Here is a 72,089-nt window from a genome sequence, read left to right on the forward strand (position 1 = left end):
CCTCTTGAGAGCTCCGAATTGCATATCGTGCAGGTTACTTTTGGCGCATTCACTTTCTTTTGATCTTCAGGATAAGTGAAAAATTGCCAAATGAAAGATTCCTTTTTTCTTCTTAACGGTGGTCGCTCATTTCCTTCAGATTCGAAAGATGAATCTGGTAGGGAAGCCATTTCAGCAAAGACTTCCAGAAGATGCTCGACGTTGTTGTCTCTTGAGAGTAGAAAAGATTGTGAGGAAAGTGGGTGGAGTGCTTCGTGTATATTCCAGAACAGAAACTACTAATAACCAATTGGAAGTTTTGTTTTCAAGTCACGTGACTTTACATGCGCTTCTCAGGACGTGTAGGCGGTGACACTATGTAGTTACGAACGTGATTACATACTTAGGAACTAGCATTCAAAAAAACTATGAAATTCACTGAAAAAACCATAGGTTTTACACACGTTATAGTTAGGAAGTAGCATTTGAAAAACCTATGAAATTCACTGAAAAAACCATAGGTTTGACAGCAGTTATAGTTAGCTGGAAATTTTACTGACATAAAACCAATGAAATTCCACGTTATAGTTAGTTGGACTCACTATAACTTGCGCGTGTAATGCACTGCTGATGACATTACATATTACATCACTCATGACATGGTCAGTGATATCACTTATGACATCACTGATGACAGACCTCCTTTAAGTGTAATGTAACACTTAAAACACATATTGGAAAATAGAAATTAACATTTTCAAAAAAATTGACATACCCATACCAGTTACAACAACCAATTCAGTAATTCCACCATCTATATAGTCAAGTCAAGTCAAGTCATAGAATTTGTATAGCGCACTACATACCCAGAGGGTTTCAAGGCGCTTAGGAAGGGGAGGAGGATTATTTGTCGAATATCCACGTTTTAAGCTGCTTTCTAAACGCTAGGTGATTCTGGGTGAGGCGAAGGTAAGCGGGCAGTGAGTTCCATGTTTTGGCAGCCAGGTATGAGAAGGATCTGCCTCCCATGGTGGTCTTGTTGATGCGAGGTACAGTGGCGAAGGCTTGGCTGGAAGAGCGAAGTTGGCGGGAGGGGGTGTAGAAGGACAGTCGAGAGTTGAGGCAGTCTGGTCCGATGTCGTAGAGTGATTTGTGTGCGTGGGTAAGCAGTCGGAAAGTAATTCTCTTGTTGACGGGTAGCCAGTGGAGGTCTTTAAGGTGACCAGAGATGTGTTCGTTGCGTGGGATGTCTAGTATGAGCCTGGCTGAGGCGTTTTGGATTCGTTGTAGTTTCTTCTGGAGTTTAGCGGTGGTACCTGCGTAGAGGGTGTTTCCGTAGTCCAGTCGGCTCGTGACTAGAGCGTGGGTGACTGTTTTCCTTGTTTCGGTGGGGATCCAGCGAAATGTTTTTCTGAGCATGCGAAGAATGTTAAAGCAGGAAGAGGATACGGCGCTGACTTGTCTGTTCATTGAGAGTGAAGAATCCAGGATGACGCCAAGGTTCCGTGCGTGGTCTGTCGGGATGGGTGCATTTCCGAGGGCTTCCGGCCACCAGGAGTCGTCCCATGCAGAGGAGGAATTACCTAAGATGAGGACTTCTGTTTTGTCTGAGTTAAGTTTCAGACGGCTTTGTTTCATCCATTCGGCGACTTCTTTCATTCCTTCGTGTAGGTAAGTTTTGGCGGTGCTGGGGTCCTTGGTGAGAGATAGGATTAGTTGAGTGTCATCCGCGTAAGAGATGATGTTGAGGTTGTGTTGGCGGGCGATGGCCGCGAGGGGGCTCATGTATACGTTGAAGAGGGTGGGACTGAGTGAGGATCCTTGTGGTACGCCGCAGATGATTTCAGAGGGCTCAGACTTGAATGGTGGGAGGCGGACTCTCTGGGTTCTTCCGGTGAGGAACGAGGTGATCCATTCCAGAGCCTTTCCTTGGATTCCGATGTCCTTGAGGCGCTGTAGAAGGGTGCTGTGGCAGACTGTGTCGAAGGCTGCTGCACATTCTCTCATTCACCAACAGTTCTATATAGTCACTCATACATATACTCACTCATCATATGTAGTGATACACCTATACTATGGCTGAGATACCCGCCACCCCCTCTCAACACAATCCCCAAGGATGGGAAACCGGAAACAGTTCTGAACTTTTGGAAGGCGGGAGGGAGTGACCCTCCCGGCCGTATTTATTAAAATATGAAACAAAATCAAAACATTAAAATAACAGTTTCATATTATGTACAATTTCATTTCCACATTACGATGTTTTGGCTAACCTTAACATATTTCTAATACAAAGGTTCTCCTAGCCGAAACTAACATCCTACAAATACATTTTAACTTGAAAGTGTACATCCTAACGTTAAGGGCCAACGGCAAGGTCGTAACCGGTGTCAGATCCCTAAACCAGAATTACCCCCTCACTTGCGAGGGGCGACCGCACAGAGGGCTGTACCTCATGTGCACATACCAATTTCCCTTGACTTGACGGGGGCCCCAATGAACTCGACGCCATTTTATGGTCGTCCGAGGACTCGTGTGAGGTGTCTAGAAGGTAGCGTAAACCCCCCTCCCCACCCCACACAACTTACCACATCTGCCGTCGCAGATGTCCTGGCCCCGGGAAATTCCCAGGAGGGGCCCGTAGCCCCTCCTATCCAGGGAGGGGCCTTGACCGCCTTCCCTTTCCTTTCGGCGTCCCATCCTTGGAAGGGACCGCCTCCCCGTTGAGGGGCCAATGGCCACCTTCCCCCGGGCGCTCCCATCCGTAATGGGTGACGCCCCCACCATAGGGATCTTCCAATTACTGCTCACCGATCATGACCTTACCGCCCGACCAAAATAAATACGACATTAACTAGCAATACTAAATTAAAAAACAAAACAATAACCGCTTTAAGTATGACTATTGAAACATCATTGATCAACACTGGTGCAAAATACTTTATTCGAAAAACATACTGTAAGGAATCATTCACTTTATTGCATACTAAAACCACACTTTAATCACAACAACCTGTAAGAAATAGAGTTACCACATCAAAACTTTATTTCAAAACCACTTGCTGTCTCCAGGGGCTGGTGGGTGGGTCAATATTGGCTCTTCGTTCCGTCTCGAGCTCACGTGCAGCGGGGAGGTGCAGCTTCAGAGCACAGGAACAAGAGGATGCTTCCTTGGCTTGTTGCTCCTTTTATCCTTCGGGCGGGCGTAAACCCGCCTCCGCCCGCCTCCGGGGGCGTGGCTGGCGGCTTCAGTGTCTAGGACAACCCACTCTAGGGCGGGAAAAAGCGCGCCCCGGCTACGCCGCTTCGGGCATACCAGCCGAGACTTGCCTCCCGCCCAAGATGGCTTCCCGGGGGGATCGGGGTACTCCACCATACGTTCGGGGGGACCGAGTGGTCGCCCCTTTCCATATGGCTGAGATACCCGCCACCCCCTCTCAACACAATCCCCAAGGATGGGAAACCGGAAACAGTTCTGAACTTTTGGAAGGCAGGAGGGAGTGACCCTCCCGGCCGTATTTATTAAAATATGAAACAAAATCAAAACATTAAAATAACAGTTTCATATTATGTACAATTTCATTTCCACATTACGATGTTTTGGCTAACCTTAACATATTTCTAATACAAAGGTTCTCCTAGCCGAAACTAACATCCTACAAATACATTTTAACTTGAAATTGTACATCCTAACGTTAAGGGCCAACGGCAAGGTCGTAACCGGTGTCAGATCCCTAAACCAGAATTACCCCCTCACTTGCGAGGGGCGACCGCACAGAGGGCTGTACCTCATGTGCACATACCAATTTCCCTTGACTTAACGGGGGCCCCAATGAACTCGACGCCATTTTATGGTCGTCCGAGGACTCGTGTGAGGTGTCTAGAAGGTAGCGTAAACCCCCCTCCCCACCCCACACAACTTACCACATCTGCCGTTGCAGATGTCCTGGCCCCGGGAAATTCCCAGGAGGGGCCCGTAGCCCCTCCTATCCAGGGAGGGGCCTTGACCGCCTTCCCTTTCCTTTCGGCGTCCCATCCTTAGAAGGGACCGCCTCCCCGTTGAGGGGCCAATGGCCACCTCCCCCCGGGCGCTCCCATCCGTAATGGGTGACGCCCCCACCATAGGGATCTTCCAATTACTGCTCACCGATCATGACCTTACCGCCACAGGCCGGATAGTTGACCGGCTATCCGGACCCCCCACAAAACTCCTGCCTAAAGGTCATGCTGTAAACTCTTTAACCAAGCTATGAGGTCTCCTATGAGTAACGCATTCCCCACCCGGGACAAATGGACCCCATCCTCCAAATACATACTGTCCCCCTTGATACAACCATGAGGAATAGAATGCAATGCATTTGAACGAAACAATCTACCCAATTTGTTATTGACTTTCTTCACCGAATGATTTATAGCAGACACCGAATTCGCCCCCCGCCACACTTTACGTGGAATCATATGGGACCATGCAATTGTGCACCCTGGAACCCTTCTCGCCAACCAACTTACTGTGGAAAGTATCGCCTCGAGAAGAAGTCGTCTACCAGTGGTCACCAAATCGTTGCCCCCAAGATGGACTATGATTATAGATGGCGGTGACCTTGTCCGCCCTAACAAACCCTCGAAAAAGGATTGAAAATGGTCAATACAGAGCCCGCCCCTTCCGTAGAAGGTCACCCTGTACCCGTATTCCCCAGCCATGTGAATCATGTCACCTGCTTTGAATACGTCCGCGGCACGCCTCACGTATGAGTGGCCCACGACCCACACCACTTTTTCCGCAGCCGGTGATGTTTGACCGCTGGTTCCCAGGTGTCGGGTCGACTAGATTCTCGCAGTTGCCTCATTACTGCCCTGGCGTCATCTGCCGTGGTGCCCTCACTATCTTTCCCCAACCACGCTGCCAGTTGTGCAGCCAACTCGGGAGGCATATCCCCCCCGTTCACAGGGGTGACTACGACGGGGATCGGTTGCCCCTCCTTCGGAACCGAGAATGGCTCCTCAATCGGTGTATCGGGAACCGGGGCCTCTCCCCCAGATGCCCCCCTCTTGGACCTCTTGCCTCTACCGCTGGGGACTACACCCGGCAATGCTGGCCCGACGATGCGCTTCGGGCCTCCTGCCCCGTTCATTGCCGCCATCTGCTTCTTCATCTCGGCCATATCCTTTACGAGCATGCGGAGCATCTGATCGGTACCGACCCGCTTTCCGACCTTCTTGCTCGGCATTCTCCAACGAAGATATCTGAAAGAACAAGGACAAAATTACAACGCTCAAAATTGGCTCTTCGTTCCGTCTCGAGCTCACGTGCAGCGGGAAGGTGCAGCTTCAGAGCACAGGAACAAGAGGATGCTTCCTTGGCTTGTTGCTCCTTTTATCCTTCTTCGGGCGGGCGTAAACCCGCCTCCGCCCGCCTCCGGGGGCGTGGCTGGCGGCTTCAGTGTCTAGGACAACCCACTCTAGGGCGGGAAAAAGCGCGCCCCGGCTACGCCGCTTCGGGCATACCAGCCGAGACTCGCCTCCCGCCCAAGATGGCTTCCTGGGGGGATCGGGGTACTCCACCATACGTTCGGGGGGATCGAGTGGTCGCCCCTTTCCAATTCTGTTACACACCGACAATCATTCAAAAGTTACTCACACACATACTCACACATGCAAATAAACTATTGAACATCCATTTATTTGCATATAAAACTATACCCACTCAACCACCCATACAGTCCTGCACATATGGTGTCTTCTAAAAACATACAAAGAGAGAGTTAGTCATTCATGCATCTATGTGATTAGTAATACCCCCATGAAACCATAGAAACACTCATACTGATACTAAAAAAAATCTAAGAACCCAAATACCTACACATGTAGGTACTCATCAACCCATGCAGCCAGTTATTCACAAAGTGAAACACTGATACATATATTTAAATATTTAAACATTACTCGCTAATATATGTATTCACTAAGGTACACTTAATAAGCCAGTTATCCAATCATTTCTTTTTGAAAAAAACATTCATTAAGACAATAATTTAAACATTTATTCTTTCCTCGACCTTTACATATACATATATAAAACATATTTATTTTTTAGAAAGACACACATTCACTGGCCATGTCATGAGTGATGTAATATGTAATGTCATCAGCAGTGCATTACACGCGCAAGTTATAGTGAGTCCAACTAACTATAACGTGGAATTTCATTGGTTTTATGTCAGTAAAATTTCCAGCTAACTATAACTGGTGTCAAACCTATGGTTTTTTCAGTGAATTTCATAGGTTTTTCAAATGCTACTTCCTAACTATAACGTGTGAAAAACCTATGGTTTTTTCAGTGAATATATATATATATATATATATATATATATATATATATATATATATATATTCAATGAAAAAACCATTGGTTTTAGGCCATATATAGTTAGGGATTTGCATTTACAAAACCTTATTTTACTCGCATAAAACCATTGAAATTCCATATATAGTTATAAGTGCTAACTATATATCGCGCACCCGCAATCCACTGCTGATGATGTCACATATTACATCATTCATGACATGGTTAGTGACATCACTGATGACATCACTGATGACATCTCAAATGACATCATCCAGTGACTGTATGTTTCTGTAAAGTTAAAATATCTCTTACATATTGAAGAATGAGTGGATATATAAGTGTCTGGATGAAGGATTTAGTAGGTGCATGACTGACTATATGAGTGAGTGATTAAATGTGTCTCACTGAGTGCATGGGTTAATGACTAAACTGTCTTAATTTGTGCATCATCATGTCTGTTGTTCTGTAAACTGTTCCATGTGTTGATAAGTAGCTATATGAGTAACTATATGGGTTATTGATTGGTTGCCCAAGTATTTGTATGGGATACTGAGTGTGTGTGTGGGTAGCTGGGAGGTGTGTGACTCTGTGCATAGATGTGTGAGCAGTTGATTCACTAGATGTATGGTTTCAAAAGTGCATGTGGAAACAGCTGTATGGGCAGTTGACTGTGTGCATGAGTGTATTGGTGAGTGAATGGATATCTCAGTGCTACATGTCAAAGTAAGTACATATGTAAAACACAGTACATGTGAGAGTTGACATATATAAATAACTGTGCATAAGAGCCAGTGAATGTGTGAGTGGCTGTATGGATCATTGTGAACTTGTATCAGGGATTGTATAAGAGAGTAAATATGTGTTAGTATATGTTTGAATAAGTAAAGTTTGTATAACTGTATATTTGAGGAAATGGAGGTGTGATTGATTCTTTGCATGACTGACTAGGTGTGTGAGTAACTCCATGGATGAGTGACAGTCTGTGAGTGTCTGTTTACACTGATTGTATCTAAGGTTATATTAGAGTCTGAAGAGGTTCATCGTATTATCACATGAATGATATCATCAGTGATGTTATCAGTCATGTCAAATGAGATGTTTTCAGTGATGTCATCAGTGATGTCATTTGAGATGTCATCAGTGATGTCATCAGTGATGTCACTAACCATGTCATGAATGATGTAATATGTGACATCATCAGCAGTGGATTGCGGATGCGCGATATATAGTTAGCGCTTATAACTATATATGGAATTTCAATGGTTTTATGCGAGTAAAATAAGGTTTTGTAAATGCAAATCCCTAACTATATATGGCCTAAAACCAATGTTTTTTTCATTGAATTTTCAAGGTTTTGTAAATGCAAATTCCTAACTATATATCCACTATAACCTATGGTTTTTTCTGTGAATTTCATTGGTTTTTTAATAGCAAATATGAAAAGCTTTAAAATGTCAAGTACGTGATAAATAAAAACATTTTCGTATTTATGCACGCTGATGTGCTTTGAACGCTGCACCCCCCCCCCTCCCCTCTTTTGTCTTAGTAGTACTCTCTCTTTGCAGATACTGAAGGGTAGTTAACGCAGGCCTTTACCCCCGTTGTAATCCGTCGTGGCTGCTTGTCTCTCCATTTGATTGATTGTTGTCCAAGCATTTACTGTTTTAGAATTGGTTCTCTTTGGATCATTCTCTATTTACAAACAAGCACAAAGTCACAATACTCTGTTTAGTCTTTGCAGATAGTGAAAAATCGTGTAAAAAAAATAAAAGTAATCGAGCAAAATCAGTAGGCCACTAATTGGATCTCTTTTTGACCTCGCTAAAATAGAAATATTAGGAACAACCCTTCATGAGAAATACGAAAATAGTGAGATGAACTGAGCTCCACACCATGAGGGCTGCAAGACAGCTCGGCTCCATCACCCATCCCGCACAAAATAACGACAAACCCTATGCAAATATTAAAAATATAGACAACACACCAGCAAAGAAACAGGGTAAAACATTTTATTAAAAAACTATTTACATAACGTTGGTTTATAAGATGATGTCAGTAGTGGACCGATGTGTGAATAGATCGAAAGCAGCACAAGGCTCCAAGATCCGGATGGCAAGCTCCTGGATGTTGGGTGCCATAGTTTAGAGTTCTGAATTTGAGCCTTTTTCAATGTCTGTGCTTTGTTGAATCAAATTTGCGGCTTGACACAAAGCTGACTCAAGCGTTGCTACTGATGCTATGCAGACCAAAACTGGTTTTCAGTTTGTACATTTTTCTAGATTTTTAATCCAAGTTTGGTTGACTTTGTAGAACGATGGCTTCAAATTTTCAACATACGGTGTGGTGGCGCTGACTGGGAGGGGGCGCTTCGCTCCTGCCCCCTCCCCAAGTAAGATTTTCATACGTGAAAGTACGTTAATGGTTTTGGTCCCTGAGATGCTTCGATGTCACTGCCATTCTCAAATAGCATAAGTCCTGGATGTTGGGTGCCATAGTTAAGAGTTCTGAGCAGCGCTTGTAACACTGTCTGAAGCTTATTTCCACCTACTGCAGCTTCACTATTCTCAAAATAAGTGAGTGTCGTTTGTGGACCTGACTGCATTAGAAAACAATGTGATATGTTACCTTCCTAAACAACTTGACGGAGGCCCCTGAGGGGCGGTGTGATGGCCATGGACTCGGAGAAGACGCTTGGCTCCGACACCCTCCCCAAGTCTTATAGCACTGGTGTAGCCTGAGATTGCCCCCGACATAGGCGGCCGGCTCCCGGGATCCGGCGGAACTTTTTGCCTTTTGATGACTCTTCAATTCTGAACCTTGTCCCATCCAGCTGAGTTGCGCCCACTCTTGCGGCTACAGCGTCTTGCCCACCATCCAGCTGAATTGCGCCCACTCTTGCGGTGCAGCGATAGGCGGCTGCCACAGGACTCTCAAAATGGCGGCCGGCTCTTCGGTTTTGGGCCTGGTCCACTAAAATGGCCCTGGGACACCTTTGAACTCGGACGCTTCCCTGATAGGGCTTGGGTCCCATTCTCGAAAAGCGTCCCCTCAGCCGTGAAGATTCTACAAAAGTCTTGGGGGCCTCCGACTCCCGCAGGCTTCTGGTGGGGAGCGGCTGCCATGATTGCTCGTGGAATGGCCACGACGGAGCTACGAGATGGTAGTGGTCTCATGCTGACGCCAGCTTTAGTCTGAAACATCCAGAAACACTGTAGACTACCAATTCGATCAGTTCCGGTAGCGCCCCAACATGACCCGGAAGAGAAGAACTTGCCCTCCCCTCTTTGACTGATGGTTCTTGTTGCCTGTCCCCTCTGTTGTCATTTAACAGAACTTTTTGGACTGCTGAAAGGAGTTGTGTTCCGAACGCTGGTTGGTGGAGACATTTTGACTATATTCTTGACCTACGTTGTCGCGTAATGCGTTATATGACACGCCGCGTTACCGCACCCGGAAGTGATCCGAGGCGCGGCGCGCAGCGCGTAACGTAAGCATAACAGGACATGTGACTTGTTAATAAAACTTTTCATTGGTTCATTTTACTTTTGTTAATTTAATGATGAAAAGCTTGGTCATATGACCTAAAAATTACGCTTTTTATTGTTTTCGAACAATATTTTTTTTTCAAACATATGTTATAATATTCCAGGCTAATGTACTTTCCCGGAAAATTTACAACTGTCTTGTAAGTAAAATATATTCCTTTTTCGAGAAAAAGGGCGTTTCTTCCTTCCATAACGGAGCCGTTGAGTAAAAGAGATTCGGCCTGCTATCTTAGTCGCCGATACGCCTGATTATCAGATTCTTATCGATCACTTTATATTGCAGACATGAAAAACACAACTGCCCTTAAGCATTTATCTTTACTGCGTTCCTACATATTATACCTTTTATCCGTCATGTAATTGGACTGCTTTATTTCACTTGCCTTTACTGATTCGAAAACAGTGACTAAAAGTAAAAACTTTACCAATGTAAATACTACTACCGTGTTTTGTTTTAAAAACCTTTATTGTGAAAATGTCAGTATACAAATACGGGCCTATAACCACGTGGGCCGGCCACGGAGCAAACTGAAATCGTATATGATGAGGAGACATTTACACTGTAGAAGAACGTAACGAGCGGGCCATTAGGTTGCAAGAACAAAGGTGTCTAACAGTTGCGGAATCGGTGGACGTACATTTTGTAATTAAAATACGACACGGCCACTTACAATAACATTTTCTAGATATACATTTGCGGGCAAGGAGTTACGAGTCCCATTTATACCGGCGCCATTTTGGGTGAGGCCGGGCAGGTCCAAGATATAGTCAAAATGTCTCCACCAACCATCGGCCAGACCAGAACCCCTTTCGGCCCTTTATGCTACAAGATGGTGTCTTCCATTCAGAAAATAGTGTTGGCAGCATTTTGAAAGGAAACAGAAACAGCCATTCTCCTAGTGAGTTTCACATTGTTACATTTAGGAAGAATGTTGAAGAGTAGTATGTGGAAAATCTGAAGCCATTTTTCTACAAACTCTCAATCAGACTTGGATGGAAAAAAAAAACCTGAAGAATGTACAAACTGAAAACCAATTTTTGTCTGTATAGCATCAACAGTAACGCTTGAGTCAGCTTTGTGTCAAGCCGCCATTTTCATTCAATCAATAGCGTCCCGCTGCACACATTCAGGGACCTGGTCGTGTCTTCAGATGAAACGGATTGTAGGAAAAGAAGCAGAAAGGAAAAGGAAAAAAGTTCCGCCGCACCTCGGGAGCCGGCCGCCTATGTCATGTGCCACCTTTGGCCACACCAGGGCAATAGTGAAGCTGCAGCAGGTGCAAATAAGCTTCAGACAGTCTTACAAGCACTGCTCAGAACTCTCAACTGAGGCACTCAACATCCAGGACTTGCCATTCGGATCTTGGCGCCTTGTGCTGGTTCCGACCTATTCACACATCGGTCCACTACTGACATCACCTCATAAGCCAACGGGGCACCCCACGCCGACTTTCGGCGCAGCATTGTAGGATGGCCACACCAGTGCGGCAACTTGCTGGACACAACATCGGGGCCATCCAGATCTCGGCGCGTTCGACTCACTGTACCGCAAGAGTGACCGCAACTCAGCTGGACACGCCATCTTTCGGCGCAGCATTGTAGGATGGCCACACCAGTGCGGCAATTTGCTGGACACCACCTCGGTGCCATCCGGATCTCGGCGCGTTCGAGTCACTGTACCGCAACAGTGACCGCAACTCAGCTGGACACGCCGTCTTTCGGCGCAGCATTGTAGGATGGCCACACCAGTGCGGCAATTTGCTGGACACCACCTCGGTGCCATCCGGATCTCGGCGCGTTCGAGTCACTGTACCGCAACAGTGACCGCAACTCAGCTGGACACGCCGTCTTTCGGCGCAGCATTGTAGGATGGCCACACCAGTGCGGCAATTTGCTGGACACCACCTCGGTGCCATCCGAATCTCGGCGCGTTGTGCTGCCTTCGGCCTATTCGCACATGGGTCCGCTACTGACGCCGCCTCACGTGCCAACGGATTTTCTACGCTTTTTGTAGCCCTATGCCGCATAACAGGTCATGTGACTTGTTTATAAAACTTTTCATTGGTTCATTTTACTTTTGGTTTCCTAAAGATGGAAGGCTTGGTCATATGACCTAAAAATAACACTTTTCATTGGTTTAGAACATTTTTTTTTCCCAAACGATGAAAGCCCCACCTTGTTTCTGGATCATTCAGACTGAAGCTGGCGTCAGCATGAGAGCACCACCATCTCGTGGCTCCGTCGTGGTCATTCCGCGAGCAATCATGGCAGCCGCTCCCCACCGGAAGCCTGCGGGAGTCGGGGGCCCCCAAGACTTTTGTAGAATCTTCACGGCTGAGGGGACGCTTTTCGAGAATGGAGCCCAAGCCCTAGCAGGCAAGCGTCCGAGTTCCAAGGTGTCCCAGGGCCATTTCAGTGGACCAGGCCCAAAACCGAGGAGCCGTCCGCCATTTTAAGAGCCATGTGGCAGCCGCCTATCGCTGCACTGCAAGAGTGGGAGCAACTCAACAACATGGTGAGCGAGACGCTGTAGCCGCAAGAGCGGGCGCAACTCAGCTAGATGGCCGCCACCTGGGGAGACCCGTTCACGCCGCCTCCCCCACCCCTGGGCCGCCGCACGCCAATTTTCGGAGCAGCATTGTAGGATACCAAAACCAGTGCGGCAGTTTACTGGACATCACCTGGGTGCCTGTCGTACATGTTGTGTCAGCCATGTGACACTGGACACAGTCCCATCAACATCTCAACGCCTTCTGCTGCCTTGGGACTATTCGCACAACAGACCGCTACTGACGAGGCCTCCCCCCGCACCACCCGGGACGCCCCACGCTGTTTTTCTGTGCTGCATTGTAGGATCCCAAAACCAGTGCGGCACCCAGGCGACATCACCTGGGTGCCGTCCAGAACTCTGCACGTTGTGCTGCCTTGGGACTATTCGCACAAAAGACAGCTTCTAACCATTGTTGCTTTTTGTGTTGAAAAATGTTTAAATGTTTTTAGTTTTTGTTCCGTTCGTTATAGTTAATAGTTAATAAAGTTTTATAATCTTACTTTGTTGGAGTGTTATCTATTTTTTTTAAAACGGGTGAATGGGGCCTTGAATCGGGTTATTGTCATGTGTGGGCTTTGGAAGTGTGCTGCTGCAGGATCGGACATTTCAAACTCAAATGCACGTTCTTTTTCTTACCTTTCCGAAGCATGGAGCGCAATAGCAGGCAGAGAAAGGGTGATGCACGTGTTGAACACTACCTGACCTGGCAAGTTGCTGGCAGTGCCCCCCCGCCCGCTCCTAAAAGAGGGCACACACACACCGCCGCCCCGAGTACTTCACAAATCTTTAAAAGACCATGCGCTTGTTCATGAGGCTTAAATGGTTTATCACCTCTTCTAGAACCCCTGCATCGACCCTCTGACGTTTCCTGGAAAAATTACCATGTAACACAATACCAAGCCCTGTCAGCTGAAACCCCCAAGGAATCGTGGGGCATATTATCAAGGGGGTTTATCTCCGCTTTTTTGGCTTTAAAAGCCATGAAAGCGGAGATAAAATTATCTCCCTATTACCAAGCTGTCGCTAACACCAGTTAGTGACAGCTAAAAGGAGATAGCGACCATCTTGGGCCCCGCTTTGCATGTCAGTGATACTTATCACTAATGACATGCAAAGTGGCGTACCAAGATGTTAGCGACTGGAAACAGTCCCTAACATCGCTATCTTCTATTACCAACTTTTGGAGATATTCGCGCTAAGCGCGAATATCTCCAAAATCTAACACCTGCCCTGAGCAGTTCTTAGCCATGTTATCCAATGGGAGGTGGATAACATGGCTAAGAGCATTTGCTCGATAATACATGAATATCGCTGACTTTTCTGCGATAATAGCAAGGTTTATCTGCGATAAAAATCGCCGATGTGCGGCGATAATTTTTGTCTCTAAACAAGTTAGAGACAAAAATTATCGCTAGTTGTTCGTAATATGCCCCCGGGTTTTTGCTTGCAGAAATCGGGAGGCGGGAGACTAGCACTGAAATCAGTAGTCACACGCCTGAATCAGGAGGGTTGGCATGTCTGAATTCTCTACAGCTGGGGCCATAAACTACATCCGCAGGGGTAGGTGATAGCCTGGGACCAGCCTGGCATCTAAAATGGCTGCCGTGCACGACAAAATTGTGGCATTGGAAAAAAGGCAAGATGGCGCAGCCGCTGAAAGAGATGTATCAACATATATCAGCCTCCTCAGCCACCCTCAGGAAACATAGGGGATTAGGATACGTCTCCCGCACCCCCTTATACCTAGTAATGTAATTAACGAAGCACAAAATGGCGAATTCCCGTTTCGCTACCAGTTTGCGGCCCAGTTCGCGGCCCGTGAAGCGCTTCTACCGTGAAAAATCATTTTTTTTTTCTTTTCCCCACGGGACCCTTTAATAACCCCAACAACATTCCTTGGGGGTCAAGAGGGGGATACCTTGCCCCCTTTCATTAAATTCCCCCTTAGTTTTTCACCTCTTCTTCTCTCTCGATCCTACCGAGAGACAAGATGGCGGCCGCTCCGGACTGTCACGCAGCAAAATAAAAAAAAGCTCACGCACAGCCGCTGGAAGAGATGTATCAACATATATCAGCCTCCTCAGCCACCCTCAGGAAACATAGGGGATTAGGATACGTCTCCCGCACCCCCTTATACCTAGTAATTTAATTAACGAAGCACAAAATGGCGAATTCCCGTTTCGCTACCAGTTTGCGGCCCAGTTCGCGGCCCGTGAAGCGCTTCTACCGTGAAAAATCATTTTTTTTTCCTTTTCCCCACGGGACCCTTTAATAAACCCAACAACATTCCTAGGGGGTCAAGAGGGGGATACCTTGCCCCCTTTCATTAAATTCCCCTTTCGTTTTTCACCTCTTCTTCTCTCTCGATCCTACCGAGAGACAAGATGGCGGCCGCTCCGGACTGTTTAGAATGTTGACAGACACCGGAGAGCCAATCAGCTTTCTGCGCGCAAAGTTCCGAAACGCGAAAAGTAAGCGGACCGGATCGCTGCCCGGAGCGCTGTTACAGATATATATCTTGATTTAAACGTTAATTTCTCAAAATCCACTGAAGCACATATATTGAGACCTAGCAAAGGCACATCGGGCTACCAGTCCCTACAATTTTGCCAAGTTTCGTGCAAATTCATTCAGCCGTTCGAGCTAAAAGTGAGGCCAACTGCCCTATGGAAAACTCAATGTAAAAAACGCGTTTTGGGACCCCCCTTTTTTCTCAGCCCCCCCTTGACGAAACCCCACCAAATTTTCAGGGGCTGCTCAGAAACAAAATGTGCCATTTTCCTGAAAATTTCAGCCGATTCCGTCCACAAACGCCAAAGTTATTAGACATAGAATTTTCAGAAATCCCATAGGGAATTAATCCTAACTATATATACCTACTGGCGATAGCCAGTAGGTAATATATATATATATATATATATATATATATATATATATATATATATATATATATATATATATATATATATATATATATATATATATATATATATATATATATATATATATATATTCACAGAAAAAACCATAGGTTATAGTCCATATATAGTTAGGAATTTGCATTTACAAAACCTTGAAAATTCAATGAAAAAAACATTGGTTATAGAACATATATAGTTAGGAATTTGCATTTACAAAACCTTATTTTACTCGCGCATAAAACCATTGAAATTCCATATATAGTTAGATGCGCTAACTATATATCGCGCACCCGCAATCCACTGCTGATGATGTCACATATTACATCATTCATGACATGGTCAGTGACATCACTGATGACATCACTGATGACAACTCAAATGACATCACTGATGACAACATCCAGTGACTGTATGTTTCTGTAAAGTTAAAATATGTCTTACATATTGAAGAATGAGTGGATGTATAAATGTCTGGATGAAGGATTTAGTAGGTGCATGACTGATTGTATGAGAGAGTGATTAAATGTGTCTCACTGAGTGCATGGGTTAGTGATTAAACTGTATTAATTTGTGCATCATTATATCTGTTGTTCTGTAAACTGCTGCATGTGTTGATCAGTAGCTATATGAGTAACTATATGGGTTATTGATTGGTTGCCCAAGTTTTTGTATGGGAGACTGAGTATGTGTGTGAGTGGCTGGGAGGTGTGTGACTCTGTGCATAGATGTGTGAACAGCTGATTAACTAGATGTATGGGTTCAAAACTGCATGTGGAAACAGCTGTATGGGTGGTTGACTGTGTGCATGAGTGTATTGGTGAGTGATTGGATATCTCAATGCTACATGTCAAAGTAAGTACATATGTAAAACACAGTACATGCGAGAGTTCACATATATAAATTACTGTGTTTAAGAGCCAGTGAATGTGTGAGTGGCTGCATGGATCATTGAAAACTTGTATCAGTGATTGTATAAGAGAGTAACTATGTGTTAGAATATGTTTCAATAAGTAAGGTGTGTATAACTGTATAGTTGAGGAATTGGAGGTCTGATTGATTCTTTGCATGACTGTCTAGGTGTATGAGTAACTCCATGGATGAGTGACAATCTGTGAGTGTCTGTTTACACTGAGTGTATCTAAGGTTATATCAGAGTCTGTAGAGGTTCATCGTATTAACACATGAATGAGGTCATCTGTGATGTTGTCAGTGATGTCATTTGAGTTGTCATCAGTGATGTCATCAGTGATGTCACTGACCATGTCATGAATGATGTAATATGTGACATCATCAGCAGTGGATTGCGGGTGCGCGATATATAGTTAGCGCATCTAACTATATATGGAATTTCAATGGTTTTATGCGAGTAAAATAAGGTTTTGTAAATGCAAATTCCTAACTATATATGTTCTATAACCAATGGTTTTTTCATTGAATTTTCAAGGTTTTGTAAATGCAAATTCCTAACTATATATGGACTATAACCTATGGTTTTTTCTGTGAATTTCAATGGTTTTTTAATAGCAAATATCAAAAGCTGTCAAATGTCAAGTACGTGATAGGTAAAAACGTTTTCGTGTTTATGCACGCTGATGTGCTTTGAACGCTGCCCCCCCTCCCCTCTTTTCTCTTAGTAGTACTCTCTCTTTGCAGATAGTGAAGGGTAGTTAACGCAGACCTTTACCCCCGTTGTAATCCGTCGTACCTGCTTGTCTCTCCATTTGATTGATTGTTATCCAAGCATTTACTGTTTTAGAATTGGTTCTCTTTGGATCATTCTCTATTTACAAACAAGCACAAAGTCGCAATACTCTGTTTAGTCTTTGCAGATAGTGAAAAATCGTGTAAAAAAATAAAAGTAATCGAGCAAAATCAGTAGACCACTAATTCGATCTCTTTTTGACCTCGGTAAAATACAAACATTAAGAACAACCCTTCATGAGAAATACGAAAATAGTGAAATGAACTGAGCTCCACACCATGAGGGCTGCAAGACAGCTCGACTCCGCCACCCACCCCGCCCAAAATAACGACAAACCCTATGCAAATATTATAAATATAGACAACACACCAGCAAAGAAACAGGGTAAAACATTTTATTAAATAACTATTTACATAACTATTTTATACTTTTTGTTGCCCGATCCGGCTAGCTCAATCGATCGAGCATGAAACTCATGCACTGATAGCAAGCGTTGAGAGTTTGTAGAACGATGGCTTCAGATTTTCTACATACGGTGTAGTGGCGCGAACTGGGAGGGGGCGTTTGGATCCTGCCCCTTCCCCAAATAAGATTTTCATACGTGAGTGTTCGTTCATGCTTTTGGTCCCTGAGTTGCTTCGATGTCACTGCCTTACACAAATGGCATAAGTCCTGGATGTTGAGTGCCATACTTCAGAGTTCTAAGCAGCGCTTGTAACACTGTCTAAACCTTATTTGCACCTGCTGCAGCTTCACTATTCAAAGTAAGTGGGGTCCGTTTGTGGACCTGACTGCATTGGAAAACAATGTGATACGGTGCCTCCCTAAACCGCTTGACGGAGGCCCCCAAGGGGTGGTGAGATGGCGCGGACTGGGAGGGGGCGCTTGGCTCCTGCCCCCTCCCCAAGTCGTGTTGCCCTGGTGTGGCCTGAGATCGCCCCCGACATAGGCGGCCGGCTCCCGGGGTCCGGCGGAATTTTTTGCCTATTGATGACTCTTCCATTCTGGACCTTGTCCCACAATCCGTTTGACCTGAAGACACGCTGTAGTGGGGCGCCCCTTTACCGTTTTAGTTGCCATTCCGCCCGCTTTTGGTACTCTGTGCCTCTTCCGCCATTCAGCTGTTTACCGCCCGCTCTTGCGACTACAGCGTCTCGCTCACCATGTAGTTGAGTTGCTCCCGCTCTTAAGATTTAACAGAACTTTTTGGACTGCTGAAAGCGGTTGTATTCCGACCGCTGGTTGGTGGAGACATTTTGACTATATTCTGGACCTGCGTTGTCGCGTAATGCGTCATATGACGCGCCACGTTAGCGCACCCGGAAGTGCTCCGATCCAGAGCGCGCCGCGCAGCGCGTAACGTAAGCATAACAGGTCATGTGACTTGTTAATAAAACTTTTCATTGGTTCATTTTACTTTTGTTTTCCTAATGATGTAAGACTAGGTCATGTGACCTAAAAATAACACTTTTCATTGGATTAAAACATTTTTTTTCCCAAACGATGAAAGCCCCACCTTGTTTCTGGATGTTTCAGACTGAAGCTGGCGTCACCATGAGAGCACCACCATCTCGTAGCTCCGTCGTGGCCATTCCGCAAGCAATCATGGCAGCCGCTCCCCACCGGAAGCCTGCGGGAGTCGAGGTCCCCCAAGACTTTTGTAGAATCTTCAAGGCTGAGGGGACGCTTTCGAGAATGGGACCCAAGCCCTGGCAGACAAGCGTCCGAGTTCCAAAGTGTCCCAGGGCCATTTTACTGGACCAGGCCCAAATCCGAAGAGCCGGCCGCCATTTTAAAAGTCCTGTGGCAGCCACCTATCGCTGCACCGCAAGAGTGGGAGCAACTCAACTACATGGTGAGCGAGACGCTGTAGCCGTAAGAGCGGGCTGTAAACAGCTGAATGGCGGAAAAGGCACAGTGTAGCAAAAGCGGGCGGAATGGCAACTGAAACGATAAAGGGGCGCCCCACTACAGCAGACGAGCCTCCTCCATGTGCTTCACAACTGCATACATATCTCGTGATATCAAGGTTGGGCAACCAGTACAACAAGCAGTTACGAATCCCATTTACACCGGAGCCATTTTGGGCGCTGCCGGGCAGGTCCAGGATCTAGTCAAACATAACAAATGAGGCTGACGTCTCTGAAGCAGTTGACGCACAGCAGGACATAGCAAATAAACATGAAGTCTCTAAAGCTGTTAACTCACTGCAGGACAAAACAAGTGAACCTGAAACCTCTGGAATAATTGTCCCTCAAAAGAACAACACACAAAACTCTGTAGAGCCTGAAGAAAGAAAAACAGAACGGCACTGTAGTTTCAGACACACTTAACACTAATGACTAAACAAAGATATCGTCTGTTTATGAAGCAGTTATCATGTTCACAGAATTGACAAAGAAGTGTGCAGACACCAATGCTATTAAGAAACACAAGGAAATCCCTAACGCATCAGCATTCTCGGAAGAGGTTGACACAGATAACATCTTAAGGAACAAAGAAAGACAAAATAAGGATGAGGAAGTTATCACTTTAGTTTTTTCATCAGCTAGCGACAGCAAGAAACACATTGTAATGTAGATTAGAGAGGCTACGGATGGATAAATAAATTATCAAAAGAAATGGCTACTCCCCCCTTTAGCACATTAGCTAAATCTTTGCGTAATTTGGACATTAAAGTTATATTATTGTTGTTGTTGTTGTTATGGTTATAGTTCTGGTTAATTTCAGCAAGAAACACATTGTAATGGAGAATAGAGAGGCTACGGATGGGTGAATAAATTATCAAAAGAAATGGCGACTCCCCCCTTTAGCAGATTAGCTAAATGTTTGCGTAATTTGGGCATAAAAGTTATATTATTGTTGTTGTTGTTGTTATCGTTATAGTTCTGGTTAATTTCCATTCAGAGTGTCCTACACAGCACCACTCTAGGTAAACACTATTTGGTCACCATGGGGTTTAAAGAAGGGATGGTTCTTCACCTGGGTGCCGTCCACAACTCAGCACGTTGTGCTGCCTTGGGACTATTCGCACAAAAGACAGCTTCGGACCATTGTTGTTTTTTTTTGTCAAAAAATGTTTAAATATATTTACAGTTTTTGTTACGTTCGTTATATTTAAAAGTTAATAAAGATTTATAATCCTACTTTTTTGGAGTACTATATATTATTAAAAAATCGGGTGAATGGGGCCTTGAATCGGGTTATTGTCATGTGTGTGCTTTGCAAGTGTACTGCTACAGGATCGGACATTTCAAACTCAAATGCACGTTCTTTTTCTTACCTTTCCGAAGCATGGAGCGCAATAGCAGGCAGAGAAAGGGTGATGCAAGTGTTGAACACTGCCTGGCCTGGCAAGTTGCTGGCAGTGCCCCCCCCCCCGCCCGCTCCTGAAAGAGGACACACACACACCGCCGCCCCGAGTACTTCACAGATCTTTAAAAGACCATGCGCTTGTTCATGAGGCTTAAATGGTTTATCACCCCTTCTAGAACCCCTGCATCGACCCTCTGACGTTTCCTGGAAGAATTACCACGTAACACAATACCAAGCCTTGTCAGCTGAAACCCCCGAGGAATCGTGGGGCATATTATCAAGGGGGTTTAATTCCGCTTTTTTGGCTTTAAAAGCCAAGAAAGCGGAGATAAAATTATCTCCCTATTACCAAGCTGTCGCTAACACCAGTTAGTGACAGCTAAAAGGAGATAGCGACCATCTTGGGCCCCGCTTTGCATGTCAGTGATATCTATCACTAATGACATGCAAAGTGGGCGTGCCAAGATGTTAGCGACTGGAAACAGTCCCTTACATCGCTATCTCTTATTACCAAATTTTGGAGATATTCGCGCTAAGCGCGAATATCTCCACAAGCTAACACCTGCCCTGAGCAGTTCTTAGCCATGTTATCCAATGGGAGGTAGATAACATGGCTAAGAGCATTTGCTGGATAATGCATGAATATCGCTGACTTTTCAGCGATATTCATGCATTGCGGCCGTTTTTTATCGCATTTGCGAGCAGTTCTTACCATGTTATCCAATGGGAGGTGGATAACATGGCTAAGAGCATTTGCTGGATAATGCATGAATATCGCTGACTTTTCAGCGATATTCATGCATTGCGGCCGTTTTTTATCGCATTTGCGATAAACCTTGCTAATAGCAAGGTTTATCTGCGATAAAAATCGCCGATGTGCGGCGATAATTTTTGTCTCTAAACAAGTTAGAGACAAAAATTTTCGCTAGTTGTTGGTAATATGCCCCCGGGTTTTTGCTTGCAGGAATCGGGAGGCGGGAGACTAGCACTGAAATCAGTAGTCTCACGCCTGAATCGGGAGGGTTGGCATGTCTGGATTCTCTATATTTAACAAAGAAGGGAGGTAGAGTATAAAGTAGGATTCCTACTCCACGGGCACTGATACATAAACAAGGAGAACCCTACTACCAGTGTGAAAAGAAAAAGGGAAAAGGGGGGAACACTCAGTGTTGTGTAAAATACCCCTCACACACCAACAGGCCCCTTGGTGTCATGCTTCATCATCGGGGTCTTGAGGTTCCGTGACGATTTGAACCCGTGTTTTCAATATTGTCGGAAATACATAATATTGGTATCAGCGAACCGCAAATGATCCATTTAGTATATCCTGGTGTTTTCGCTACGCTACGAGCAAGAGCACTCCTTTTATAAACACATTTCTGATCTACCCACGGCATCCATCTTAGATCATGGCCGCCATTTTGTGTTTCTTGCCCTCACATACGCAATAACCTCTGATCACTTCATTTCGATTAAGGACACGTAGCCTTAGCCGGAGATTCACCTCTTACATGACACGTGCACCTTAAACCAGATCACGCTGTAGCTGCATGACTCGACAAAGGCTGCCTCCTCTGCCCGAGGCCAGTCCTGCCAAACTGGTCTTCGTGTCCATTGTCCTGATCACGATTAGGCGGCCGAAGCCGGTAGCCTTGCCCATTTACAACTCACAAACATCCCTTATCCTGCTTTTCTATCTTCTGCACCTGGCTCTGCTCCTTTCCTTCTGGGCCTTTATTAGGGGGAGGTAACGAAATTTACGATGAGGCGGTCCGGCTCTTGAATGAAAAGTTGACATGGGATTATGATGGAAAAGTGGGAACCCCTCGTTCGTAATGTTTTGTCATCAGATATTGTCGATGATTCCTGTGTACGCCAAATATTTATTGTTCATGACACAAAGGTTTGGGAATGTACTGACATGTGAAGAATTCGCCTAAAGGCCAAAATTTAGTATATAAGGAGCAACCCTCTTTGTACAATTCGAACAGGCTCCTAGTTACTGCCCATGTGTAGTTTCTGTGACTTCTGTGTCCCTGCAGTAATAAACCTTTGGTCTTTGACGCCACCATCGAGAAGCCCGTGTTTCTGTTCATTTGTGCACCAAGGCAGGTGGAACTCCGGGGTCTTTGGGTGTTGTTCCCTGACACCTCTGGACGGAACCAAAAAGTCCAGAACTCCAATTGGTGCCCAACGTGGGGCGACGTCATTCGGTACCGGTCCAAAAGCCTGAAGAGTTCGAGAAGCTTCGTGTGAAGATTCCTGAGGGAGGCGCCCCACTTCATCGATCCCGGCATATCGCAAAAGTGGCCCGACGTTCTCTTCCACGAGGGTTCCCGTTCAGGACGGCTGCAGTGGGCCGTTGCCTTGACCGTCGCCCTGTCTTGGACCCGAGGTGCAGTCCTTAGTACAGCGAAACGTGACGGGTTTCTCCTTGGTGACGTCTTCAGTGCCTCAGTTAAGTATTTAGTGTTAGCTAGCTAGTTACTTTGTGAGGGTTGTTAAAATCCTTGATCGGTTCTTGGTTTGGTTTGGTTTCGTAAGATTATCACTGGTTGTTCTAGTTACGATAATCTATTTGGTTTAGTTTGGGTATCGATACATCAGTTCGTTTTGGTAGGCCTAAGTTCTTGGTTCGAGTGCACATATCTGTTTCGTGTTTTGTTTGTTTTGTGTTCCAGACTGAAAATGGTAAGTCGGAAAAACTGTATGTTGTCCTGTTTTAGTTGCAACAGTGACTCACGATTGGAGGACTCATGTCTGGTTCCTCCGATTGGGACTCCCCTATATGACTTGTATTGTAAATTTGGTGTGGGTCCTATATCCTATAATGAGGTGTGGGTCCGTTACTGTAAAAAGGATGGTGTCCTTAGTTGGCCACTGCATGGTAGTTTTGAACCCGAAATTCTCGACAATTTAGAAGCGAAATTGTTTAGGAAGAAAGCCCGGCCGGCAATGTTTGATTCTTTCCGTTACTGGCGAAAAGAATCCAAACAGAGAGAAATGAAAAGGTTAAAGAAAGAACAAAAAGAGCAAGAAGAGTTGACCCTAGAACAAGCAACTAAGCAGTTGCAGGCTAACGAGTGTGAGAAAGCCATAGAGGTGGCCATTAGAGAGCACAATTTAGCGATTGACAAGTGCTATCCTGCCTTGCCATCGAAAACAGCTAAGATACTGGAGGATTCCGAAAACGATCCTCTGCTATCTTATTTGTTAAGGTCACCTCCACCGTATGCACAAGGTGCTACGACTCCACCTTTACCGAATGTTCAATTGCCGGTTGCTGGACAACCTGGTGTTCCTGCTCCTGTCCCTCAGAATCAGGTCCCTGTACCTCCTGTGGTCAATGTAAATGTTCCTACGGCTCCTCCTCCTCCTCCTGGATTGCCAGCTTCTATACCTGTATCTGTCTCGCTTACACCTACTGTTCCGCAAACTATTTTCCTTGATACTTCTACTAATCCGTTATCTGTTCCTACCTCTACTGTGTTTTCTGCATCTGCGAGTGTGTTGACTCCACTTTCTGTTCGTCGGAGAATCACTGATTCTGTGTCTAATATGCTGTCCCCTTTCTATAAAACTTTAATCAAGACTCCTACTTCTGACTCTGTTCAGAGACGTAGTCAGCTTCCAAGTACTGAGGAACGGGGAATTTTAGATTCCACGGCTCTCAGATGGATTTCGAAGAGTAGGAGATATAGTACGAGAGATGTGCTAGATACGTTTATGCAGTGGAAAGAACCAACGCAACGGTATGTCTTTGACGAGATGTGCTCGTTGTTACGTGAAGAAATAGAAGAAGACGATGTTGAATCTAATTTAGAAGATTTAATCAAGGTTCAGAAAGACTTTGCTGCTGGAATGATAGTGGGTGATAATATAGAAGAAGCGATGGAACTAATTTTAAGTTATAGGAATGATCCATCACTTCGTTCACCAAGAGATTTAGAGAAAAGCAAGACGAAGCTAAGTCGCCAATATCCAATGAGGGAGGTTCCTCCAATTTGGCGCGATGCTGTGCAAGCTGATGCAGTCCGTGGTATTGCAGCCGCTCCGGCGCAATTCCAAAGAGTGTGGATACACATTCCGTGGAAGCGAGCTGAAGTGTTAGCAGTGAAGCAGGCCTTGCCAGATCCGCGTAAAAATCCTGCTGGATACTATAAGGAATTAACACAGACAGTTGAGGCTTGTATAATGAACTTAGCAGACATCGATATGTTATTTGGCAACGTAGTTCCGCAACCAGTGTGGGCTAAAATTCGTAGAGAGGATCATCAAGTTGCCTTAGGTGGTGACTGGGCAGCTATCACTGCAGCGGATGGTCAGCAAGTAGGTGGTGCAAAACCCGAACCCCTAATTGCTAATCTTCCAGGTAGAATAATTAATCTAATGAAGACTCTGATGCCCGCATTGCGTGTTAATTGGGACAAGTTATCAGCATGCAGGCAGAAGAAAGACGAAAGTGTCTCCGACTTCTTCACGAGGTTTGAAGAGACTTTTGTAGATCATAGTGGTCAGGACATGAGCACAGAAGGAGGGCAAAGACTGTTTGTAGATAAATTTGTGCATAATTTGTTACCTGAATTATGCAATAAATTAAAAGATTCAGAGAGTGCGTGGGCTGTGTCCACAACAGCGCAAATACTTGCGACTGCACAGTACTACGAAAACAGGGATAAAGAGGAAAAGGAGAAATCAGAAAAGAAAACGAAGGATTTAAAAACTAAAGTTCTTTTACAGCAGGCGTATCCGCCTCGCACGAATCAGTCTAATATGCAACAGAATTCATATCAAAGAACAGATTATAGTACATCAAGACCTCAATATCAGTGGAACCAATGTGCATACTGTAAGAAAGAGGGTCACTATAAAAATGAATGTCCGATCTTAGCGCAAAATAATGCAGCAGCAGCTCAGAGAGGTCGTGGTGGTTTTGTGCAAAATTCTAGAGGTCGAGGGCGAGGTGCTATGCCTCCACAAACGAATGATCGTCCTTCAAATCACTTTGATCAACGAAATGGACAGTCTACTCAGCAAAATAGATCTCAACAGTATCTTGTTGAAGACTATTGTGAAGTGGATGAGGGATTTCAGCAAAATGGGTACTAGGACAGCCATGGACAGAGAGAGGGAGTAGTATCAGTTCCAGTGGATCAGAGTGGGCCTTATGTCGCAGTAGCAACATCAGGTGTAGTCGAACCGTTTCTGTTGGATACTGGTGCCGCAAAAAGTTCTATCATTCATGCGAAACTCCCTGGCGCACCTTTGTCTGGCTCAACAAATGTTTCTGTAGGTTTTTCAGGCGCCCCTGTTTACAACCCGATATCTGGTCCTTTGTCTATTTCTGTTGGGCCATGTCACTTGAAAGCACCTCTGATTTTGACGACAGGTTGTAATGAAAATCTGCTTGGTTTAGATTTGTTAAAACGACTATATGCGACATTGTACTGTTCTCCGGAGGGAGTACAGCTTACGTTGGGTAAAAATATCACTTCTCCGATGTACTTGTCAATGGATGCACTCCCGCCAGAGCTACGCTCACTCCCTGATTCTCTTTGGGCGACTGGTCCTAACGATGTAGGCCTTTTAGAAATACCACCATATGTAGTAACTTTAAAAGCGAATGTAAAATTTCCAAGAATTCCTCAATATAAAATATCTAGTGAAGGTGAGCGTGCACTTTTATTGATTGTGCAAGATTTGATTAAAAAAGGTGTGATTGAAGAAACGAGAGGAAATGTCTGTAACAGTCCTGTACTACCGATTTTGAAACAAACTGATCCTACAAAGTCTCCAGTTTATAGGTTTGTTATCGACCTTAGGGAGGTTAATAAAATTGTGGTCCCGCAGTTTCCTGTAGTGCCAGACATTACTGCCTTGTTAACACTGATTCCTGCTACAGCTACTTGGTTCTCAGTCATCGACTTGAAGAATGCCTTTTTCAGCATTCCGATAGCCGAAGAAAGCAGAGATATTTTCGGCTTCTGTCTAGGAGGTCGCAGTTTCAGATTTAAACGCGCTCCGCAAGGCTATTGTGAGAGCCCATCTATTTACAGTCAAGCATTAAAAAGCCAGTTAGATTCCTTTGTCCTTCCTCCAGGTTCTGCTCTAGTACAGTATGTAGACGATCTTTTAGTGGCTGCTGATGATATGGAAACTTGCAAAGCAGCTACGATTTTGTTATTGCATCATTTGTCTAATTTGAATCACAAGGTGTCACCTTCGAAAATGCAATACTGCTGCCAAGAAGTGACCTACCTAGGTCATCTCTTGTCAAAGGAGGGAAGGAAGTTGACCCCAGAGAGAATAAAAGCAATTACGCAGATGAGTGTTCCTCGCACACAGAGAGAAGTACGTGCTTTTCTAGGTATTACCTCTTACTGTAGGCAGTGGATCCCAAATTTTTCTCTTTTAGCAAAACCGTTGGTAGCTTTGACTGGGAAAAATGTTCCGAGTCCGGTGCCATGGTCTGATGAATGTCAAGAAAGTTTTACTGAATTACGAAAAGCCTTGTGTTCAGCTCCTGTATTGGGTACACCCGATTACAGCAAGCCATTCACGCTCTATGTTCACGAGAGAGAAGGATGCGCGTTGAGTGTTTTGACACAGAAGTTTGGTGACAAACAACGCCCTTGTGCGTATTTTTCATCAACATTAGATCCGGTAGCTAGAGCGTTGCCTAGTTGTTTGAGAGCTACAGCGGCAGCTGCGGCTTCCATTCGACAATCTGCTGGTTTGGTGATGAACAACATGCTAATAGTCATGGTTCCTCATGCAGTGGATACACTCATGAATCGAACGAAGACACAACACCTTACCAGTGCGAGACTATCTGGTTACGAGCTGACATTACTAGCAAGTCATATTCAGATCAAAAGATGTAATGTATTGAATCCAGCAACGCTGTTGCCGACTGATCAAGAGTCGAGTGATTCCGAGCCACATGATTGTTGTTTTAAAACGGAGGAAGAGACAAAAGGACGCATCGACTTAAAGGATACTCCGTTATCCGATCCAGATGGTACGCTGTATGTGGACGGGTCATGTTTTAAATTGGAGAATGGTGATGTGACTGCTGCTTATGCAGTAACGACTTTGAAGACGATTGTGGAGACTGCAAGAGTGAGTCAGAATTCTGCCCAAGCTGCAGAATTAATAGCTCTAACAAGAGCGTGTGTTTTAGCTAAGGGAAAGAGAGTGAATGTCTTTACAGATAGTCAGTACGCATTTGGCGTGGCCCATAGTTTTGGCCGCTTGTGGAGAGAAAGAGGTTTCATTACGTCCCATGGGACTAAGATCCAACATGGTCAGCTAGTTAACGACTTGTTGGAATCTCTAACCTTGCCGACTGAAGTTGCGATTGTAAAGTGCAGTGCTCATAAAGCAATCACGGATGATGTTGGTCGTGGGAATGCTTTTGCTGATGAAATTGCTAAACAGACAGCTAGAGACACGATGAGCAGAATGTATGTTGCTACGTCTGCAAGATGGATTGCTGACTCTGGAATGTGTGAGGATACTATGGAAAGTGTGAAAGAGATTCAGAAAGAAGCAACTGAGGAAGAAAAACGTGTATGGAGAGAAAGTATGGGCAGGTTGGATTCGAATGGATGTTGGATTGATTTGACAGAACAGCAACGTTGGATGTTGCCTGACGCGTATGTGCTTGCAGTGGTGACAATGGCGCATGGAGTAGCGCACATAAGTTCTAAAGGAATTTGTAAGATGTTGGCTCCAGTCTGGAAGAATGATGGGATCAGTAAGTGTGCAGAGAGAGTGGTGAAAAATTGTATGGTATGCCTGATGCATAATCCTGGCAAGGGAACTCCAACTCCAGCTGGTCATTTCGCTCCTCCTTCCTGCCCCTTTGAAGTGATTCAGTTAGACTTCATTCACATGGAGCGCTGTAATAATTTGAAGTATGTCCTGGTGGTAGTTTGTGCTTTTTCCAGGTGGATCGAAGCATATCCACTAAAGGACAATACTGCCCTATCAACTGCCAAGATTCTTCTCAAAGAATAATTCCCTAGATATGGAATGCCACGGATTGTATGGTCAGATAACGGAAGTGAGTTTATAGGGAAAGTTATGCAGAGTGTGTGTGCTGGTCTAGGGCTGAAACAAAAATTCCACAGTGCGAACCATCCCCAGTCTGCTGGTTTAGTGGAGGGTTATAATGGCACCCTTAAGCTAAAATTAGCCAAAATACAAGCATCCACAGGTTTAGCCTGGCCAGACGCACTTCCTTTGGCCTTGTTATCAACGAGAGCAACTGTACATTCTAGAGTGGGGCTTAGCCCCTACGAAATAATTTTTGGTCGCCCGGCAAATATTTGGGGCGTGCCGAGGCCTAAAAAGTTTTGTTCCCTAGAATATCCTATGTTGATAGACTACCTTTACGACTTGACTGCTAAATTGAGTCTTATTCATCAACAGGTTTTCGATGCTTTGCCAAAGCCTCCGCAGAGTCCAGGGCATCAGCTGAAACCAGGCGAGTTTGTTGTCATCAGGAACTTTGCGAGGACGAAGAACCTTCAGCCGAGATTTGTCGGCCCCTTCCAAATCCTACTGGCAACGAGGACAGCGGTTCGTGTGGCTGGACGCAAGCACTGGGTGCATGCATCCCATGTAAAGCGTGTGCCTTTGCCACTTCCTTACGACGACTGGGTGAAGAAGGGAATTGGTTCCTCCGAATTTGAAAGCACGCCAAAATTCATTCCTTTCAGCGATGCCGAATTGATCACTGACACTCCAAGCTCTGACTCTCCTCCAGAAAAGACTCTTTCGAACACTGAACATTTGTCCCCTGCATCAGAAAGAACTCTGTCATCTGCGAACTTGAACACTGCAACAGCTACTAGTGAGACGCTATTTGCTGATCAGACAGTACCTGCGAAGCAGAGATATAACTTACGAAACCGTAAAATGGACAAATAAAGCAGGCAACTGCCTATTGTGATATTTTAAGATTTTTTAACTTTTGCCTTCAGCCAGGAAGTTTGCTATTTGTTTTATTATTTTTAAATTGCCTTGCCGTCTGGGTAGCCGTAGGGTCGTGGCTGTGTGCCTAGTTGAATCTGCAGGGGTCTGACACAAGGTCGATCTTTCTGTTGGTTCTGGGAACTCCCAGGGCTGATAGAGGCATTTTCATCTACGTACACATCATCAGTGGTCGCGAGCGGATTGTAGAAGATGGAGCTTCCTGCGCTGCAACGAGAAAATGTGATTTATGTTCGCAGAAACAGACTTTATAGAATTCTTCATAGCAAATGCTTTTTGATGCAATGTGCCATTACATTCTTGATTATTTTGATAACGTTGGTGGGTGGAATCGTCTTCAGTATAAATTTGATTTTTGTGCCAGTAACTACAGTACCTCCCCTTGATCCTGCTACTTCTACTGTTTCTTCTATACACTCTTTTCATTCGTTTCCCGAACATGAGCAAGCCCGACGCTCAGAGTTCATTAACAACACTTTTGTACAGCTCTTGCATCAACACCAACTGGTAGTTAGCACTACAGACTGCTGGGTGTGTGGCTTGATACCCCACACTATGGATAAAGGTATTCCCTATCTGGTTTTGCCTTTCAGCTACAATGGATCATTTCAGGCCCTTCAAACCATCTTTGCTTATGCTCTTGAGACCTATCCTCCACGTCCACCACGTTCCACTAAATATAACTCTGCCAACAAAGCTTTAGTCCAGGGAATTATTGACATGATCAAGGACGTCAATAATACTCCATCATACCCTAGAGACGAATTGCGAGTGTATTTAAGTTGGAATCGCCTTAGTTTAGAAGAGAGCAAGCGTAAAAGCTCAACTCCAATCTGGGTCGTACCTCACCGAGGTCAAGTCTGTTTGCAAGGGAATGGGAGGAATCCGAGAGCTCAGCTAGGGAGGAGTGAGTGCGTAGAGACTTATGTGTTTCCGGCTAACTCTTCCCCTGCCTTTCTTACTGCTAGGGGTACCTACTTAATCTGTCGAGATAGAGCTTATACATGGTTGCCTGCCGACTTTTCAGGATCATGCTATATTGCTCGATTGTTGCCTCCGACATACACTGCTTCATCTGATTACCACAGAACCAGAGTAGCGAGAGGTGTCTTCAGCAAGGAAGATACTGCTGGTCAGGAAGCTGGAGACTTTTTCAAAGGCTTCCTTCCGTTCTGGGGGCCTATGGCCAATAGTAGAAACATACGTCAGCTAACACTGGTAGTTGAATCTACTATTACCGAAACTGCTGGTGCCCTAAGCAATTTGACAGCTGAGCTTCAGGCGGATAGACTCATGACGTTGCAGAACCGTATGGTTCTAGACGTTATACTTGCAGATCGAGGTGGGGTATGCAGAATGATCCAATCGAGCTGCTGTGTCTTTATTCCTAATAATGCTCCAACAGTCTATGAGGCGATCTCTAAGCTACACAAGATTTCCGACTCTATTCATGTAGACAAGGGAAACTGGTCCTTCATGGAGTGGTTTTGGACTCTGATCTCAGCGTGGGGATGGAAGGTTCTAATGGTCATTGGTGTCATCTTAGTATTCCTGTTCTCATGTTGCCTGATTATCCAGTGTGGTCCTGCTCTGTGTAGTCTTTGTGCTGCAACTTGTTTTAGGAAACCACCTGCGTTTGGAGAAAAGGCACGAGAAAGGATGATGATACAACAGCATGTCACTGACCTGATGAGCATAGAATTAGACTCTGACGTAGACTGAGTAATTGCCTATGTAAGGGCAAAAGGAGGGTCTGAGGTTCCGTGACGATTTGAACCCGTGTTTTCAATATTGTCGGAAATACATAATATTGGTATCAGCGAACCGCAAATGATCCATTTAGTATATCCTGGTGTTTTCGCTACGCTACGAGCAAGAGCACTCCTTTTATAAACACATTTCTGATCTACCCACGGCATCCATCTTAGATCATGGCCGCCATTTTGTGTTTCTTGCCCTCACATACGCAATAACCTCTGATCACTTCATTTCGATTAAGGACACGTAGCCTTAGCCGGAGATTCACCTCTTACATGACACGTGCACCTTAAACCAGATCACGCTGTAGCTGCATGACTCGACAAAGGCTGCCTCCTCTGCCCGAGGCCAGTCCTGCCAAACTGGTCTTCGTGTCCATTGTCCTGATCACGATTAGGCGGCCGAAGCCGGTAGCCTTGCCCATTTACAACTCACAAACATCCCTTATCCTGCTTTTCTATCTTCTGCACCTGGCTCTGCTCCTTTCCTTCTGGGCCTTTATTAGGGGGAGGTAACGAAATTTACGATGAGGCGGTCCGGCTCTTGAATGAAAAGTTGACATGGGATTATGATGGAAAAGTGGGAACCCCTCGTTCGTAATGTTTTGTCATCAGATATTGTCGATGATTCCTGTGTACGCCAAATATTTATTGTTCATGACACAAAGGTTTGGGAATGTACTGACATGTGAAGAATTCGCCTAAAGGCCAAAATTTTGTATATAAGGAGCAACCCTCTTTGTACAATTCGAATAGGCTCCTAGTTACTGCCCATGTGTAGTTTCTGTGACTTCTGTGTCCCTGCAGTAATAAACCTTTGGTCTTTGACGCCACCATCCAGAAGCCCGTGTTTCTGTTCATTTGTGCACCAAGGCAGGTGGAACTCCGGGGTCTTTGGGTGTTGTTCCCTGACACCTCTGGACGGAACCAAAAAGTCCAGAACTCCAGTCTTCGCACCCCGCTAAGGGGATGCGGCACGCTACGACCTGCGACTACGCGGGAGCGTTGACAGATCAGACTATGTGTGGTGTGTGTTGAGTGCAAGTGAAGGGGTTTAGATGTGAGTGGGAGGTGTAGTGAAAAATTAAAAAGTACCTGGCTAGTGGGTAAAAAGAAAAACTTTATTTCGTACACCTGGCTGGTGCTGTTAAAAACTGTGCAAAAGAGCGAGGTTTTTTGTCTTAATTAGGGACAGAACCTCTGGTGTGCGTCGACATGCGCGAACGGGAGACAACCACGCGGCAGCTGCATCGCATGGGCTCCCGATCAGCGAGAGCAAAAGAAACAGCAAGTGAGTGGCTGACAAGCGGAAAGTCCATATTTGGTCATACCAAACCCGGTAATAAACGAATAACAGAGGGTTCCATGTTACATGTGACTAGACCACATGCGTGGAGGGGGCGGCAACACATGTATCGTCCTTTGATGGTCATTTGCCATTTGCGCTAATTAACCAATGGAAACACATCCTATCCTCCTTTAAATACCGCCGAGCTCATCCGTACTTCATTTACGGCGGAGCAGCACAGGGTGGTAGAAGGAGGCCAATATAGGCGGATTTCGTGAGTATTTGTCTAAACCAAGTCCGACCTCTGTAGGTGTATGACGGAGTTAAAAAGTGAGTAGAAACAACAATACTGAATCCACTCCTCTACCCTTATAGATTGTGGATCCACCTACCTATGAAGCATGACACCAAGGGGCCTGTTGGTGTGTGAGGGGTATTTTACACAACACTGAGTGTTCCCCCCTTTTCCCTTTTTCTTTTCACACTGGTAGTAGGATTCTCCTTGTTTATGTATGTCTGGATTCTCTACAGCTAGGGCCATAAACTACATCCGCAGGGCTAGGTGATAGCCTGGGACCGGCCTGGCATCTAAAATGGCTGCCATGCACGACAAAATTGTGGCATTAGAAAAAAGGCAAGATGGCGCAGACAATGTTTATCAATAAGGATTCATTTATAACAAAATATTTTATCGCACTGACAAATTGGTGGTCAACACTTCCTGATTTCCTTCGAATCGAACGTTAACAGACGTCACGCAGCAAAAAAAAAAAAAAAAGCTCACGCACAGCCGCTGGAAGACATGTATCAACATATATGAGCCTCCTCAGCCACCCTCAGAAAACATAAGGGATTAGGATACGTCTCCCGCACCCCCTTATACCTAGTAATTTAATTAAAACGAAGCACAAAATGGTCTCCCGCACCCCCTTATACCTAGTAATTTAATTAAAACGAAGCACAAAATGGCGAATTCCCGTTTCGCTACCAGTTTGCGGCCCAGTTCGCGGCCCGGGAAGCGCTTCTACCGTGAAAAATATATATATATTTTTTTCCCCACGGGACCCTTTAAAAACCCCAACAACATTCCTAGGGGGTCAAGAGAGGTATACCTTGCCCCCTTTAATTAAATTCCCACTTCGTTTTTCACCTCTTCTTCTCTCTCGATCTTACCGAGAGATAAGATGGCGGCCGCTCCGGACTGTTTAGAATGTTGACAGACACCGGGGAGCCAATCAGCTTCGCATCGCAAAGTTCCGTATCGCGAAAAGTAAGCGGACCGGAGCGCAGCCCGGAGCGCTGTTACAGATATATATCTTGTTTTGAACGTTAATTTCTCAAAATCCACTGGAGCACATATATTGAGACCTAGCAAAGGCACATCGGGCTAACAGTCCCTACAATTTTGTCAAGTTTCGTGCAAATCCATTCAGCCGTTCGAGCTAAAAGTGAGGCCAAAGGCCCTATGGAAATTAACATGGGAAAAACGCGTTTTGGGACCCCCCTTTTTTCTCGCCCCCCCTAAACGAAACCCCCCCAAATTTTCGGGGGCTGCTCAGAAACAAAATGTGCCATTTTCCTGAAAATTTTAGCCGATTCCGTCCACAAACGCCAAAGTTATTAGACATAGAATTTTCAAAAGTTCTATAGACAAATAATCCTAACTATATATACCTACTGGCGACACGCCAGTAGGTAATATATATATATATATATATATATATATATATATATATATAACACAAAACTGCTCAAACATTGAAGTGCCACGCACAACGTTCTATTTTACTGTCTTTATTCAGGCACTTCAAAGTTTGAGCAGTTTTGTGTGGATTTGTAGTGGCCCGCTTCAGGTCACGAAGTTGCCCCACTATACACTGTGCAGGTCCGGTGCTTTCAGGATAAAGCAATAAATGGAACGACGTCAGTGAAGCACGAGTCAAGCAGCAAAATCGGCGCTTCCAAGCACTCGCAACCCAAAGGCATTTTATTTTAGGAAGATTGGGGGGCAGCTGCTACCACTAAGGCTGTACTTACTTGAAACTTCAAGAACCAGGATGCAACAATAGCACACGCCCTCATGGGTGGGACTATGAACTTAAATGTTGGGAAAAGACGAGAGGCAGTTGTTCCTTTCTCCACAATCCTGCCAGTGACCAAGGGAGATTTACTCCAGAAACGCGTTTGGCAAAACAGGCTTTGAAATTCTGATGCTGTGCGTAGTGCGCTGTGTTTTGCTGCAGCTTTCTGAATAAAGACGGTAAAATAGAACATTGTGCGTGGCACTTCAATGTTTGAGCAGTTTCGTGTGGATTTATAATGGCCCACTTCAGGTCACAAAGTTGCCCCACTACAGACCGTGCAGGTCCGGGTGCTTTCAGGATAAGCACCAAATGGAACGACATCACCAATTCAGTGAAGCAGCAAAATCGGTGTTTCCAAGCACTTGCAACCCAAAGGTATTTTATTTTAGGAAGATTGGGGGGCAGCTGCTACCACTGAGACTGTACTTACTTGAAACTTCATGAACCAGGATGCAACACTTGCACATGCCCTCATGGACGGGACTATGAACTTAAATGTTGGGAAAAGATTAGAAGCAGCTGTTCCTTTCTCCACAAGCCCGCCAGTGACCGAGGGAAATTTACTCCAGAAAAACGTTTGGCAAAACAGGCTTTGAAATTCTGATGCTGTGCGAAGTGCGCTGTGTTTTGCTGCAGCTTCCTGAATAAAGATGGTAAAATAGAACGTAGTGCATGGCACTTAAATGTTTGAGCAGTTTCGTGTGGATATATATATATATATATATATATATATATATATATATATATATATATATATATATATATATATATATATATATATATATATATATATATATATATATATATATATATATATATATATATATATATATATATATATATATATATATATATATATATATATATATATATATATATATATATATATATTACATGATGCTGACTAAGAAATAGGAAGATGCTTGTAAGTACAACCCTCCCTGCTGTTGGGCTTTGGTCTTGCAGGCTGCTTTCTCCGAAGGACCTACCGCAACACTGCATCACAACAGCAGTGCTACAAAGCGCTCTTCATTTCTCCCTGGCACGAGACGCACCCCGGTGGGAAAGGCCCTTCCTTGCCTGTTATTGCCAGGAAGAGGCAGGGCAGGCCCATCTTCCTTGTCATTCAGCAAAAGGTCACCTATGATGGTAAGCTTGTTTTACACTTTGGCCCCGTTCTTTTCATTTTCTTGCCGTTTTACACTGATTAAGGCCTTGTTACTGTGGTCCCTATTGATTATTAACAGCCTAAAATCTAATTTCTAGAAGTGTGCGTCCGAGCATTGTAATTGCACAGTGGACATTGTGGCTGTAGCTAAGAATGCAAGGCTACCATTGATTAACAGCTCTGACTCTTTATCAGTGAGAGGACTTTTGGAGGGCAACAATCAGTGGACAAATTGTGAACAGCAATTAACATTCCGTTTAACATTCCGCGTAATACTATCAACTGTTATTGGCTACCTCCGTGGGAAAATTCACACTAGCTATTGGGAAATTGTGTCTGTGTGTTACTGTAGTATGTGTTTGGTCACAGATAGAAACTGATTCCTACACTTAGAGGTTAGGGTGTTGTGGTTCAAGCTTATGCCAGGACTTCAGCAGGGTTATTATTACTGTAGGGGGGAGTGCTCAAGGAGGGATTGGGGGTTCATGTATTTAATTTTTAAACATCTCAGAACTAACAAGGAATAAGATTGGGCTTGAGTTTGACAGAATATTCCTTGATTGTCTGGGTTATCCGGAAATATGGGAAAGCAGAAGGCAGTATAACCAGCCCAAGGGATTGCAAAATATAGTGAAGTCACTCAGCAAATAAATAGTCAAACCTTCAATGAGATTGACCAGTTAATCGAGAAGGTGTAATCAACATTAGGGGCTGTTACTGCTCAAAACAAAGACTCCACCACTAAAGTGAAAAAATGTCCACAAAAAATCCCAAGTTAGTTAAAAAGTGCCATTACCTTATACCCAATGCTTAAATTCTTGCCAATCAAATGGAATAGAGGACATAGTGCCACCCCCTGTTACACTATAAATTAGGGCGAACTGGATTTGATCCAAATACGTCCAACAAAAGTAACTCCAGATACGGCCAGAACCTCCCTCTCATTATAGAATTGAAACCTGAGGAGGGAGAATTGAAACAGATGTTAGAACTTCTCCCTGATTTTGAATTTAGGGGGGACACTGTCACAACAAGGTGGGCCACTTGAGGCATAACAATATAAATGTAAGAGAAGCTATTTGACCTACAGTATCAACTTGGCCCATTAAGGCCAAAGTATTTTACTAAAGTAGGAACTAGTGAATCCTAGACCCTCAGATCAACATTTTGGGCCTCATTTATGAAAACTTTGCATCGCTGCGTAAAAACAGCGATGCAACAGTTTTCACTGCGCCCTCCTTGCGACATGATGGATGTGTCATATTTACTGTATGACGCACCATGTCGCAAGGAATGACAGATACCTCAGTATTACTGACGTATTTATCGGTGCAAAAGTGATGCATTGCTGGGGTGTGTCTGAGAACAGACTTTAAAAAGTGATACATCTGCTTAGGTGCGTCGCTTTGTAAAAAGGGTGCAATGTGGTGCATTTTTTACTTCGCCAGTGCTTCACAAAAAGTTACATAACAGCGGCGTAAAAGTGTTGCAAGACCTCATAAATAGGGCCCTTTATCTTGATGCCCCAAGATCAGTTAGTAGAAGTGGATCTGCTGCCCTCATCCAGGCCGTTGGTAGAGAGAGGGGGTACACAAGGGAGCAGAATTGTCTAAATAATCACTTAAAATCTGGGTTTCTACTGCCCATGATTAATGTCCCTGAGCTGTTACACTCTAAGAATTTTAAAGACGAAAAGTCAATAAAAAACAAAGTAGCACATTGGATAAGAAATACTTGGGGGTGTTATTCAGTTTTTAGGGATGACATCCTTCCGACTAGAAGATGCACCAATGTGGTGTCACCCTATGATACAATTGAACTAGTATTTAGAGATAAGCATATCTTTAATTGCCTGGTCATGTTAGATATTCAGTTCTACCCCACTAATAACTCAAACACACAATTCAAATATATTGATGCAGGAGGAAAGAGACTGAAGAAACTCGGCGAAACTGTTAATCGTCAGAGGCCAGGTCTGGGCTTGATAAAAATTAGTGACTTGGTGAAGGCCAAGGTGCTTCCCCAAACCATAGAGTACAAAGGAAGAGGGCCCATAAAGTTACAGATGCGTGCATATACCACCAGGTACTGTTAGTGGGGGAGCAAAGAGTGAGTGAAATAATGGAGGTACAGGAGACAGTACCTGCTGAAGGGGTGGAATGACTTGTAAAGGACCATAACCAATCTAAATCTACAGATATGCAGATACCCAAGGAAGATAATAATATTGATTTAAGTAGAATAAATAAAGTGGGAAAACCATTATTTGCTGCTAATACTAAAATAGAATTTACCCCAATGTACTCATTTGGAATCCCTCTATGAATCCGGTTCCTCTGTCCAACTGTCCCTTCCACAGTGCTCAGTGAAATTATGTGCCAGCGACAACTGCATTATTCTCCTGGTATATCACGAGCATGATTGCTAAACTGACACTCCCCAAATAGTGTCATTGATAACTGCAATATTTTTTTCCTCCAAGATACAGTGTGCTTAAGCCCTCTTCATAGATTAGGGTTGCTGACATATTTTATCCTGACAACAAAAATCAAAGGGGGGAGGCCAACAGGTGGATTGGTAATGGGTTAAGGCATCCCTGAAATGTAAAATACGACAACATGAAATTGATAGTAAAGACTGAAGTAAGCTGTAATAGGAAACTATTTGTGTCTCTCTTAAATATCTATGCGAGAGGGGACATGGTTGGGGCTGGCTCACCCACAATTCAATCTTTGGAAGCCTTCCTGGATAAACAACAGCCAAGAGTACATTGGATCCTTACAGGTGATTTCAACACCACATTCAAGCCTCTTGGAAAGGATGATGTAGAAATCACAACAGAGTAGGATGAAAGATGGGCTATTCACCAAACTAGAGATGGCCCTAGTCAAGTGATGGACACGGGCAGCTCTCCATTTCAAGGCACTCACTATTGAATTTGGTATACGTGCTCTAAATGAAAGGACCAAATCTGATTGTAAGGGAAAATACACTTTCGATAACTCTGGATAAAAAAAGTCGTATTGATTACATAATGGTTGACTTCAACCTGTGGAACCTTGTAAAAGTTATGACTGTAATAGCAAGGGAAGGAAGTGACCACCACTTGTTAAGTCTTACGATGAAGGGTTTATTTTTCAAATTCCAAGCCGATTGCACAGCCCTTACTAGAACTAGGAATATCGAACACACAGCTGATAAGCACCCCCCTAAGCAATTTATTTATTTATTTATTTTGGCGGTTTTGTATAGCGCGAACAAGACCCTTGCGGGTATCAGAGCACTTTACAGATCAACTATAGGTAGTGGCATATAAACACATATACATATAAATACAGTGGCATATATGAAAACAGTAAGAACTGGGAACAATTAAAGATTAGCACAAAGCTGCAGTAGTTTTTTATAGGACAAGTTCAGATTGAATTTGGCCATGAGAATTGATTTCACTTCTTTTTTTAAATAGGCCGTAGATGGGTTGAGTCTCGTTTCTGGTGGTAGAGCGTTCCATATCCTGGGTGCCATTCCTGAAAAGGTACGATTGTATGTTTTTTTCTTGGAGAAGCGTTGAGGTTTCAGAAGAAGATTGTTAGAGCTCCTGGTAGACCTGTTGCCACCTGAAAGTACTAGTTTCTTCGCTAGGTATCTCAGGTTTTGTGATGAAGTGCCTTATGTGTCATACAGGCGATTTTTAACTACTGGACTCTGGCCTTAAAAGGTAGCCAGTTGAGGGCCTGAAGGTCAGGGGAAATGTGGCAGTTGCGTTTGGTGCTTGTGACGAGTCTAGCGGCTGTATTGATAGAAGCTCTGAGAGGAGCAGTTGATGATTTGGGTAGACCACAGAGTGTGACACTCCCATAGTCAAATCTGGGAATTACTAGAGATTGAACTGCCTGTTTGAAGTCATTTGTGGGAATAAAGGGTTTCAGCTTTCTTAGTGTGTTAATCTGAAAATTTGCACCATTTGTTGCAGCGCTGATGTGTTTCAGCATGTTTAGTTTATCATCTAGGGTTATTCCCAGAGATTTAGTGAAATCAATGATGAGAGGTTGCCCGTCTAGTGCCGTTAGGTGTTCCATCCACTCGCGGATGATCATTGTTTGGTTGGGAGGGGTGATTAAGAGGAATTCTGTTTTTAGTGTGTTTAGTTTTAAATTGTTCTTGGCTAGCCAGATCTGTGTATCTTGGAGTGTTGAGTTAAGGGACTTGATGTCTTCAAGAGAGTTGACCTTAATGTAGAGATGTATCTCATCTGCGTACATGTGATATTGGATATTTGCGGAGTTGAGAAGCTCTGTGAGTGGTTCCATAAACAGATTGAAGAGTGTTGGGGAGAGAGTAGATCCCTGAGGTACTCCTAGAGTGACAGGTGTGGAATTAGATAAGGATTGGTTGATCTTGAATCTTTGTGTTCTGTTTTGTAGTAAAGAGGTGAACCAGTTTAAAACTGCTCCAGATAGCCCCATTCTATGCTTCAGGAGGCGATAAGTGGGAATCAAGAGTTCTTAGCCTCCATAAAGAATGCTGCCTTAAACTTTGTGCCTAAATTACAGTACTGTAGCAATGTATCTGAGGATAAATGTGAGGTTATTATGATGAACTCAGAGGTTTTTAAAGAGATTGCTGCTGAGTTTGTAGTTTCATGCACAAATAAAAAGCAGGTACACAGTATAGAGGAATGCTGGTATAACAGGGAGTGCAGAAAGTTAAGGTTGCTTTTAGCTGAGGCCATACAAGGAAAAGACCCCCTGCAGGTAGCTGCCATTAGGAAAATGTATAAGAATGCATTGGCAAGGGCCAAAAAAGAGTGGGACAACAAGCGATGGCATAACCTAGTGGAGACATGTGCGTCTAAGGATGATTCACAATTTTGGAAGTTAGTGGCCTGAGGAGTGCATACATCAGGGTCAGAGCCCCAGAACCATGTCTCTCCTACTGATTGGGTCAGCCACTTTTCAGTTTTATAACATGATGATGTTAAAATAACGAGTGGAATATCCCTGATTGCCTCGCTGACCCCATTTGATTTGCCACTTTTTACTGGTGAGGATGTGTCTTATTCATTGGCCACATTTTCTAGATGGAGATCAGCTGTCCCAGACAGTATTCCAGTAGATGTCTACCTCCATCACATAGATGTATGGACAAATTTCATATTGGTCATTGCCAACAAGATAGCAAATGGAGCCCCTATTCCATCATCCTTTGAGGGATTGGTAGTGGTGCCGGTATATAAAAAGAGAGACAAGAGCTCTCCAGCTAACTATAGGTCTCTCAGCCTAAGACTCAGACTGTCTCCTGAAAGTATTTTGCCGAATGGTACTGGTAAAGATCAAGCAATGGGTAGAAAGTAATGATATTTTAAGCCTTTGGCAATCAGGTTTTAGACCTAAGACACCAACAATAGATCAGGTCTTCAGATTTGCTACAATATATTGGAAGACGTCCTTGATCGGCAAAGGAGCTTATATGTCACATTTGTTGACCTTAAAACTACTTTTGATTTGGTACCACATACAAGGCTATGGGCAGTGTTGGAAGAGATGTGGATGCCTCTTTACATATTATCGGAGGCTTATCAGACTGCAAGAAAATAATTTTGCCCAGATTCAGGGAGCTTGCAGGGACAAGTAACTGAAAAGATTCCTTTGTTAAAGGGTGTTCGGCAGGGTTGTGTACTGGCCCCTACTTTTCTTTTATATTATATGTCTTAGTACTTCACCTTTCAAAAATAAAGGTTGATATTCCTGCTTTGGCAAAGAGTAATATACCGCTGTTGTGTTTGCGGATGACACACTTTTAATTTCCAAAACAATTAGCGTGTTGAAAAGACTCGTAATTAGCGTTGACAACTTTTGCATGCACTGTGGCTTAGAGATAAATGTTAAGAAAACGAAATTCATGACAGTCAACCATTTCAAAAAGTTTAAAAGAATGCTATCTCTGATTTATTAGGACAGGTGGATTCATTACATACTTGGGCTTTAAACTTGCATCTAATATATTTTGAGGCCAGCACATTGCTGTTGCAACCATAGAACATAGGCAGCGAACTGGAGTGATCCTAAAAGAACATTGTGCTTCTCACAGGCCAGTTGCACCTGCGTTGAAAATCCAAGAAGTAAAAGCCTTGAAGCTGCCATGTATGGCACCAAGCTGTGGGTGTTAGCAACATCAGAGAAATTATAAAATCAGAGAATAAATTTGTGAGATAATTGGTTTCGCTCTCAATTAGCACTTCCTTACATACTATATTTATGGATTTGGCAAAGAAAAAGGTAACCCTAAAAGCCCATTTGCGACTGCTCTTATATGGGCGTAGCCTTAGGGTCACCCTGGAACTAAGGCATTAAGCAGCCACCTTATAGGAAATAATCAGTTTGGATCAAGCTAACAAAGTTCCTTTGCTGTCCTTCTTGAGGCAGCTTTTGAAGGCAATTGGTCTTGGTGACCTAGGCCTTCATCCTGAGGTTGAGTAGCTTCCCTCGAAAGACCAATGATTCCAAATTTGTTACGCTGAATGACAAAAAGCATGTCCAGCACAGTTTTTCTAACTGTAATACAATTTTTTTTATTTAATGTTTAAAATGCACATGTCAAAAAATCTACATAGGGCAGACACCCCAACCTGTGAAAATGTGCATTTTGCAGCATAAATCCAAAATACGGTGTAAGACACAGGGTGCCCCGTTAGTTTAACACTATCAGCAGTGTAATCATGAAGAAAATGATATTCAATGGTCAGTGCTGATGGTGGTGAAGTATAGCAATAGGGCTGCCCTACAAGCAACACTCAATAAACTTAAGGCACGCATGATTTGAAAAATACAGAACGGCGGTGCAGGGTCCTAATGACCATGATGAAATCTGGGCCCTAATTTAATTTAATATGATACGAGATAGTAAGTCGAAGGAAGGTATTACGCCTTACTGTGAATACAGCATCTGTAGGATTACACCTGGGTATAAGATGTATGATACGGCTGAGGGTAGAAAATCATAATAAGTTGTCTTCGATGAATGTATATGCTGTGGGGATTTACACTCTGTTGTAATCTGTCAATACGCAAATAATGCTACAAGACCAATAATGTTTTTGTAATGTCTGTGAAATGTGTAACTGTGTATAAAGTTTTCCTTTTCTGTTGATAACGTTTTTTCCACTTGAATAATTGGTTTTGTATAAAGAAAAAGGTGTGCGGCACATTATTTATTATATGGTTTATTAGATTTTAGCTGACCCTGTGTTCTTGATGTGCTGATAAAATTGGTGGTGGTTTCAGATGTGTCATTTTAGCTGGTAAGTGTTGAGTCTAACTATCATTGACCTGCTGATTATTAGTTAGTAAGGATCTAGTTGCAGTTAATACGATGAGGGGTTGAATTAGCGAAATGCCCGTATTAGACTTTGGAGTTTTTCACTCAGAATGCGACCCCATAGAAGTAGTATTACTTCCATTTCCATGATTCTTTGAGTAATACGTGACCGCACCTGATGGGAGTCACTCCATAATTGATCTAACCGCAGGGTAGCGCAAAGAAGAATTCCGGAAGAGAAGGCGGCCGGTACTGGCTCTCGTCTTTGACGCAGTGGAGATAAGTGTAAGATGAGTTTTCAGGGGACGCAGTGTGTCCCGAAGAAATGCATAAGTCCATAAACTATGGGTGTATGTTGTCACTTTGTCACAACAGCACATTGAGATGGCAACTCAGGAATTTTATCCGATGTATGGAGGGTACAAACTAGTGACGCAAAGTGTGCAGAAGAGGACCTGTTGTACCGACTAAAGACACAGGTATACAGAGAGGGGGGTTTACACACTTGCCTCATAGTACAGATAGTCTCTTTTTTATATGTGAACCAATAAATATGACGGGTTTGTTTTATTACCTTCCCACGAAGATTGTCTTGAGTACGCCCTTGACGCCTATTACTACCAGTGGGGGACATTGTAAGTGAGTTTATTATTTCTCCCTTCTAGTTAGTGGCTTACCTAGCCCTCTCTGTAGTCGGGACACTCCCCAGACCCTGTCACATCCAAACCTAGATGGTCAATACACAAACAGGCAGAGGCACATAGGATGGTTTAACCCCTTCGCTGCTATGCCTTTTCCCCTCCTGTGCTAAGCCTTTTTTCAGCTATTTGGGGTAGTGCGTGCTTAGGCCCCTGTAACTTTTTGACCACATAAGGTATCCACGTAATTTTTGAGTCCTTTTCTTTCAACATCATGGGGATTCTAAAGGTACCCAGGAATTGTGGATTCCCTTGGAGGGGTCCCAGAAATTAAGCAAAATACAGTGAAATGTTTTTTTTCAGAAAAATGGGAAAAATGGGATGCAAAGGAAGGCCTCTGGGTTTTTTCCAGCAAATGTTATCAAAAAAGGGTTTGTGGGACTGAAATCACCATTTTCCCAGATTTTAGGGAATCACAGTCTTTTGCCAGAGAACCAACATTGTTCACACAGTTTTGGCATTTTTCTGGGACATAGCCTATTTTTGCTATTTTTTGTTCTTCCAACCTCCTTCTAGTTTATTGTAAAAATGAGTAGAAAACTAATAATGGATCCTGGAAATCTATACGTTTTATTAAAGTAGACGTAATTTTAAATTCAGAAAGGGGTCATTTGTCTAAATCCATGAAGGTTTCATTATAGAAACTAACAGTTAAATATTGAAAAAAATGAAAATTAGTTGAACAAAAACTGCCTTTTGTGTCAAACTTTTCACCTGTAACTTATTATAATTATGACAGCTCTTTGCAAGCAATATACAGTTACATTTGCTGGACCTTCCTGGTTGTGGGGATATATAGGACATGTATGTTCACCAAGAACCCGACGAACCCAGAGGCAAAAACTGCGCCGCAACTAGCAATGTAATTATATTATGTACTGTGTTTAGAGCAATTATTATTCGAAAATATATACATGGAAAAATCGGTATGAAAGACACCTATGTATTTCTGACCACTAGCATACCCTGATAGCCGGTTCGGGGTAGCGACCCACAATCACTCGGTTGTACCACATGATGTTGATAAGATGGGAATGTGCAGTGCAAAAATCATATGTGTGGTGGTTAAAAAAGGATAGGGAACTTAACAAAAACCTGTTTTAATAAACGTTAGCCCCTTCCCCTTTAAAAACAAGAACAGTGTAACATAATCATCGCAGTACACACAAATAGCTGCAAAGAGACGACCAACATGTTTCAGCCACTACGGGAGGCTTTCGTCAGGGTCTCTGTTCTATATTAATGCTACTGCTTGTGAGTGATAAAAAGTGTGAAAAAACTATATGAAAAAACCCACAAGTGAAAAACAACAGTAAAGGATATGATGTTCCTTCATCTGTATGAACTCCTCTCTTCGGCACCTGGTGACTTAGTAATGTCTGTTGGAGACAAACGTACAAGTGAATCACATTCAGCTACCCTGGTCTGTTCAGAGAGATACATCGTTTCTGGAATATATACAACTTCATTACTCACCCAGAGTGTCCGGGAGTGGACCTCACCTCTTCCTGGACCTGGCTCAGGATATGTGAGACCCCGCTCTACAAGGACAGAAACCGACTTCGTGATTACAGTGAGCAGAGGGATCAAACGTTGATCTGCTCTGACAATACACAAACTACGAGGTCACAAGATCTTCTGTACGTAGACTTAACTAGCATATACCGACTAGTTCCTATTTCGAACCTCCTATACATTCTATCATTAGCTGTAAGCTTAGAATGTAGCCACATTATTATAACTGATCAGAAGTTAAACGACGAAAGACAAGCTGGAAAGCAGCCTAGATCCAGACACTGTGGTTTAAGTGTGGTGATAGACTTTAGAGCTACAATCTCTTTACAAATATAATTTACCCTAAGTCTCCCGATAAAAATGGTACCTCACTTGTATGAGTCGGCCTTGTGCCTGCGACAGGAAACTGCGCAAAACACAACGTGGTCACACTTCAATTTTCGCAGTGCCTAGCTGTAGTTTTTGTACCCTAGCTCGGCCGGCACATAGGGAAACCTAGCAAACCTATACATTTTTGAAAAGTAAACACTCTGGGGAATCCAGAATGGGGTGATTGGACTGCTTCCCACCAGGTTCTGTTACCCAGAATCCCTTGTAAACCTAAAAAACTTGACAAAAATTGACAAACAAAACGCATTTTCCTCACACTTCTGTAGTGAAAAGTTCTGGAATCTGCGTGGATCAACTAATTTCCACCCACCCCGCGTTTCCCAAAGTCTTCTCAGAAAAATGGTACCTCACTTGCGTGGGTTGGGCTAGTGTCTGCGACAGGAAACGGCAAAAAACGCAACATGGTCGCACCTAAATTTCGCAGTGAAAAATTACCCTTTTTTGGCAAAGTGCCTACCTGTAGTTTTTGAACCCTAGCTCTGCCGGCACCTAGGGAAATCTAGTAAACCTATACATTTTTGGAAACTAGACACCCAGGGAAATTCAGGATGGGGTGACTCGACTGCCTCCCACCAGGTTCTGTTACCCAGAATCCCTTGCAAACCTAAAAAATTGACAAAAATGTATTTTCCTCACATTTCTGTGGTGGAAAGTTCTGGAATCTGCGTGGATCAACAAATTTCCACCTACCCCACATTCCCCAAAGTCTTCTGAGAAAAATGGTACCTCACTTGCGTGGGTCAGCCTAGTGCCTGCGACAAGAATCGGCGCAAAACGCAACGTGGTCGCGCCTCATTTGCCAGTGAAAAATGACCCTTTTTTGGCAATGTGCCTAGCAGTAGTTTTTTAACCCTAGCTCTGCCGGCACCTAGGAAAACCTAGAAAACCTATAAATTTTTGAAAACTAGACAACCAGGGGAATTTAGGATGGGGTGACTCGACTGCCTCCAACCAGGTTCTGTTACCCAGAATCCCTTGCAAACCTAAAAAAGTGACGAAACAAACGCATTTTCCTCATATTTCTGTGGTGGAAAGTTATGGAATCTGTGTGGATCAACAAATTTCCACCAACCCCGTGTTCCCCAAAGTCTTCTGAGAAAAATGGTACCTCACTTGCGTGGGTCAGCCTAGTGTCTGCGACAGGAAACGGCACAAAACACAAAGTGGTTGCACCTCGATTTTGCTGGGAGAAATGGCCCTTTTTTGGCAAAGTGCCTAGGAGTAGTTTTTTAACCCTAGCTCTGCCTGCACCTAGGGAAATCTAGCAAACCTATAAATGTTTGAAAACTAACACCCAGGGAAATTCAGGATGGGGTGACTTGACTGCCTCCAACCAGGTTCTGTTACCCAGAATCCCTGGCAAACCTAAAAAATTGACAAATGACAAAAAAAACAACTTTTCCTCATATTTCTGTGGTGGAAAGTTCCAGAATCTGCATGGATCAAAAAATTTCCACCCACCCTCGCGTTCCCCAAAGTCTTCTGAGAAAAATGGTACCTCACTTGCGTTGGTCAGCCTAGTGCCTGCAATAGGAAACGGCGCAAAACACAACGTGGCCGCACATCCTTTTCGCAGTGAAAAATGACGCTTTTTTGGCAAAGTGCCTACCTGTAGTTTTTGAACCCTAGCTCTGCCGGCACCTACGGAAACCTAGCAAACCTATACATTCTTGAAAACTAGACACCCAGGGAAATTAAGGATGGGGTGACTCGACAGCCTCCCACCAGGTTCTGTTACCCAGAATCCCTTGCAAACCTAAAAAATTGACAAAAAAAAATAATTTTCCTCACATTTCTGTGGTGGAAAGTTCTGGAATCTGTGTGGATCAACAAATTTCCACCCACCCTCCGTTACCCAAAGTCTTCTGAGAAAAACGGTACCTCACTTGCGTGGGTCAGCCTAGTGCCTGCGACAGGAACCGGCACAAAACGCAACGTGGTCGCACCTCGATTTCGCAGTGAAAAATTACTCTTTTTTGGCAAAGTGCCTACCTGTAGTTTGTGAACCTTAGCTCTGCCGGCACCTAGGGAAACCTAGCAAACCTATACATTTTTGAAAACTAGACACCCAGGGAAATTCAGGATGGGGTGACTCGACTGCCTCCAACCAGGTTCTGTTACCCAGAATCCCTTGCAAACGTAAAAAATTGACAAAAAACACATTTTCCTCACATTTCTGTGGTGGAAAGTTCTGGAATCTGCGTGGATCAACAAATTACCACACATCCCGCGTTCCCCAATGTCTTTTGAGAAAAATGGGACCTCACTTGCGTGGGTCAGCCTAGTGCTTGCTACAGAAAACGGCACAAAACGCAATGTGGTCGCACATCAATTTCGCAGTGAAAAATTGCCCTTTTTTGGCAAAGTGCCTACCTGTAGTTTTTTAACCCTAGCTCTGCAGGCACCTAGGGAAACCTAGCAAACCTATACATTTTTGAAAACTAGACACCCAGGGGACTTGAGGATGGGGTGACTTGACTGCTTCCCACCAGGTTCTGTTACCCAGAATCCCTTGCTAACCTAAACAATTGACAAAAAAAATGCATTTTTCTCACATTTCTGTGGTGGAAAGTTCTGGAATCTGCGTAGATCCACAAATTTCCTCCCACCCAGCGTTCCCCCAGTTTTCCCAATAAAAATGGTACCTCACTTGCGTGGGTGGCTCAAGGACCCGCAACAGGAAAGGGCCCAAAACCTAATGAGGCGACATCAAAATTACCTATCACAAACCAACCTGGTTTTGCAAGGGGGTTCCCATGAATTTTTGGCCCGGGGCTCGGCGGCCATCTAGGGAAACCTACCTAACCTACACATTTCTGGAAACTAGACACCCGGGGGAGTCCAGCGAGGTATGGCTTGCGTGGGTCCCTCATCATTCTCCTACCAAGAATCCACTGCAAACCTCAAATTTTGCTAAAAAACTTAAATGTTGTCCCACATTTCTGTGTGGTAAAGTTGTGGAACCTCAAATTTCCTCCCACCCAGCGTTACCCCAGGTCTCCCGATAAAAATGGTTCCTCACTTGAGTGGGTAGGCATAGTGGCTGCAACAGGAAAAGGCCCAAACCGTACGGTGGAGACTTAAAAATTACCTATAGAAAAACTACCTGTTTTTTTGGGGGGGTACCTGAGTTTTTTGCCCTAGGCTCGGTGGCCGTCTTGGGATACTACCAAACCCAAACATTTCTGAAAACTAGAAACCTGGGGGAGTGTAGGGAGGTATGGCATGTGTGGGTCCCCCAACGTTTTCCTACCCAGAATTCCCTGCAAACCTCAAATGTAGGTAAAAAAAACACATTTTCCACATATTTATGTGTGGAATCACCTTGCCGGCACAAATTTCCAAACCCACAGCGTGGGGTATTTACAACAAAGCATGAGAAGTTTAAAGTTTAAAGTTTTCCTTTTCTGTTGATAACGTTTTTTCCACTTGAATAATTGGTTTTGTATAAAGAAAAAGGTGTGTGGCACATTATTTATTATATGGTTTATTAGATTTTAGCTGACCCTGTGTTCTTGATGTGCTGATAAAATTGGTGCTGGTTTCAGATGTGTCATTTTAGCTGGTAAGTGTTGAGTCTAACTATCATTGAACTGCTGATTATTAGTTAGTAAGGATCTAGTTGCAGTTAATACAATGAGGGGTTGAATTAGCGAAATGCCCGTATTACACTTTGGAGTTTTTCACTCAGAATGCGACCCCATAGAAGTGTGATTACTTCCATTTCCATGATTCTTTGAGTAATACGTGACCGCACCTGATGGGAGTCACTCCATAATTGATTTAACCGCGTGGTGGCGCAAAGAAGAATTCCGGAAGAGAAGGCGGCCGGTACTTGATCTCGTCTTTGATGCAGTGGAGATAAGTGTGAGATGAGTTTTCAGGGGACGCAGTGTGTCCCGAAGGAATGCATGAGTCCATAAACTATGGGTGTATGTTGTCACTTTGTCACAACAGCACATTGAGATGGCAACTCAGGAATTTTATCCGATGTATGGAGGGTACAAACTAGTGACGCAAAGTGTGCAGAAGAGGACCTGTTGTACCGACTAAAGACACAGGTATACAGAGAGGGGGGTTTGCACACTTGCCCCGTAGTACAGATAGTCTCTTTTTTATATGTGAACCAAATAAATATGACGGGTTTGTTTTATTACCTTCCCACGAAGATTGTTTTGAGTACGCCCTTGACGCCTATTACTACCAGTGGGGGACATTGTAAGTGAGTTTATTATTTCTCCCTTCTAGTTAGTGGCTTACCTAACCCTCTCTGTAGTCGGGACACTCCCCAGACCCTGTCACATCCAAGCCTAGATGGTCAATACACAAACAGGCAGAGGCACATAGGATGGTTTAACCCCTTCGCTGCTATGCCTTTTCCCCTCCTGTGCTAAGCCTTTTTTCAGCTATTTGGGGTAGTGCGTGCTTAGGCCCCTGTAACTTTTTGACCACATAAGGTATCCACGTCATTTTTGCGTCCTTTTCTTTCAACATCATGGGGATTCTAAAGGTACCCAGGGTTTGTGGATTCCCTTGGAGGGGTCCCAGAAATTAAGCAAAATACTGTGAAATGTTTTTTTTTCAGAAAAATTGGCAAAATGGGCTGCAAAGGAAGGCCTCTGGGTTTTCTCCAGCAAATGTTATCAAAAAATGGTTTGTGGGACTGAAATCACCATTTTCCCAGATTTTAGGGAATCACAGTCTTTTGTCAGAGAACCAACATTGTTCACACAGTTTTGGCATTTTTCTGGGACATAGCCTATTTTTGCTATTTTTTGTTCTTCCAACCTCCTTCTAGTTTATGGTAAAAATGAGTAGGAAACTAATAATGGATCCTGGAAATCTATACGTTTTATTAAAGTAGACGTAATCTTGAATTCAGAAAGGGGTCATTTGTCTAAATCCATGAAGGTTTCATTATAGAAACTAACAGTTAAATATTGAAAAAAATGAAAATTAGTTGAACAAAAACTGCCTTTTGTGTCAACGTTTTCATCTGTAACTTATTATAATTATGACAGCTCTTTGCAAGCAATATACAGTTACATTTGCTGGACCTTCCTGGTTGTGGGGATATATAGGACATGTATGTTCACCAATAACCCGATGAACCCAGAGGCAAAAACTGCGCCGCAACTAGCAATGTAATTTTATTATGTACTGTGTTTAGAGCAATTATTATTCGAAAATATATACATGGAAAAATCGGTATGAAAGACACCTATGTATTTCTGAAATGGGTACAAATTATAGAGTTTAGAAACAGTACATATTTGCACATTTTCAAAATTGGGAATACTCATACTAGCATGAGAATTATTGGTCATTTTTCAAAATGACTACTTTTTAACACAATGTCTTTCATTTGGAAGGCAGAAATGTATCAAAACTCAACAGGTAATAACAATTGCTTGATGTGAAAAACCAAACACTATTACAGGGCTAGAGGGATGTTTAAAGACCAAGCCTAAGTATTATCCCCCCACTGGAACTAAACTTATAAACAGCAAACCTAGGGGTCTAAATTAGAAATCCGATAGTGATTCTATAATTTTGTGCCTATGCCAGCTCGTGTACGTAGGAACAAACAATAAGTAGAACTAACAAACCATATCACCAGAATGTGAAACACCAGCAAGCGTAAGTCGCCCCTAGTTGAGGATTCCCATCAAAGTCTTGTATGGATCAATATTCTCATCTGGTAATCCTTATCGGGTATTGTGTCTCTTAATCATTGAGACCACTAGCATACCCTGATAGCCGGTGCGGGGTAGCGACCCACAATCACTCGGTTGTACCACATGATGTTGATAAGATGGGAATGTGCAGTGCAAAAATCATATGTGTGGTGGTTAAAAAAGGATAGGGAACTTGACAAAAACCTGTTTTAATAAACGTTAGCCCCTTCCCCTTTAAAAACAAGAACAGTGTAACATAATCATCGCAGTACACACAAATAGCTGCGAAGAGACCAACATGTTTCAGCTACTACGGGAGGTTCCCCGGGCTTTCGTCAGGGTCTCTGTTCTATATTAATGCTACTGCTTGTGAGTGATAAAAAGTGTGAAAAAACTATATGAAAAAACACACAAGTGAAAAACAACAGTAAAGGATATGATGTTCCTTCATCTGTATGAATTCCTCTCTTCGGCACCTGGTGACTTAGTAATGTCTGTTGGAGACAAACGTACAAGTGAATCACATTCAGCTACCCTGGTCTGTTCAGAGAGATACATCGTTTCTGGAATATATACAACTTCATTACTCACCCAGAGTGTCCGGGGAGTGGACCTCACCTCTTCCTGGACCTGGCTCAGGATATGTGAGACCCCGCTCTACAAGGACAGAAACCAACTTCGTGATTACAGTGAGCAGAGGGATCAAACGTTGATCTGCTCTGACAATACACAAACTACGAGGTCACAAGATCTTCTGTACGTAGACTTAACTAGCATATACCGACTAGTTCCTATTTCGAACCTCCTATACATTCTATCGTTAGCTGTAAGCTTAGAATGTAGCCACGTTATTATAACTGATCAGAAGTTAAACGACGAAAGACAAGCTGGAAAGCAGCCTAGATCCAGACACTGTGGTTTAAGTGTGGTGATAGACTTTAGAGCTACAATCTCTTTACAAATATGAATTACCCTAAGTCTCCCGATAAAAATGGTACCTCACTTGTATGGGTCGGCCTTGTGCCTGTGACAGGAAACTGCGCAAAACACAACGTGGTCACACTTCAATTTTCGCAGTGTCTAGCTGTAGTTTTTGTACCCTAGCTCGGCCGGCACATAGGGAAACCTAGCAAACCTATACATTTTTGAAAAGTAGACACTCTGAGAAATCCAGAATGGGGTGACTGGACTGCTTCCCACCAGGTTCTGTTACCCAGAATCCCTTGTAAACCTAAAAAATTGACAAAAATTGACAAACAAAACGCATTTTCCTCACATTTCTGTAGTGAAAAGTTCTGGAATCTGCGTGGATCAACTAATTTCCACCCACCCCGCGTTTCCCAAAGTCTTCTCAGAAGAATGGTACCTCACTTGCGTGGGTTGGGCTAGTGTCTGCAACAGGAAACGGCGAAAAACGCAACATGGTCGCACCTAAATTTCGCAGTGAAAAATGACCCTTTTTTGGCAAAGTGCCTACCTGTAGTTTTTGAACCCTAGCTCTGCCGGCACCTAGGGAAATCTAGTAAACCTATACATTTTTGGAAACTAGACACCCAGGGAAATTCAGGATGGGGTGACTTGACTGCCTCCCACCAGGTTCTGTTACCCAGAATCCCTTGCAAACCTATAAAATTGACAAAAATGTATTTTCCTCACATTTCTGTGGTGGAAAGTTCTGGAATCTGCGTGGATCAACAAATTTCCACCCACCCCACATTCCCCGATGTCTTCTGAGAAAAATGGTACCTCACTTGCGTGGGTCAGCCTAGTGCCTGCGACAAGAAACGGCGCAAAACGCAACGTGGTCGCGCCTCATTTGCGCAGTGAAAAATGACCCTTTTTTGGCAATGTGCCTAGCAGTAGTTTTTTAACCCTAGCTCTGCCGGCACCTAGGCAAACCTAGAAAACCTATACATTTTTGAAAACTAGACAACCAGGGGAAATTAGGATGGGGTGACTCGACTGCCTCCAACCAGGTTCTGTTACCCAGAATCCCTTGCAAACCTAAAAAAGTGACGAAAAAACGCATTTTCCTCACATTTCTGTGAAGGAAAGTTCTGGAATCTGTGTGGATCAACAAATTTTCACCCACCCTCCGTTACCCAAAGTCTTATGAGAAAAATGGTACCTCACTTGCATGGGTCAGCCTAGTGCCTGCGACAGGAACCGGCACAAAACGCAACGTGGTTGCACCTCGATTTCGCAGTGAAAAATTACCCTTTTTTGGCAAAGTGCCTACCTGTAGTTTGTGAACCTTAGCTCTGCCGGCACCTAGGGAAACCTAGCAAACCTATACATTTTTGAAAACTAGACACCCAGGGAAATTCAGGATGGGGTGACTCGACTGCCTCCAACCAGGTTCTGTTACCCAGAATCCCTTGCAAACCTAAGAAATTGACAAAAAACAAATTTTCCACACATTTCTGTGGTGGAAAGTTCTGGAATCTGCATGGATCAACAAATTTCCACACATCCTGCGTTCCCCAATGTCTTTTGAGAAAAATTGGACCTCACTTGCGTGGGTCAGCCTAGTGCTTGCTACAGGAAACGGCACAAAACGCAATGTGGTCGCACATCAATTTCGCAGTGAAAAATTGCCCTTTTTTGGCAAAGTGCCTACCTTTAGTTTTTTAACCCTAGCTCTGCAGGCACCTAGGGAAACCTAGCAAACCTATACATTTTTGAAAACTAGACACCCAGGGGACTTGAGGATGGGGTGACTTGACTGCTTCCCACCAGGTTCTGTTACCCAGAATCCCTTGCTAACCTAAACAATTGACAAAAACAATGCATTTTTCTCACATTTCTGTGGTGGAAAGTTCTGGAATCTGCGTAGATCCACAAATTTCCTCCCACCCAGCGTTCCCCCAGTTCTCCCAATAAAAATGGTACCTCACTTGCGTGGGTGGCTCAAGGACCCGCAACAGGCAAGGGCCCAAAACCTAATGAGGCGACATCAAAATTACCTATCACAAACCAACCTGGTTTTGCAAGGGGGGTCCCATGAATTTTGGGCCCGGGGTTTGGCGGCCATCTAGGGAAACTTACCTAACCTACACATTTCTGGAAACTAGACACCCGGGGGAGTCCAGAGAGGTATGGCTTGCATGGGTCCCTCATCATTCTCCTACCAAGAATCCACTGCAAACCTCAAATTTTGCAAAAAAACTTAAATGTTTTCTCACATTTCTGTGTGGTAAAGTTGTGGAACCTCAAATTTCCTCCCACCCAGCGTTACCCCAGGTCTCCCGATAAAAATGGTTCCTCACTTGAGTGGGTAGGCATAGTGGCTGCAACAGGAAAAGGCCCAAACCGTACGGTGGAGACTTCAAAATTACCTATAGAAAAACTACCTGTTTTTTTGGGGGGTACCTGAGTTTTTTGCCCTGGGCTCGGTGGCCGTCTTGGGATACTACCAAAGCCAAACATTTCTGAAAACTAGAAACCTGGGGGAGTGTAGGGAGGTATGGCATGTGTGGGTCCCCCAAAGTTTTCCTACCCAGAATTCCCTGCAAACCTCAAATTTAGGTAAAAAAACATATTTTCCACATATTTATGTGTGGAATCACCTTGCCGGCACAAATTTCCAACCCCACAGCGTTCCCGTTAGTGTCCAGAGTAAAATGATACCTCACTTTTGTGTGTGTCCAAAGCAGAACTGGCTAAAAATTTATTTTTAAAAAAATGTAGCGTTTAGAATTCTCATGCTTTGTTGTAAATACCCCACGCTGTGGGGTTGGAAATGTGTGCCAGCAAGGGGATTCCACACATAAATATGTGGAAAATGTGTTTTTTTTTAACTAAATTTGAGGTGTGCAGGGAATTCTGGGTAGGAAAACATTGGGGGACCCACGCATGCCCTACCTTGCTGGACTCCCCCAGGTTTCTAGTTCTAGAAATAGGGTCGCGGGGGGGCATGGGGGGAGGCGGGAGGGGTTTGTGTCATTAAAAAGATATAATACAATAAAACTTAACTTACCGTCCTGCCACCTTAGGTTCCTTCTGGAATGAGTCAGACTCCCGACTCCTGCCGTCCACCGTCCTGCCTTTTCCAATTCCAGCAGGCAACTCTCATCATGAATACATCAGCCAGGAAAGCAAGGCAGCCTCCCTCCCTCCCCTCTGTCAATCACACAGCTGCAATGGCAGCGTTGTGATTGTAGAGGCGCAGAGGAGCGCGCCCCACCTGGGCCATTTTCTGTATGCATAAAGGAAAAGGGAGAGTGGGTGGTCCTGCTGGAGGGCAGGGGGGAGTGGCTTGCCCACTGTTGTGCATACTGACTGTTTGATCTGCTCCAGGGTCGACCAAACAGTCAGTATGCACAACAGTGGGCAAGCCACTCGCTCCTGCCCTCGAACAGGACCGCCCACTCCCAACCAGGCACGTCTGCTTTCCCGCGGTGCAAGAAGGCAGAAACATAAAATGGTAGTTATTACCATTTATGTTTTGGCCTTCTCGCACTGTGAGAAAGCAGTGGGGCAACACCCCCACGCCCCAATGGGGGAGCCACCATTGCCTGCTTTGTTGTTTTCCCTCTTTCTCTGTTGCCATGTGATTCCATTTATTAAGCACCTCAAACTGTGTAGGTCTAGGCATCGGCGTCATATAATACATAGGTTGTTGAAGAACATCTAACTTTTTTATGATAAAGTCACACTCTAATGGACATGGTAAAACTTCAACATGTGCAGTGTACTTATACCAATCTGAAGTGCAGGTACACACATAGTAACTAATATTTTTCATCATTTCTTAGGCTATTGTTCCCCCAGCCAGTAATTTCTGGCCCTCCCTAGGTACCACAGCAACCTTAGGCTTTACTGACAAACATCCCATTATTTCCAATTCAAGAAAACCCAAAAAACCACCTCAAAACCACAACGAACTAATTAGCAAATAGCAACCAATATCAGCACAGCTCTGTCAAAGATATACCTTTCACAGCACTGGTTCGTTAGTAGCCAACCAATCAGAGCACTGCTTTGTGGTACCGTATCACCAATCTTAGCATGGATCCCTGGCCAACCAGCCAATCACAGGAAAACTTCTCAGTGACCAGGAAAACAATCGCAAAATCTCTTTAAAATCAATAAACTCAATAATCTCATATCTGTTTGTCATAGAAAGCAAGGAAAAGTCAGTACATCAGGTCAGACAATTCCATTGAATAGTTTGCAATGAGTCAGAATAAAAACCAAGAAATGGAACACCCTGTTTAAATCACAATTCACACTAGATAGACTACCGTCTCGTGTTAATCCACCTTACTAAGTGCGCTTGCATGCATGCACTCAAGTGCAAGAATCAACCATCAACTCATATTAAGGATGCAACCTAAAAAGGAAACTCATTAGTTAGGAATCCATATCAATGTGTATGCAGTGCTTAGCTCTGCACGTTACAGTTACAGACAAGTAAAACCAACATATATAAAGATCTTGATTTTCGATGAATCAGATAAGCACACCAATAGAACTTCAAATGCATTTACAAATATAAATAATACATCAATATAACAGTAATAAATTGTGACAGGGGCGAGACGACCGGACATGCACCTCATGTTATGCCCCAAGGACGTGTGAACAATGCTCCCCCCCCCTTTTTTCTGCAGCAACCCGAATATTGGAGATTGGCGAACACCGAGATAACATCACCCGACCGACACCGTTTGTATAATTGGTCCGAGTTTGAACTAAGCCCCTCCCAGAGCAGTGACGCGATCACATTAAATACCAGAAGACCCATCCTGAAAGTGTGTGTTACACCCGGAGGAGAAGAAGGAGACGGCGAGGAAATTGAAGGAGTGAGTGTCATAGAAGAAGAATACGGAGAGAACCGCGGAGGAGATGGAAGTGGAGGGAAGAAGGAGAAGGTCGGAGAGGACTCAGGAGCGGAGGCGACCCGAGGAATACAGAAGCCAAGAGGCCAATGAAAAGGCGATTCGCCCAGCCGCGCTTCAAGGGAAGCGTGACTTCCACAGGTACGTGAGCGTAGACAGGGTTTTAAACCACTCTGAAAGCACTAACGTACGTTTCCTTGCATCCCCTATCCCTCACACTTGTTCGGCACCACAAAGGGATGTTGGTTTCTTTTTCTTTTGGGCACAAGTGTGATTCCTCACTCCCTTCCCTACCATTGTACAGAACGTAACTCCAGACTGACGCAAGTCTATTTCTTTCCTTATTTGTTATCCTTTGGCGGCAACGACGGCCGGTCCAGCGCCTACATATCCTAGAAGGCCTCTGGAGAGGAGGAAAACAGGACTGGAGCTGTGGAAGGAGCAGCTTTCACCAAGGGAGAAAGATACTGATTCCCCCCAGCCTTATTATCCACTATAGTACGCCGCCGGCGTTTGTTAAAATCAATAAAACCTTCACTACCTACTCCTACTAGTCCTGTGAGTCCTTACATCCCGCCACATCAATTCACCAAATGAACCTTCAATCATCATTACATATCCAAACAATTCACAACAGAATCAAAAATCAATTTCTCAAACACATACTCCAACATACATCACAAATACGTACACCACACAAAAATCAGTTCACCCTATTCATACTTACACTCGAAATCATTCAGGAATTAAATGAAATGAAATGAATGAAATGAAATGAAAATAACTCTTTTATAGCGCATGGCTACCCGGAGGCATCCCAGCGCTTGCCGCTACAGAAGATAAAGTCAGAAGTGAACGTTAGTTGGTAGGGAAAAGCCAAGTTTTATTTTCTAGCGGAAAGTGAGATGATTGGGCTCCTGTCGAAGAGAGGGGGGCAGAGAGTTCCACAACCTTGTAATTGTAATGTAATTGTAATGAGATTTCTTGAGCGCATGGCTGCCTGTAAGCGTCCCAGCGCTATCAGATGCATCAGATGGATCAGCCGAGTGCGGAGCAGATGGTTACGGGAACAGCCAAGTCTTTAATAGCTTTCGGAAAGGCAGCAGATTGTGTTGGGCACGAAGGTCGAGCAGGAGGGCATTCCACAGCTTGGATGCGTGATAGGAAAAGCGCCGGCCTCCGGAGCGAGCTTTCTTAATCCTGGGTATTTGGGTTAGATGAGCGTTCGAGGATCGGAGGGTTCTAGACGTGGTGTGCGGGACAACAAGACCTTAAGGATTGGCGGGGCTTTTCCATGAAGGATTTTGTGGGTTAGGCACAAGGTCTTAAAATGCACCCTTTGCTCCACAGGCAACCAATGTAATGCTCTAATCGCTGGTTTAGCTGAACAGCGGGTTTTGGTGCCAGTGAGAATCCGAGCAGCAGCGTTTTGCACAACCTGTAGCCTGGCTGTAACTTTCTTTGGTGCGCCGAGGTATAGGGCATTTTCGTAGTCCAGTCTGGACAGGATAAGACCCTGTAAAAGAAGTTTTCTTGACTGCAAAGGGAGCAGGGGGAGGATCTTGTGGGTGGTGCGTAGTACCATAATACCTTGAGGTATTATGAGAGAAGAGGCGACCACCGAGTTGGCCTTATTGATTCTACTGACTTGTGCCAGGTTCTGGTAATTGGAACAAAGGTTTCTAGAGGCTTTGTGTGTTTTGATCAAGTTGGCCAGGATGGGGGGGACGTTGCCCTGAAGATTTTTTGGGGAAATGCAGAGGGCCTTGAAGTGTACCTGTTCTTTTATGGGTAACCAGTGGAGTGATCTCAGCACTGGTTTGGCTGAAGAGCGGTGGTTAGTGCTTGTCAGCAGTCTAGCGGCAGAGTTCTGAACCACCTGGAGTTTTTGGATTACGGAGATCGGGGCTCCAAGGTAGAGCGCGTTACCATAATCCAGCCTCGACAGGATCATGGCTTGAACCAGAATTTTTTTGCCTCTCTCGGGAAGTTGAGGGAGGATTTTACGAATGGATTTAAGCAGGCCAAAATAGGTGGCCTCGGTTTTTCTGGCTTGTACTTTGAATGTGAGGTCATCATCAAGCCAGAAGCCAAGGCTTTTGATCACTTTTTTAGGAATCGGACTGACACCCATAGACGGGGGCCATAGCGCAGGGGAATTGAATGAAGCCTTCCTGCCCAGTAACATCAATTCAGTTTTTTGATTGTTTAGTTTTAACTGGGACAAGCCCATCCACTTTGATACCTCTTTGGGACAGTTGCTCAGACTTGGGTGAGACAAATCAGCCTGATTAAGAGAGACCACAAGCTGAGTATCATCAGCGTAGCTGATCAGTTCGATTCCATAAGGGGCCACTATCTTAGCAAGGGGGGACATGTACGCATTAAAAAGTGTGGGGCTAAGGGAGGAGCCCTGTGGAACCCCACACTGCAGGGGGAATGGTGAAGAATGGCAGTCCCCTTCAAATACTTTGAAATATCTATCACAGAGGAAGGATTCGAGCCAGGAAAGAGCCTTTCCTGAGACTCCAATTTCATTAAGGCGGGCTAGAAGGATACGGTGACTCACCGTATCGAAGGCGGTGCTGAGGTCTAGGAGGATGATGACCACATTGCCACCCGTGCCCAGTATCCTCCTAGACTCTTCCACCACCTTGAGTAGTGCCGTCTCCATCTCTTGACCAGGGCAGAAGCCTGTTTGGGAGGGATGGAGTGAGTTGGAGGTCTCCAAGAATGATGACAGTTGCTGGTTAATAAATTTTTCCGCCAGTTTGCTAATGGCCGGGAGGAGAGAAATGGGACGGTAGTTGGATAGGTCGCCGGGGTCAAGGTTGTTTTTTTTTAACAGTGGTCTAACCATGGCTATTTTCCAGTCTAGAGGGACTGTACCTGTTTCAATCGAGAGGTTAATCAAGTTGATAACTGGAGACTCCATGATAGACATGACTAGCTTCAGGGTGTTAATAGGGACAGGGTCAAGAGGAGATCCACTTTTAATTGAGTTAAGGAGTGGGGATAGCAGTTCCTTGGTGAGCGGAGCAAAAGAAGAGAGTTCGGGGATGGATCTTGGAAGGGGGTGCATGAGTGGCGCGGGAGAATCGGGGATAGAGACAGGTGGGAGGGCCAGAAGAATGTTTTGAATTTTGGTGTGGAAGAAGAGTGCCAATTCTTCACAGCGAGGTCCAGATGCTTGTTGGGCCAGGGGGGGATCAGGAGGTTTCAACAGGCTTTTCACAATTTTGAAAATCTCTTTGGTTGAGTTGGAGGATGCAATGATTTTCTCGGCATAAAAGGCTAATTTAGTCACCTTTAGCGCAGCTTTGTAAGCTTTGATGGAGGCTCTATATTTAATTTTTGTCTCTGTGTCGAAGTCTTTCCTCCATAGTCTCTCCTCTTTTTTGCACCTCTGTTTAAGTTTTCGGAGCTCTGGACTAAGCCAAGGATGATTGATGGATCCCCTTTTTTGGATTGTGGATTTTCTTGGTAGGGTAGCGTCCAGTTAGTTCTCAATCCACTGGTTAAACTCTGAGTTCGCTATGTTGATGTCCGGGTTAGCGGACGGTAGAGTGGTGTTTAGTGCTTCTGCCCATTCGCTAGTCTTAAGCTTGGACCAGAGTCTAGTCTTTTTAGTGCTGAAAGTTTGGGCCGGGGTTGGGGGAGGAATGTTCCATGAAAAAGGTATGATGAAGTGATCTGACCATGGTATAGGATTCGGATGCGAAGTGGTGCGATCGGTTATATTAGAGAAAATGGGGTCAAGCAGATGTCCCTTTATATGAGTAGGCTTTTGGATTTTTAGAACCAGTTCGCAAGTCTCTAGATCTTGAGCAAGATCCGCAGCTATCATGTCGTGAGGGTCTTCGAAATGGAGATTCAGATCTCCCAATATGGTAAAGTTGGAGGCTGAGCTGGAAAGGTTTACGACCGTTTCTAGCAATGTCCTGTAAAATTGTCCTAGGGATCTTGGAGGACGGTAAATTAAGAGCCCCGTAAAGGAGGCTGAGGATGAAAGGGTAATCGAGAAGTGGACGTTTTCACAGTCGAGTAACGGGCTGCCTAGAAGGCAGCAAACTAAATGGTCCTTATAGAGGATAGCAATCCCGCCACCTGTGTTCCCTGTTCGGTCATGGTGTTGGATTAAGTAGCCCGGGGGCAAGGCCTGGACAATATCTGGGCCAGAACTGGGCCCTAGCCATGTTTCAGTGAGAAACAATATATCCAGTGCTGCGTCTTGCAGTAGAAAAGAGATCTCAGAGGCATGTTTAGGCAGGGAGCGACAGTTCAAAAGGGCCATATTAAGCTTATGGGATTGTTTCTGCCTGATCTCCGGCGATTTGAGCAGTTGATAAGAGCAGTGTCGGCAGTGATGTTGATTGAGTGAGGGGTCTAACGAATGATTGCACAGGGAGGGGGAGTAGTAACATGATTCAATTGCAGAAGGTGGAGGCGGGATATGTAGTTGAACCAGGCTAGAGTAGGACAGGGGGACTGGACCTGGGTACGTCCTGGCACGGATGGGCGCAGACGGGCAGGACTCTGGCATGATTCCGGCGTGAGTCAGGCATGTCCACAAACGCAGCTGCTACGCGGAAGTGGACCGTCCTTTTTATCAGAAACTAGAGCGCTCCAGAGTGCTTCGTCACTCCCAAGATGGCCGCTGTGGAGGCTTCGGTTCCCGGGACCACACCCTCAGCGTCAATACTCAGCTGAGAGTGGGCCCAGGGAGCAGTGAGGTGGTGCTACAATAATCTGGCACGAGAAACGCTTATTAATCAAGCGCAATGTCGGTACACGGTAAAAATAATAAAAACACTTTTTGAATCAAGCGATACACTAGTAGCGATTTTAAAAAGGGTTCGAGAGAAGTAAGGGAGGACCTCCCGGCTTCCGCCTCAGGAGGGTGAAGAACAGAAATGTAGCTTGCTAAGGCGCCGGGGGCGAGGAGCCCTTTTATCAGAAACTAGAGCGCACCAGAGCGCTTTGTCACCCCCAAGATGGCCGCTGTGGAGGCTTCGGTTCCCGGGACCACACCCTCAGCGTCAATACTCAGCTGAGAGTGGGCCCAGGGAGCAGTGAGGTGGTGCTACAATAATCTGGCACAAGAAACGCTTATTAATCAAGCGCAATGTCGGTACACAGTAAAAATAATAAAAACGCTTCTTGAATCCAGCGATACACTAGTAGCGATTTTAAAAAGGGTTCGAGAGAAGTAAGGGAGGACCTCCCGGCTTCCGCCTCAGGAGGGTGAAGAACAGAAATGTAGCTTGCTAAGGCGGCGGGGGCGAGGAGCCCTTTTATCAGAAACTAGAGTGCACTAGAGCGCTTCGTCACCCCCAAGATGGCCGCTGTGGAGGCTTCGGTTCCCGGGACCACACCCTCAGAGTCAATACTCAGCTGAGAGTGGGCCCAGGGAGCAGTGAGGTGGTGCTACAATAATCTGGCACGAGAAATGCTTATTAATCAAGCACAATGTCGGTACACGGTAAAAATAATAAAAACGCTTTTTGAATCAAGCGATACAGTAGTAGAGATTTTAAAAAGGGTTCGAGAGAAGTAAGGGAGGATCTCCCGGCTTCCGCCTCAGGAGGGTGAAGAACAGAAATGTAGCTTGCTAAGGTGGCGGGGGCGATGAGCCCTTTTATCAGAAACTAGAGTGCACCAGAGCGCTTCATCACCCCCAAGATGGCCGCTGTGGAGGCTTCGGTTCCCGGGACCACACCCTCAGCGTCAATACTCAGCTGAGAGTGGGCCCAGGGAGCAGTGAGGTGGTGCTACAATAATCTGGCACGAGAAACGCTTATTAATCAAGCGCAATGTCGGTACACGGTAAAATTAATAAAAACGCTTTTTGAATCAAGCGATACACTAGTAGCGATTTTAAAAAGGGTTCGAGAGAAGTAAGGGAGGACCTCCCGGCTTCCGCCTCAGGAGGGTGAAGAACAGAAATGTAGCTCAGCAAATCACTTCTTTGGAGTCCCTGACACCGTACTTTTGGCAGAGTTCTAAAAGCTCTTTTCTTCCTCAAACTGAGCATCAAAGACTTGAAAATCACAGGGAAATCATTAAGGGAGCCCTACCAAAGAGGATGTGCTTTCACAGCCTTACCCAGCTACCATTTTTTGTGGGAGCCAAACCCCAATATTTCACTGTTACCTCAATATTTTATTCACCCCGTAATTCACCACAGAGGTTGTGGTTGGCTTTACTAATAATAGGTCTACCCAAATGAACACCTTTTCAGCAACATTAGGGTAATGAAAGATGGGGTTGGGGGGAACGACATAAGGTTCTAACCTATACCATGCAGATTGCATGCAGCTGAGCTCCTCTTTAATGACAGTTCATAGGTCACTGTGCTATATTAGGATTGTAGCTTATGAACTGCAAGTAAAAAAAGGATCTCTGGGACAAATCAGTAGCTAACTGAGCTATCCACATATAATATATGTGATTTGCATGATACACATTGTTTGCAGCAGGCACATTTATCCTCCCTGTGCTACGTTATGTTGAGTCAAAACTGCCACTATCAGAAATCTCTGATCTCTCGACAGCAAGAACATTAATCACCAGAGTTATCTTGACATTTTTGTTGTTGCCTGAAAGCTGCTGGACACACAAGAACCTCTGTAGCAGATGCTTTCCATAAGTTATTTCTCAACACAGCAGCACCCCCAGCTCAGCGCCAGGTGCTGCTGCACTGGTCATAACACCCTAAAGCTGGCCCTGCCCAACACACTCTAGTGCTTGCACCACCTGCAGTTGATAACTGGCCATTTCACTTACCAACACTAAAGGGTGGGAAATAGAAGTCCTGCGGCCTCGGGCTGTTGTAGTTGCAGTGTGTATGTGGACTCACACTCACTCACTGCTGACCGCTGCTCTGCTACTGAAGGGATTGGAGGGAATTTCCGGTCTGGAGATCAAAGATGGCATTAGCGTTCCTCTCTGACCAGTCACAGTCCAGGGAAAGCTCAGCTGGCAGAGATGATGCTCCTGTCTGCAGTCTGTCACAGTGCACTAAGAAGTCACTGTGAGAGCTGCCTAAAGCTGTGCTGTCTGCCTTTTAAAGACACTGGGTTAGTACCTGCAATTGGGCTCAGACACAAACAAAGCTGACCTCTAGCCCCCCTTCCACACATGTGCAGGGCAGCAGATTAAGTTCACACTTCCCTCAGTGGCCTCCCAGATGGGTGAATTTCTTGAAAATGGACACATTCGTCGTCACCCGATCATGGTTACGAGAGGCCATGAGCATAGTGCCTCACATCTGTACTACTCTTAAGGGCTCCGGCTCGAACATAAGCCAAATGTATTCCCCGGGATGCAGTCACAAATAATGATCCAATCACCCACACAGAGACGGTATGGCTTAGCATGCACCATTCGACTCTCAGCATCATTTCTCTTTCATCGTAATGTTACAGCCTTCTGCCTTCCCGTCAAACGAGGTGGAAATCCATTTGGCATGATGTGGGACAATGTCCTGTAGGAGATGGTCCATGCAGTGTTGGCTGAGGGTCCCACCAATCATAGAATGAGAAGTCTGTCAGTATTCTCTCACAAATGAGTATACTTCCAACATTAGATGATGGCTCTGGACATGGGCAGTGCAAGCAGCATTTGCAAGAGTTAGCATAAATCACTCCACTTCCCTGTTTGCATGGGGCTAGCGATGTGTGTTCTCCACATGGCAGACACACATGGACTTCAGATGGTCAGAAAATTCATGCCCCTTGCCTGTATGTACCTCTTGGTACAAAGCCATGATTTGTACGGATTTTCAATTTAGGTATCCTTATCCTATTGACCGCTTTCACATCTGGAAACTTAGAAAAATCCTCTGTCGCAACAGGCATATACTGACCATTAGCTAGTCTATCCAAATATGTGGTAGCGTGTATCCAGGATAATTGTGAATGTCCTGGGTAATTACCAGAGAGGGCAGGTCAGTGACTCCTGCTGCTAGGCACATGAGATACCCTCACCCAGAATTACCCATCACTTTGTTCATCAGGGGGAATCACACGTTACTGTGCAAAATGCTTTTTATGTGCACCATCTCTTAATGACCCCCCATGGGCTCACTAGATGTTTTGGGGGCAAGACTTTGAGGAATCACTGGCCGATAACATCACAATAGAAACCCTTCTGCTGAGGCTGCCAGCTCCTGCTGAATGTTGTGAAGCGACTCAAGCACCTGTTGAGCTGCTTAACTTACCTGCCTCAATGGCTAGTTGGAGGAATTTGTCTTGGGCCATTGCCTACACAATGGCCTGTAGAGTGATCAGTGGGGGCGAGGATCTCTCAATAATCAGTCTTACGTACTTCTTTGCCTCTTGTGCCTCATGGTCATCAGCGTCCTTTGCCATTCAAGGGTGTCAGGACAACAAGTCAGCCAAGATTTGAGTTCCTAGCTTGAAGGTTATGTCAAACAAATGCTCCTAAAGCTGTAGGACTAATATTTCTATTCTCGGGGGTGGCTTAGAGTCAGACCCCTTTAAGCAAAACCAGGAGTATATGGTTAGTATTAAGTGTGAAAGGATTGCCACAGACATATATGTGAGGATGTCAGCATCCCAAGTGTAAGGCAATGGCCTCACATTCAACATGTGAGTACTACTTCTCTACTTCTCGGGTGAGGTGTGCACCCTCCAGGTGCCCATTCCCTGCATGGTTGTGGCTCTGACAGCATGTCCCTCATCACGTCTGACTCACATCAAAAGAGATCCCTGTATCCTTAGCATGGTCACAACAGGCTAGGGTAGTGTACAATGAAAGGGTCTTTATTGATTTTTTCAAATGCCTCCTGCTGGGTGGTATTCCAAGCCCATTGCGTGGAGCAAGTCTCTGAGGGGGAAGTCTATGGCAGGTAGGTTGCAGATGACCCCCACCCCTGCAATAATTAACCTTCCCCAGAATTCTCCATACCTTGATGACAGATGAAGGGGCACTCAGAGCCATGAAGTCCGCTACTTCTTCTGGTCAGGTGCTATACCCTACACCGATAATTGATACCAAAAAAAGCTAGAGGACGACTTAAGAAGCTCACACTTGGCCCAGCGCATGGTCAGACCACCGTCGCAGAGTGTCTGTAGAACTTTGCTCAGCCGTCGTTGTGTTCCTCCAGGGTTGTGACATGCATCAGTATGTCATTGCTGATATTAATGCTCCTTGAAACTTGATAATACCTCCCTCACAACATTCTGAAACCACTCTGCAGCACTCTGCATTCCAAAGTTTAACTGCTTGTAGTGAAGCAGTCTAACATGAGTGAAGAAGGTTAGAACAGACCTCGATTTGGATGCAAGAAGGATTTGATAGTACCCAGACTGCCAATCTATTTTCGAGAACCATCACTCTCTATTCAGTTCTCCCACTATGTTAACCATGCTTGGGGTCAGGTGCCTTTACTGTTTTATGGCTAGGTTCGATTGTCCATATATATGCTCACTACCCCTGGCTTCTTAGGTTTTCAAGCCACTACAATATGGAGAACCACGCAGTGCACCCTTCCACGAGCTCGATGATGTCAGGTCATTGAGCTTTTTTAGTCTGTCTTCAAGTTTGGGTCAAAGGTGGAATGCCAACCTCCGATGTCCTAGGGATGTTGGCTGCATGGTCAGGTCATTGGAAAGCTGCACCTGCTTGCCTTTCAAACAGCTAATGCACAGGACGAGGTCTTGCAACTCTTCCCACAGTCCTGCAAGCTCAGCTGAATACTGAATGCAAAATGGACCAGTCGGAGCTCTTTGGCAGTCTGACAGCTCAGGAGTATTCTATGACTGCTGTGGATTATGTATACTTAGTTACCGGTGGTGATTCCTTGGTGTGTTTGTGTGGCTGTAAAAATGCCAGTTAACTTCAACTGTTCGGAATGTCCGTAGGAACTGCTAGTTTCCTTAGCTTTTGGTACTGCTGTCTACGTTGAGGGAGGCACCAGTTACGATGATGGCAGTCACTGAATTATTCCAGACTACAATGTGGCATTTTGGGTCCGACTTCCTCCGGGGGGCACTTTGTTCCAAGGTTTGTATCCGATGGACCATCTTCTCGCTTTCATCTTTGTACAAGTCTGACAGCCCTTAGTCAATTTCTTCGGGCGCAAGAGCTCTAACCACTGGTTTGGGAGTTGTCAGCCCTCTGTCGATTTCTTTGGGGGCAGGAGATCTAACCACTGACTTTGGGGTTGTTTGCCCTGTGCACAATGAGCAGAAGACCCTTTCAAAATAGCTGACCTTCACAAGCGCATGGTCTTACTACACTGCACCCCCCACATATTGGCTGGGGCTTACTGCTCCCATATTTCATATTCTTTCTTTTTTTGTGTTGCTTTCTTCGGTACAAAGTTCGAGCATTCAACATTGATGGGCTTGTTCGGCATGGCTTCCATGTGAGACCCCTGGAGTCATGATTGATCTTTGGATCAGCCCAGGGTGAGAATGAAGTGTAGGGCCTTCCCCAACTTTTGTAGGATTTGCTAACGTAGTTTGGCGGCAGCATACCCCTCATTATTTGAGTCCTAATCTCTTAATTTTTGCTGTTGAATGTGCAGGGGCGCGCTGGTTCTTTTAGCCGTGTGTGAAACACGCTGGTGAACTCCTTTGCTTCCAGGTGGGCCTGTCTGGAAATGAACCTATCTTAGTCCGAGTTTAACAGGGGTCGGAAATGGACACTGAGGGCCACTACCATGGTTGCCAGGTGGGTGGGGGCCCTGTTTGGCGTACAGTCAGAGTCCCTAATTGTTTACGCACGTCAGCTCCTGCCAAATTGAGAAATGATGCTAATTTTTGTTCACCTCTACATCAGTAGCTGCAAAAATACAGGTTGATGTGCTTCACTGGCATTTTCCATTTTGAGGCCTGTGATGATGGAGGGCTGGAAACGATAAAGGGCTCTGTTGCTGGGATGTTGGCCAAAGCAGTACCTATGATTGTGCTAGTCGTCCTCCATCCTTTGGGAAGCAGGGTGTTTTTTGTCAGCGTGTTCCACTTCAGGTACTTGCATTCTTTCACCAATGCATTAATGTTCCCTGTATCTTCCTTCTCCTGCCTCATTCGTTGCTAAAATAGTTGGGGGCTTGCAGGACTCTTTACTCAGCCTTCTTAATTCTGTGCAGGCACCGACTTAATGTAGTGTTGAGGCAGAGATGATATGCAGATAGACCACAGGTTAGATTACTTCAAAAGTGAAGACACAGTACTGAGCAGCTTTATCATAATTAAAATCCATAAGCAGTGAGCACACGGCCCCGGGCTCCATCTGGCATACAGCACCGCCCACCATTATTAACAAGGCTGAGTGAGAGTGCTCAAAATTCATGTTGCGTGGGCCAGCTCTCAAATCAATTACGGTTAAAGTTAGCATGACACAAGTGAACTGCTTTAGGACAAATGCCACCGCTCACTCAGGCCTGGCACTAAGATGACAGTACTGAGCAGTATTATAATTAAAAGTGATTAGCTGAGCATACCGCCCCCAGCATCGTCCAGCATATAGCTCCACCCGCTGTTAACGAGGCTGAGTGAGAGTGTGCATAGGTCTCAAAGCAAATAAATTGCAGTTTACCATCATGCCGGAAAGTGCTTTAGCAAACGTTACCAGCACTCACTTACTTGATGCTGGAGGCCTTGTGGCCTGGGGGCATTCATGTGGGTCCCTTCCACAGGATCATCATGCTGATGAGCAGCCAGTCTGGAATTTGTGCAGCAGTGAGTCAGAGGTCATACCCCGGGCATGGCCCGCACTGCCACAGTGAACTACAGTGCAAGCTGGCAGCTCTGAGCTAGCCTGTGGTGCACAGCACTCCCTCTCCAGTCCGCTCCCCCTGCCGTGCACCAGTGTGAGGAGCCGGCGGCGAGGTTAGAGCACTGCGCTGCCTGCGGCACTGCATGCATTTAGTTTGCCTAAACTAAAGCAATGCCAACTTTAATGCAGATCGCTTGCACCATTGGGGTGGCTCACCTCAGGACAGACCATATCTTGTCTCACCCCACTGACCTTAGCCTATAAAATTGGGCATCTCTCAAGAGCCTTCTTACAAACCATGATCGGCTGACTGACTGTGATGTCAGTTATGCTTTTGTGGCAGGCCCTTTGTGTCAGTCTAGCTAGATACATTGTAGTGAGAGAGCAGTGCTGCGAGCCAAGCAGATCAGCCCTGCTTCCTCAGCCTGCCGGGGGCAGCGGGCACTGCACTACTGCTCACACAGTCATGACATGATGATGCATGATAGCAGTGCTCCGCATGACAGCCGAGCAGTGCTACAATGCGTGATTAATGCAATTCAGTACGGTGATGAGGACAATCACACTGAAATGCGCTATACTAACGCCTTATTCGTGGTACTTGGCAAGGCTGTTTAAAATTGCGCCAGCACACGCAAAACTAGAAGCAGCACTCACCATCTTGGAAGTGTATTTTCTTTCCTTTCAAGATGACCAGCATGTTGGGTATAGAGAGAATACTTTGCTATTACCACAGGACATTCATTTTTATACTTCAAGGATAGCTGCTGATTTGCGTGGTGCAATAAGGCATAACCCAATGTGACAGCCATCTAGTTAGTATGAACGGCAACATTCCAAGATGGCCAATCATGATTTTCTAAATTTCCAAAATACCATATGAAAGTGTAGAAAATACCTTTCTGAGATAAAAACTTCCCCAAATGGCTTCGCCCATGCTGGCACAATGTTAAAAGCATTGAAAAAGCCAATAGAAGCAAGCTCAAAGCACTGCTGGCAAATAAAAACATATATTGGCCCTTCTTTCCTTATTTCTTTCTTCTTTACTTTCCATCCCTTTTACTTCTTAGCTATTATTTCCCCACCCAGTGCCAAGGCAGAGTGGTGCCTTCCATGCGGGAGGCGCCGCCGCCCAGGTGTGCAGCACCGGGCGATCTTTGGAGAGGAGGAGGTGGCAGCACTACTTTTTTTGTGTAGTGCCACCTCCCCTCTATGCTGGCAGCAGGCCGCAGGCCTGGTAGCGGCTATCCCCAGCTGGAGGGTCAACGGCGGTGGGGGAAGAATTGCCGGTGTATGCAGTGCACCAGTGAGGTTCAGCGCACCGCCCAGCAGCTGCAGCACTGCTGTGCGGACATTCTCGACCAGGAACGGGACCTGCTAGGCATCAAGATGCTGGGGCTCGTGAGTATTAATTATTTGCTGTGTTTGTGTTCTACAATGCTTAAAAAAAATCAGAATAGCAAGCTGCTCACACTCAAAGTAAGTTATGTTTAGTAAAGTTTGCACTGCTATATTATTGTGTGATCTGGGCTCCGCAGTGCCCTCTGCAGCGGCGCTAATGGTCAGGCCTGCTGACCAGCTTGCCCCGGAGCTTCCTAGCAGAAACTAGAAACTGGATCACACAATAATTGCTAGGATGTCATTTTGCTCGCTCACGGTCGCCAACTTGACGTTGAGGACCGCGAGCAAGCAAAAAATGCCTTAGATGCTACGCTACGCTATGTGTGTTTGCACTGTGCTACGTGCAATTCGCGTAGTGCGAAGTAGCACAAAATTCGCAAACTACACGAGCGTTGCGTAGTGCTTCGCCCAGACTATAACTCAATTACTAAAAAAGGGACAAATATTTCATTGGACAGAAGAAGCTAATACAGCATTTCTTACACTTAAGGAAGCTTTCACCACAGCCCCAGTACTTTCATATTCCAACCAAGATCAACCATTCAACTGCGGTTGGGGGAGTTTTGATGCAAAAAGACCCAAACACTGGTTATCTTGATCCCTTGGCATGTTACTCTCGTAAACTTCTCCCAGCCAAACAAATTTACATAATTGCTGAGGGAGAACTATTGGCTAATAAGGATGTCTTTTCTGAAAGTAAACATCACCTGTTAGGAGCCAAACATACCATAATAATTTATTCAGACCACAAAAATCTACAATTCTTTACATCTGTTAAAGCTCTAACTCCAAGACAGATGAGGTGGTTATATTTTTTTTCTAGCGAATTTGATTTCCTTATTACATATCGCCAAGGGCAGAAACAAATACTGTCAGACACCTTATCTCGACTAAATGTAAAAGACTCAAAAGGTCTTAGAAGTCAAGCCCAACAAGTGATAACAGCAGAGCACATTGTAGCCTTGACTCAATCCAGCACCTTCCTAACAGAAGTTAAAATGGAATCTCAAAGATTAATCAGAACAATTGGACACTCAAGCCACATAATTCAATAAAGGATGGGTATCTGTTCCAAACAAAATTAATGATTTATTCCATCTAAAGAAAAAAGAGAACAAATCATAATGTGGAATCATGATTCAGGTTTGGCAGGACATCCTGGTATCCAAAAAACTCTGGAACTATGTCAACAACATTTCTGGTGGGACACTATAAGAAAAGCATTCAGAAATATGTTAAAAGATGTCCCATTTGTGCCCATAATAAGTCTATGCATAGTGCCCTTGCCGGACTCTTGCAACCTTCACCAAGTCCTTTAATCCCTTGGCATACTATTAGTGTCGATTTTATAACCGACCTTCCAGCCTCAAATTCCTTTACAAGTATAGCAGTTTTTGTTGATCTACTATCCAAAATGAGCCATTTATTACCCTAAAAAAATACCCAGTAAAAAAGAAGTCAGCAATGTATTTATTCAACATATAATTAGATTACATGGCTTGCCGAGTAAAATTGTTTCAGATAGAGGCCCGCAATTTGTTTCTAAGTTTTGGAAAAATCTGTGTGAACACATGGGTATTGAAGTGGCTTATCATCTGCCTTCTACCCCCAATTGGATGGGCAGACCGAAAAGGTAATCCAGTATGTAGAACAAACCCTATGATGCTTTGCAGCAACACTAACCTCCTAAAGGGATAAAGCTCTTCACGAAGCTGAATTTGCTATAATAACAGCATTCATTCAGCTCTGGGCTGTTTTCCATTCTATTTTGCCACAGCATATCATCCTCGTAGGATTCCCACACATATTCCTTTCATCCAGACTCTAGCACCATCTGTATCGG

The sequence above is a fragment of the Lissotriton vulgaris genome, chromosome 5, assembly GCF_964263255.1.
Source record: "Lissotriton vulgaris chromosome 5, aLisVul1.2, whole genome shotgun sequence".
Taxonomy (NCBI): domain Eukaryota; kingdom Metazoa; phylum Chordata; class Amphibia; order Caudata; family Salamandridae; genus Lissotriton; species Lissotriton vulgaris.